Raw genomic sequence first — 68,299 nt, 5'->3', positions numbered from 1 at the left:
ATGTGAAACAATGTGACGTGAAAAGAAAATTTTTCATTTTTTCACTTTCACGGCACAAATGTGCCCGTCATCAAGGGGTCCATATCCTCACTGCATCCCTTGTTAGATTCCTTGAGGGGTGTAGTTTCCAGAATGGGGTCACTTGTGGGGGGGTTTTTCACTGTCTTGCCAGCACGAGGGCTCTGTAAATGCGACATGGCGTTCATCATCCATTCTGGCCAAATCCAGCCTCCAAAATCCAAATGGCGCTCCTTCCCTTCGGATGGCTTGCCCTGCGCCCACATGGTGCTTTATGTCCACATGTGGGGTATTTACAGTATTGCTCTATACATTTTGTGTGTGTTTTTCTCTTTTAACCCCTTGTGAAAATAAAAAATTCAAGGCTAGACCAACATTATAGTGGAAAAAATGTAATATTTCATTTTCACGCCACATTGTTCCACATTTCTGCCCGTCACCAGTGGGGTCAATATGGTCACTACACCCCTTGAGGGGTGCAGTTTCCATTATGGGGTCACTTGTGGGGGGTTTCAACTGTCATGGCAACACAGAGGCCTTTTAAATGCAACAAGGCCCTCGAAATCCATTCCAGTCAAATCAAGCCTCCAAAAGCCAAATGGCCCTCCCTCCCCTTCATTCCTTCCTTTCCTACCCTGCATCCGCATGGCGCTTTATGTCCACATGTGGGGTATTTCCGTACTCAGGGGAAATTGCTCTACACATTTTTAGTTTTTTTTTTTTTTTTTAATCTTTTAACCGTTTGTGAAAATGAAAAAATTAAGACAAAATGATCTAGTGTAAAAATTTAAAAATGTTTACATTAAATGTTGGTCTAGCCTTGATTTTTTCTATTTCCCCTGAGTACAAAAATACCCCACATGTGGACATAATGAGCCATATGGGCACAGGGCAAACCACCAAAATCCCAGAGCACCATTTAGAGGCTGAAATGGAGGATGGAGGCCATGTCGCAATTACAAAGCCCCTGTGCTGCCAGGACAGTAGAAACCCCCCATAACTGACCCTATAATGGAAACTACACCCCTCAAGAGCATATGGACCCCACTGGTGACTGGCACATATGTAGAACATGTGGTATGAAAATAAAAATACCATTTTTTTTTTCATTTTCATGGCACAAATGTGCTCGTCACCAGGGGGCCATATCTCCGCTGCACCCCTTGTTAGATTCTTATGGGGTGTAGTTTTCAGAATGGGGTCACTTGTGGGGGATTTCTACTGTACAGAGGCTACAGAGGCCGCACAGAGGCTTTGTAATTGCATCATGGCAAACTTCTAATGGGAATGGGGGCCTTACCTATTTAGGCCAATTATTCATTTATAAGGTTGAAAAGGACAGGAATCCATCAAATTCATCCTGTGTTGATCCAGAGGAAGGCAAAACCCCTCATGAGGCAGACAGCGGCCTCATCACAAAAAAAAATATTCCTTCCCGACTGCAAAATGGCAATCAGAATAATCCCTGGATCAACTTGACCCCTGAAATAGGAATAAGGGAAAGAATTTAGAAAATGTAGAACTCCAATGATGTGTGGTACGCCTTGAAGCGATCCTGTATACAGCGGCCGGGGTGATCAGGATTGGTGTTACACTGGAAAATGGTGTCCTTCCTGATCCCCCTTTTACAGCACACTCTGCACTTCTTTTGGGATCTCCCGTTTTCCAGTGTGAGGGACGTCACATGGAAAATGTTGCCCTGGTACGATACGGGGTCCTTCATATTCAGAAGCGCTGGGTCCGCTCCATGGCTGCTAAATATTAGGGCTCTAATTACTGATTCTGATATTTTTGGATCGTGCCACAAGCTACAGTAGCTTGGGCAGCGAGGGACCGGAAGAGGGGCATGCTGGTATAAAAGTTATCCCTGTACAGGTGGTAACCTTTATCCAGCAGTCGGAAGATCAGTTCGCAAATGATCTTCCCACTAACTCCGAGGATGGGGGGGCATCTGGGGGCTGGATTCGGATGTCCCTTCCTTCATACATTTTAAGGGTACCTGCACACTGCGGAATGGCGACGGATAACCTGTCGCGCATTCCGCAGATGGCACTGATGCGGGTGCGCGCGTCTCCGCACGTATCATAGACTCCATTCTATGCACGGGCGTATTCCGCCCTCTGTCCAAGGAATAAACATGTTCATTCTCTGGACGGACGACGGAATCCGCCCGTGCATAGAATGGAACAGTCTGCCGGCGGGTGCCAGCTGCGGAATGCACAAAGGGTTATCCTTCGCCATTCCGCATGTGCATGTACCCTAAATCTGTAAGGTACTCTCACAGAGTTTGTAGAATTTCACGCCATACCGCGATCTCTTATTGGGAAGGTACTGGCGGAAAAGACGTGTCTGGGGGGCAGAATACGCTACGCTACCCCCAGACACGTCACTGGATGATGATGATCATGATGATGATGATTCATTCTCACTGGGTGTTTCGGTATTGGAGGCAATAATAGGAGGCACCAAAAACACCCTGGGGACCATTTTTATATGGGGATTGATATATGGGGTATGTAATTGTGTAGTGGTGTAGTGTAAAACTTTATTTCATGTAGTGTAGTGTAATGTAGTGTTTTTTTAAGTTTTTTTAACAGTAAGAAAAAAAAACCTACGCCAGGAGTTGCTGATAAATGCCGCACTTATGTGCGGTACTTATCAGCAGACAGTGGCGGTAGAATGTAGAAAAAAAAAAGGGGGGGGGACCAATACGCCAAAAAGGAGGAGTTGCTGATCAGCAGCACACTTACGTGCGATGCTGATCAGCACTCACCGGCGTTAGGGCGCATAAAAAGAAAAGAAAATTTGAAAAACAAAACACTTTTTACCCCAAAGCAAGTGATCAGTGTTTTCCGACGAGCAGAGATGGCCTGCTATACATTATAGAAGGCCATCTTCCCCGATCGCTGTGTGTGTACACACAGCGATCGGAAAAACCGCGGGCGTAAATGTTAAGGCACGGGCTTCGGGGGTGAACATTTAGGGGGCACCTGCCGGGCGCTGATGCCATCTGGAGGCCCCTACAGATGTGTTAAGGTTGTCTGCAAAAGGAATAGCTTCTACAGACAGCATTAACCGTCTGGGACTTCAGTGGTCTTGCTAGGCAGGACTATTGAAATTTTACTAGAACAAAAATGAAGTTTTAAAGGGTTCCTACAGCGGGGGAGCTATTTTGGGATCTGGCCAGGGAGAAGGTGGCTAAGAGAAAAGACGTCCACTCACCTCCCCGGATCCAGCGGCGGGTCCCGTATCGCGGCGCTCCGGTCCCCGGGGGCTTCCTGGTGTCTGATGCAGGCTCCAGACGTGACGCCTCAAGTCCGCTCAGCCAGTCAGTGAGTGACAGAGGCGGGATCTGAGCGGACTTGAAATGGATCCCGCCTCTGTCACTGACTGGCTGAGAGGCCACGTCAGACATCAGTAAGCGGCCAGAAACCGGGGTGCCGCAATGCTGGACCTGCCGCTGGACCTGGAGAGGTGAGTGGACATCTTTTCTCAGCCACCTCCTCCCCGGCCAGATACCAAAATAGCCCGCCCGCTGTAGTAGCCCTTTAATAATTCAAAATAAATTAGCCCCTCCTGCCTCTAGCATAAGAGGAGGTGAACTATCAGTGAGTTATTTTTTGTCCTTGTAAGTAGGCAGGAAATTGTTCCCTCCTCCCTCCCTATATTGTATTCTTATTTAACCCCTTAAGGACCGGGCCTGAAATGGCCTTAAGGACCGGAGCAAATTTTATGAATATGACCAGTGTCACTTTATTCATTAATAACTTCGGGATGCTTTTACCTATCTGGCTGATTCTGAGATTGTTTTCTCGTGACATATTGTACTTCACATTTCTTGTACATTGAAGTCGATACTTTTAACGAATCTTTATGAAAAAAACAAAATAACGTGAAAAATTTAGAAAAAATGCATTTTTCCAACTTTAAAACTTTTCTGCTTATACAGAAAATGGTTATACCACATAAATTATATATTAAATAGCATTAGCAACATGTCTACTTTATGTTGGCGGCATTTATTAAACTATATTTCATTTTTTTTAGACAATAGAAAGCGTAAAACATAAGCAGCAAATTTCTATATTTTCAGTAAAATTTCAAAATCAGATATTTTTAGGGACCTGTTCAGGTTCAAAGTGTATTTGAGGGGCCTGTATGTTAGAAAGCCCCACAAAGCACCCCATTTCAGAAACTGCACCCCCTAAACTCTGCAAAAGCACATCCAGAAAGTTTTTTAACCCTTTAGGGGAGTCACAGAAATAAAAGCTAAGTGTGTAAGAAATTTTAAAATTTTAATTTTCTGTGCAGAGATTTTCTTGTAATCCAATATCTTTCATAATTGTAAACCTATTACCAGAGAAATTCACCCCAATATTGATTGCCCCGTTTCTGCAGTTTATAGAAATACCCCATATGTGGCCCTATTGTGCTATTTGACGCAACCACAAGCCTCAGATATAAAGGAGCGCCTAGTGAATTTGAACACCTCAGTTATATTTGGTCATTTATGACTGTACCACTTCAGGTTGGCAGAGGCTCTGGGGTACCAAAACCTAAAAAACACCCCTAAAGGGACACCATTTAGAAAACTACACCCCTCAAGGAATGTAACAAGGGGTGCGGTGAGCATTTGGACCCCACAGGTGCTTCACAGATTTTCTGAACAATATGGCGTAAAAAAATAAAAATTATTTCTTTATACTAAAATGTTGTTCTAGCCTTCAATTTTTCATTTCCACAAAGGGATAAAAGGAAAAAAAACGCATAAAACATGTAGCGCAGTTTCTCCAGAGTACAGAAATACCCCACATGTGGACATAAAGTGCCAAGCGGGCGCAGGACGAGCCTCCAAAGGGAAGGAGCGCCAATTGGCCTTTGGAAGCTGAATTTCACTGGAATGGATTTCAAGGGCCATGTCGCATTTGCAGAGTCCTTGTGCTGCCAAAACACTGGAAACCCCCCACAAGTGACCCCATTCTGGAAACTACACCCCTCAAGGAATCTAATAAGGGGTGCAGTGAGCATATGGACCCCACTGGTGACGGGCACAAATGTGGAACAATGTGATGTGAAAGTGAAAAATTTCATTTTTTTTAACTTTCAAGGCACAAATGTGGCCGTCATCAAGGGGTCCATATCCTCACTGCACCCCTTGTTAGATTCCTTGAGGGGTGTAGTTTCCAGAATGGGGTTACTTGTGGGGGGTTTCCACTGTTTTGGCAGCACGAGGGCTCTGTAAATGCAACATGGTGTTCATCATCCATTCTGGCCAAATCCAGGCTCCAAAATTGAAATGGCGCTCCTTCCCTTCAGAGGCTTGCCCTGCGCCCACATGGCGCTTTATGTCCACATGTGGGGTATTTACGGACTCGGGGGAAATTGCTCTACACATTTTGTGTGTTTTTTTCTCTTTTAACCCCTTGTGAAAATGAAAAATTCAAGGCTAGACCAACATTATAGTGTAAAAAAAGTAATATTTCATTTTCACGCCACATTGTTCCACATTTGTGCCCATCACCAGTGGGGTCCATATGCTCACTACACCCCTTGTTACATTCCTTGAAGGGTGTAGTTTCCATAACGGGGCCACTTGTGGGGGGTTTTACTGCCTTGGCAGCACAGGGAGTTTTTAAATGCAACATGGCCCTCGAAATCCATTCTACCCAAATCCAGCCCCAAAAAGCTAAATGGCGCTCCTTCCCTTCAGAGGCCTGTCTTGCGGCTACATAGCGCCTTAAGTCCACATGTGGGGTATTTCCATACTCGGGGGAAATTTCTCTACATGTTTTGTTTTGTTTCTTCTCTTTTAACCCCTTGTGCAAATGAGAAACCTGAAAACCAGATCAATGATGTTGTGTAAAAATAAAAATTTTTACACTTAAACATTGGCCTAGCCGTGAATTTTTCATTTTCACAAGGGTTTAAAAGAGAAAAAAAACACAAAATGTGTAGAGCAGTTTGTCCCGAGTACGGAAATACCCCAGATGTGCACATAAAGCGCCATGCGGCCGCAAGACGGGCCTCCGAAGGGAAGGAGCGCTATTTGGCTTTTGGAGGCTGGATTTGGCTGGAATTGATTTCAAGGGCAATGTCGCATTTACAAACACCCTATGCTGCCAAGACAGTGGTAAACCCCCACAAGTGACCCCATTCTGGAAACTACACCCCTCAAGGAATCTAATAAGGGGTGCAAAGAGCATATGGACCCCACTGGTGACGGGCACAAATGTGGAACAATGTGACGTGAAAGTGAAAAATTTCGTTTTTTCATTTTCACAGCACAAATGTGCCAGTCATTGAGGGGTCCATATTCTCACTGCACCCCTTATTAGATTCCTTGAGGGGTGTAGTTTCCATAATGGGGTCACTTCTGGGGGGTTTTCAATGTCTTGGCAACACAGGGCCTTTGTATATGCGACATGGCATTCACCATCCATTTTAGCCAAATGGCGCTCCTTCCCTTTGGAGGCTTACCCTGCACCCACATGGCGCTTTATGTCGACATGTGGGGTATTTCCGTACTCGGGGAAAATTGTTCTACACATTTCGTGTTTTTTTATCTTTTAACCCCTTGTGAAAATGAAAAAATATTTTTTTTTACACTAAATGTTGGTCTAGCCTTGATTTTTTCATTTCCACAAGGGGTTAAAAGAGAAAATTAACACAAAACGTGTAGGGTAATTTCCCCTGAGTAAGAAAATACCCCACATGTGGATATAATGTGCCATATGGGCACAGGGCAAGCCACAAAGGGACAGAGCGCCATTTAGAGGCTGGAATGGAGGACGAAGGCCATGTCGGGTTCGCAGAGTGCCCGTGCTGCCAAAACATTGGAAACTTCCCACAAGTTACCACATTATGGAAACTACACCCCTCAAGGAATGTAACAAGGGGTATAGTGAGCATATGGACCCGACTGGTGACGGGCACAAATGTGGAATAATGTGCTGTGAAAATGAAAAATTTAATTTTTTACACTAAAACGTTGGTGTAACTTTGAATTTTTATGTTCACAAGGGGTTAAAAGAAAAAATAAACCACTACTCATGTAGAGCAATTTCCCCCGATTACAAGAGTACCCCACATGGGGACACAAAGTGCAAAGTCACCGCACGCAAAGCCTCCAAAGGGAAGGAGCGTAATTTGGATTTTGGAAGCTGGATTTGGCCAGAATGGAGGACGAAGGGCTCTCAGAGCCCCGATGCTGCCAAAACAGAGGAAACCCCCCACAAGTGACCCCAACGAACTCAGGAATCTGTGGTTCGTACGGGGTGGGGTCACTTGAGGGGGCTTGTGGGGCTTCCTGGGGCAGCTCCTTGGGGGCTTGTCATCACTAAATGGTGATAACAATGAGGACGAAGAGGAAGGAAGAAGGAACCAGGGATCTTCCTCTTCTCCCTCAATGGTTGTCTCAGTATCGGAGGCAATCCAGGCGAATGCCTCCTCAGCCGAGAACAACCTGTGGCCATTTTTTTGTTATTTTTTCTTTAGGATGCCTTCACACACACCGGATCCACACACTGCGGATCCAGCGCCAGTGCATCCGTATGAGAATACATACACGCAGCAGGAATGACATCCCGCTGCCTATATGTAAGTTAACCCCTTGCCGGCCGGAGCATACTTTACCTCCTCCCCGCTCCGGCTTGCTTTGGGGCTCCCGGTGTCTGCTCATCCCACGCAGCCAATCAGTGAGCTGCCCCGCCGCAGCTACTGATTGGCTGAGCGAGACGTCCTGCTGAGAACCCCCGAAGCAAACCAGATCGGGGAGGAGGTGATGTATGCTCCGGCCGGCAAGGGGTTAACTTACATACACGCAGCGGGATGTCATTCCTGTTGCGTGTATGTATTCTCATAGAGATGCCCTGGTCGCTGGATCCGCAGTGGATTTCGCTGCAAATCCGCAGCGTGAAATCCCCTGCAGATCCGGTGTGTGTGAAGGCATCCTTAGAGGGGTGTGTAAGTGTTATGCTTTTACACGTGTAAGTGTTAGTGTTTTATGTACTGTTTTTACATTTTATTTGTGTGTTTTTTAGGAGGGGAGGGTGGCAGCGGAGAGGGTAAGAGGAGAGGGTGGCAGCGGAGAGGGTAAGAGGAGAGGGTGGCAGGGGAGGGGAGAGGGGCGGCAGGACGGAGGGGAGAGAGGTTAAGAGGAGAGGGTGGCAGGGGAGGGGAGAGGGGCGGCAGGACGGAGGGGAGAGGGTGAGAGGAGAGGGTGGCAGGACAGAGGGGAGAGGGTGAGAGGAGAGGGGCGGCAGGACAGAGGGTGAGAGGAGAGGGGCGGCAGGACAGAGGGGAGAGGGTGAGAGGAGAGGGGTGGCAGGACAGAGGAGAGAGGGTGAGAGGAGAGGGGCGGCAGGACAGAGGGGAGAGGGTGAGAGGAGTGGGGTGGCAGGACAGAGGAGAGAGGGTGAGAGGAGAGGGGCGGCAGGACAGAGGGTGAGAGGAGAGGGGCGGCAGGACAGAGGGGAGAGGGTGAGAGGAGAGGGGTGGCAGGACAGAGGAGAGAGGGTGAGAGGAGAGGGGCGGCAGGACAGAGGGGAGAGGGTGAGAGGAGAGGGGTGGCAGGACAAAGGAGAGAGGGTGAGAGGAGAGGGGCGGCAGGACAGAGGGGAGAGGGTGAGAGGAGAGGGTGGCAGGACAGAGGGGAGAGGGTGAGAGGAGAGGGGCGGCAGGACAGAGGGGAGAGGGTGAGAGGAGAGGGGTGGCAGGACAGAAGAGAGAGGGTGAGAGGAGAGGGTGGCAGGACAGAGGGGAGAGGGTGAGAGGAGAGGGGTGGCAGGACAGAGGAGAGAGGGTGAGAGGAGAGGGGTGGCAGGACAGAGGAGAGAGGGTGAGAGGAGAGGGGCGGCAGGACAGAGGGGAGAGGGTGAGAGGAGAGGGTGGCAGGACAGAGGGGAGAGGGTGAGAGGAGAGGGGCGGCAGGACAGAGGGAAGAGGGTGAGAGGAGAGGGGTGGCAGGACAGAGGAGAGAGGGTGAGAGGAGAGGGGCGGCAGGACAGAGGGGAGAGGGTGAGAGGAGAGGGTGGCAGGACAGAGGGGAGAGGGTGAAGGGAGAGGGTGGCAGGACAGAGGGGAGAGGGTGAGAGGAGAGGGGTGGCAGGACAGAGGAGAGAGGGTGAGAGGAGAGGGGCGGCAGGACAGAGGGAAGAGGGTGAGAGGAGAGGGTGGCAGGACAGAGGGTGAAGGGAGAGGGTGGCATGACAGAGGGGAGAGGGTGGCAGGACAGAGGGGAGAGGGTGAAGGGAGAGGGTGGCATGACAGAGGGTGGAAGGAAAGGGGAGAGGGTGGAAGGGGAGAGGGTAAGAGGAGGGTGGCGGCAGGACGCAGGGGAGGGAGGCAGCAGGACGCAGGGGAGGGTGGCGGCAGGACGCGGGAAGGGCTGGCAGGACGCGGGAAGGGCTGGCAGGGCAGAGGACACAGGAGAGGGCTGCAGGACAGAGCACACAGGAGAGGGCTGGCAGGACACGGGGGGGGGGGGCTGCAGGACGGATGGGGGTCTGGCAGGACACGGGAGGGCTGGCGGAACACAGGGGGACTGGCAGAACACAGGGGGGGAGGGCTGGCAGAACACAGGGGGGGGGGGCTGGCAGAACACGGGGGGGGGGGGCTGGCAGAAGACAGGGGGGGCTGGCAGAACACAGGGGGGGGCTGGCAGAACACAGGGGGGGGCTGGCAGAACACAGGGGGGGGGCTGGCAGAACACAGGGGGGGGGCTGGCAGAACACAGGGGGGGGGGCTGGCAGAACACGGGGGGGGGGGGGCGAGCAGAACACGGGGGGCTGGCAGAACACAGGGGGGGGCTGGCAGAACACAGGGGGGGGGCTGGCAGAACACTGGGGGGGCTGGCAGAACACTGGGGGGCTGGCAGAACACTGGGGGGGCTGGCAGGACAGAGGACACAGGAGGGGGCTTGCAGGACACAGGGGGGCTGTCAGCTCGGAGGGGGGGGGCTGAAAACAGGAAGAGGGGCTGGCCGGACTGAGGGGTGGAGGGGAGGAGGAGAAAACACCGGGGAGGCACGGGGGGGGGGGGGGGGCGGAGGAAGAGGAGGACGACGGAGGGTAGGAAGAACAGGGAGATCAGCTGTCCTGATCTCCCTGTTACCGGAGACGGGGCGGCGGCGGCGGCAGCTTGGGGGGAGGAGGCACCCGGCACCCTCCAGGACCGCACCGGGTGCATGCTGCTCCCATCATCTCCTTCTCTGCTGCTGATTATCAGCAAGCAAAGAAGGTGATGATGGGAGTAGTAGTGTGGATCGCCGGTGATTGGCCGGCTGGCAGCAGCCGGCCAATCACGGGCGATCGGGGGGCCGGATCAACGGGCAGGTGATGCCCGGTCACAGCTGTGATTGGTGCTGTCTCTGACAGCACCAATCACAGCTCTTTGCCGGGGTCCGGTCCCGGAAATCCAGCAAATTGCTGTGATTGGCCGATGCGAAGTCATCGGCCAATCACAGCGATCGTCGTCACGGGGGTCAGGGAAACTGCCCCCTACGTGACACAGGAACATGGCTGCTGATAGAATCAGCAGCCATCTTCACCGGAGCGCCGCGCGAAATTTAAAGGGCCGGCGTACCGGTACGTCATGGGTCCTTAAGTGACAGTGATCCATGACGTGCCGGTACGTCATGGGTCCTTAAGAGGTTAAAGCGTAACTGTCATTTCAGGGTAATTTTTCTGAAAACATTAAATATCAACAGTACAAGCGATTTTAAGAAACTCTGTAAGGGTATATTCACACGGGCGGGCTCGCAGCGAGATTCTCGCTGCGAGCCCGGCAGGTCCTGTCAGTTCCCATAAACTACATACTTGCTGCGGTCTAAACAATCGCAGCGAGTATGTAATTATACCGCGCTTAACCCCTTCTACTCCCGCCGGCTCCCCCGCTGTAAGCAGCATACATTACCTGTCCTTGCTGCACGGGTCCGGCGTCCTGCTCTCCCGCCCGGCCAATCAGTGGCTGCGGCTGGGCAACACACTAATTGGCCGGACGGGAGAGCAGGACGCCGGACCCGTGCAGCAAGGACAGGTAATGTATGCTGCTTACAGCCGGCGGGAGTAGAAGGGGTTAAGCGCGGTATAATTACATACTCGCAGCGGTCGTTTAGACCGCAGCAAGTATGTAGTTTATGGGAACTGACAGGACCTGCCGGGCTCGCAGCGAGAATCTCGCTGCGAGCCCGCCCGTGTGAATATACCCTAATAGATTTTATGTACTAAAAAAGTTTCCTTCTGTACTGAAAAAGCAATCTCCCAGCCTCCCCCCTCACATCAGATGAAGCAGGATTTCTGTGTCCATTATGTGGCTATGGAGAGGGGAGGGGCTGTTAGGAGTGACTGAGCACGGAAGATTTCTGCACAGCACAACACCCTGCAATCTTCTCTCAGTAAGTTCATAGATAAGCACTGACCTTTCTGACATCTGAATTTAGCGTTTTAGGTGCCCAGAGAGTCTACAAACAGCTGACCTTCATGTCACCTCTTCCTGCTCCCTCATCTCCCTCAGCCCCTCCCCCCTTCATAGGCTTACAATGGAGAGAGCAGAGCCCATCTTCATTGGCTTCTCTGTAATGAAGACGTGTTTGCCTGATAATGCACAGATAAGAAGTCAGGGGGGGAGGCTGGGAGATTGCTTCTTGAGTACAGGAGGCGGCTTTTTTGGCTGATGAAACCTATTACAGAGTTTCTTAAAATCGCTTATACTGATTTCTGCAATAAAAAAAAAACATGACAGTTACGCTTTAATCACCGTCTGCTCATTTTCTCTTTACCTCCGTTTGCAGGTTGTGATGTACGCCATCTATTCTCCCTCAGTGCACCGCTCCATTATTATTTACATTTCCTTTTCCTTCATTTCGGACTTTGGAACACATACTGGGTTCCACAGACTGGATGTGACCTCAGTGACATCATTTCCTCGTGCGCTCCGAGAATGGAACTAATGCAGCGTTTGTCTTTCTGGCTGGGAGAATGCAGGATGTGCAATTTGTTTACTTTACAGGTACTTTTTTTTCTTGCAGATATCATAGCTGATTGTCTGGGCACTGTATGAGGTCATTGCCATCCACCCCCCAGTAGGAGGAGCTTAACCTTTGGCACCATATGGGGTTTTTAAACTGTAGACAAGACACTCAGATCTTGCTGTTACTTGCTGGAGCCAGCTAGTGTGTATTGGTTTGCTGTTCTGTCTTGCTGATTCCTCTCAACTTTAGTAAGTAGATTTGTTCTCCATCTTAGAAGCTATATACCTTTACTATATACGTATATTTCTCTCAGCCATGTCCAGAGATTCTGCTGGCCGCAAGTCCTCCTCAAAAAGGCATCATGATATGTAGACAATGTGAGACACCACTGCCTGATGACAGTGAGTTTACTACTTGTGCATCATGTGGCCCCAGGATTCAGGCATGACAAACACCCCTGTGTATTGTAAAAACATGCATTCTCCTGCGAACAGGTACAGAGTAATTTCTCTCCTTTGGGGAAAGATGAACCAACTATAGTCTGAACCAATAGTCTGTAAGCTGATGCATGCGAGCAGGGCCCTCACTCCTCATGTATGGATAATTATATGTAGATCTCTAATGTCTGATTTATGTCTATGTACATACCCCCAGAATTGTAAATACAAATTATTTTTCAGGATGTTGTAATCTGGGTCAATGATCTTGAACACAACTCTATCAACAGTGTAAAAGAATCCTTAACTCGTCCAGGTATTTAGATTTCTATAGAATTATAGACACTTCTATGGGGACAGAGATAATACAGATTGTTTCTTCTCTAGGAAAAGGTGATTATTCCTCTCCCTCAGCATGTCTAGAAGCATACAGAGACTTATCTGTGATATGTGCTATACAGTTCCCCTGCTCCCAGCATCTTATCTGTACAGTTCCCCTACTCCCAGCAGCTTATCACAGATGCTGCCCAGGCGGGGGCAAAAGATCCGTTACAGACATTCCACGCAGAACTTGTGAATGTAGCCTTAGGCCCCCTTCACACATCTGGAAAAGTCTGTCTAGATTTCTTATCAGAAAATCCAGACCCATAGGGCTACATTAGACTGCCTTGAGAATTTTTCCTGAAGGGTGTCCATTGCAGAAAAATAGCTCCGGATTTTATAGATACATCAGGAACGTGTCAAGAACTACAGATTAGTTGCACAACCCCAGCTTAAAGTGCCACTGTCATGCCGTTTTTGCATTATGACTTCTTTACACAGATGACAGGTAGTTTTTGCTTTTTTCATCCCTTATTTTAGGTCTTATGTCATGGTGCTTGTTCCAGTAAAAAGAGATCTTTTATCTGGATTGTGCTACCTGGGCAGAGTTTGCAGACAGCACCACCCCTCTGTAACATCAGTGCATAGTTTCCCCCACCCCCTCAGCAACCATTAGAAGAGCCTGTCTAAAGCCCCACACCAATGGCCACTGAGGGAGCACAATAATGCAAAAAGGGTTGACAGTGTCCCTTTAAAGAAAGGTCCTGCCAGGTGATATGTGCAAATAGAGCACCAGTGATATCTCACTTCCTCCTCCCCAGCACTTGAGTGGACCACACTGCTTCACAATATGCTGCTTCCTGGAGGTGTTCAGCAGGATAAGCAGGGAGCAGAAGTTGCTTGTTGCTGAAAGAAGAGGGGAAAGTCAGGCACAGCAGAGAGGAGTGTGTCAGATGTGGCAGCTGCAGCAGTTCAGGGATGTTTGTTATTTGGTTGCTAGGACAACACAGGGCACAGTAGAAATATTACCTGGAGGTTGATGAGCCCTGTCAGAGCACCCCCTGCTGGATCTAGGGCTCCACTTCACCCTCACCACCATCAGTCAGGCACAGGGGAGACTATAATACCACCATAAAAGGGCACAGGAAAGCCAGATTGCCATAGCACCACACAACTGTGCCCTGCTACTACAGTCATTACTACAATACTGTCTACTACTTCCCTCAATCGGAAAATGCTTTCAGGATTTCCTGATTTGTTTCCCAATGGTAAAAACTGATTACAGTCAGGAAACCCTGATACTTTTTTGAAGCCTCCAGATCAGGATTTTCTGACAGTAAAAACTGACAGACATGTGAACGGGACCAAATATGACAGAATTCGCCACCTATATCAGCTTGACACTGCCTTCTCCACAGGAGGGCTCGCGCGAGCTTTCCCATAGAGAAGCAGAGTCACACTGATGCAGGCGGAGAATTCAGTGACATTTGCTCAGTGTGAAAACTCTTTTAACACTCACAGGAAATACCTTTTCATTAGCATTTTAACCTATTAACGTGAATGTACCATCAGGAATGTGTGAATGCAGCCTAAGGCTAGTAACATGTTAAATACAATAAAATATCTCAAAGATTTGATCTGTTCCAAGAGTAACAAAAGCTAAAATGTGTATTTTCTCCCAGCCTCACTTTAACCAAGTGAAACAGCAACATGGCAGAGGGAGGTGCTGACCATAACTGTCAAGGTAATAAAAAGCAACATTTTAAAAACCCACATATTTTATTAAAAAGGCTTTCCGTAACAACTAAATACAAAAACATGGGTGTTAAATAGGTCAGAAATTCTTTATACATTTTTAGCTTAAAGTGATTTCCTCAACCCAAACTGACCAAATCCCCATGAGTAAAAAGGGAACATATGCTTAAATGCAGCATTTTGAAAATATTGGCAAGACTTGTTAGAACCTTATGCCATCACACTAAAAAGGGGGTAGGGTTGAGTGGTAGCATGATGTCTGTTTTCACACTTTACAACTTTAAATAACTGCAAGTGGCATAAGACAGGATTTGAGTAAAATAAATCTAAGCCATTTGCCATTTACAAAGCTTGGCAGTGCCACCCCATATTCAGGAGGTAGGGAATGTTAAGGACTGGAAAGAGCAACAATTCAGAAATTGGTATACCACCATTTTCTAAAAGACCTGACCAAAAAAATAGTGATTGAGATGCACACATGTATCCAAGTCATCACAATGTTTTAATGTGGCCTTCTAGAGGTTTGAAAAACTTCAAATTTGAATATGCCAAGACTAAGGCTATAAGCTATGATGTAATACAGTTTGCACCCATTACTGGGTTCAAAATGCTTATTACCTCACCAATAAAGCATTGCATATACAATGCTGGTATGCTCTGGGAGTAACTTTTGTGGTAAAGAAACCAAATTTTTGAAAGCTTGTACAAGGTTGTTAAATCTTATTGCCAAAAATACGCAGATGTTGGTTAAGCACATACATGACTCAGGAGAAAAAGCAGGACACATTAAGGCATGATTGAAAAAGAATGCAGGATAGAGGGGGACTGTCTTTGGAATCATCCTCAAATTTTTTTTTTTTTTTTTTTTTTTTTTTAACACCCATGCACCATTCACAGATCAGAGAGGAACCACAGAACTTTCACAGAAAATTCCAGGGGAGGGTAGGAAGGGAATATTAAAAAACAAAACCCACAAAAACAAAAGGGGAATTGAGAACATTCTATGATCTGACTCTGCAAATCGCTCAGGTGGCCATTTGTTTAAATAAAGCGGCAAACAATTTAATATTTCATTCAGACCAGAGTAAGTCTCATCTCTCAGCCCTACACAAAAATAGGGGGGGGAAAAAAAAATTGAACATTGAGGCTGACAGCTGTATACAGTGACCCATCAGCAGACAATGCCACATGCACTGGTGGCCAGCCCAGACAGTCCATAAGAAGGGAGGGGGGGGGGGGGGAATCCAGTAGCCTTTTGAGTCTTATTCATCATCCTCTTCCTCATCATCAAAATCATCTTCATCACCTTCATCTTCCAAATCCCTTTTTCGCTTTTCTCCCTGGGTAGTATCTGCACATACAAAAGTTCAGTGTTAGATTTGTCTGGTTAAGGTACACTGGTTTAGCATCACTATCACAATTTATAGACAAGCAAGTCTTTTGAAGGCCTTTGGAATACAGCACAGCCACATGTAGCACAAGTGCTGTGGATTTCCCTTAGCATTTAAAGGAGAAGTCCGGGCAAAAATTTTTTATATGTTACTTATGGAAAGTTATACAATTTTCTAATGTACATTATGGGAAATGCTTATCCCCTTCGTGCTGCAGCTAGTTTGGGCCTTAATGACCAGGCTAATTTTTCAAAATCTGACCTGTCTCACTTTATGCTCTTATAGCTGAGTGATGCTATAACGCATGCTAGCGATTCTGAGATTGTTTTTTCGTGACATATGGCACTTTATGTTAGTGACAAAATTTGGTCACTACTTTGTGTGTTTTTTGTGAAAAACATCAAAATATCATGAAAAATTTAAAAAATTAGCATTTTATGAACTTTGAAATTCTCTGCTTCTAAAAAAAGAAAGTCGTAGCACATAAATTAGTTACTAAGTCACATAAGCAATATGTCTTCTTTATTCTGGCATAATTTGGTAAACATATTTTACTTTTTTAGGGTGTTATGGGGCTTAGAAAGTTATCAGCAAATTATCACATTTTCGTGAAACTGATTTTTTTAGGGACCAGTTTCTTTTTTTAAATGGATTTAGAAGTCTGGTATCCTGAAAACCCCATAAGTGACCCCATTTTGGAAACTACACACCTTAAAAAATTAATCTAGGGGTATAATGAGCATTTTAACCCTACAGGGGCTGGAGGAAAGTATTCACAATTAGGCAGTAAAAAAATGGAAAATTTTAATTTTCCAATAACGTATACGTTTAGATTAAAGTTTCTCATTTTCAAAAGGAATACGAGACAAAAAGCACCCCAAAATTTGTAAGGCAGGTTCTCTTGAGTACAACGGTACCCCATATGTGGGCATAAACCACTGTATGGGCACACAGCGGGGCTCAGAAGGAAGGGAGCGCCAATTAGCTTTTCCAATGCAAATTTTGCTGAAGAAGTTTCTGAGCGCCAGGTGCGTTTGCAGTGCCCCTGTAGTGTCAGCAGAGAAAAAAACCCCATAAGTCACCCCATTTTGGAAAGTACACCCCTCAAAGAATTCATCTTGGTGTGTGGTGACCATTTTGACCCCACAGGTATTACAGGAAAGTATTCAAAAGAAGACAGTAAAAATGAAAAACTCGAATTCTTCCAATAATATGTTAGTTTAGTTTGAAATTTCTCAATTTCACGAGGAACAAGAGGAAAAAAGTACCCCAAAATTTGTAACGCAGGTTCTCCTGAGTACAATGGTACCCCATATGTGGGCGTAAACCACTTTATGGGCACACAGGAGGGCTCGAGCGCCAATTAGCTTTTTCAATGCAGATTTTGCTGCAGAAGTTTCCGAGCGACAGGTGCATTTGCAGTGCCCCTGTAGTGCCAGCGGAGTAAAATCTCGCCATAAGTCACTCCATTTTGGAAAGTGCACCCCTCAAAGTATTCATCTTGGTGTGTGGTGACCATTTTGACTCCACAGGTATTAGAGGAAAGTATTCAAAAGTAGACAGTAAAAATGAAAAACTGAAAAACTCGATTTTTTCCAATAATATGTTCCTTTAGTTTGAAATTTCTCAATTTCACGAGGAACAGGAGAGAAATGTCACCCCAATATATGTAAAGCAGGTTCTCCTGAGTAGAACGGTACCCCATATGTGGGCATAAACCACTGCATGGGCACACAGCCGGGCTCAGAAGGGAAGGAGCGCCAATTAGCATTTTCAGTGCAGATTTTTCTGAAGAAGTTTCTGAGCGCCAGGTGCGTTTGCAGAGCCCCTGTAGTGTCAGCAGAATAGATTCCCCCCAAAAGTCACCCATTTTGGAAAGAGGGGCTGTGCGGTGTATTTTAAATTCATTGCTTTCATAGCCCAGTTACATAGTATTATACTACGAGGTAGTCAGTAGTCTGCAGCTACTATGACTATACAGATATAGGTTGATTCACTGTAGAAGGCTATGGAAGCTCTGATTTTAATGAGCACAACATTATACTTATTATTTCTATTTGAAAGTTATTAAAAGTTACGTTTTACTCAGTGGTAGGTTTACTGGATGTGATCTGGGCTTTTGGCCCTTATAAATTTGCTTTGGTATTTGAACCATCCAGATTACCTACCTTTAGGGCACTTTATTTTTGTTTGTTTGATTTTGGAAAGTGCACCCCTCAAAGAATTCATCTTGGGGTGTGGTGACCATTTACCCCACAGGTATTAGAGGAAAGTATTAAAAATTGGCCAGTAAAAATGAAAAACTCTAATTTTTCCAATAATATGTTGGTTTAGTTTGAAATTTCTCAATTTGATGAGGAACAGGAGAGAAAATGTACCCCAAAATCTGTAACGCAGGTTCTCCTGAGTACAACGGTACCCCATATGTGGGCATAAACCACTGTATGGGCACACAGCAGGGCTCAGAAGGGAAGGAGCGCCAATTTACAGGAGCAAAACCGCAGCTAGTAATGGTTATTAGAATAGCGCAGTTACTAAAATAAAATAAAAAAAAAATTAGGTAATGTGGGGTGGTTACGGACAGCCTGGGGTAGTTATGGGCAACCTGAGGTGGTTACAGGTAATCTGGGGTGGTTACGGACAACATGGGGTGGTCACGGGCAACCTGCTGTGGTTACGGCAACCTGGGGTGGTCACGGGCAACGTGGGGTGGTCACGGGCAACGTGGGGTGCTTACAGACAATCTGGGGTGGATACGGGCAACGTGGGGTGGTTACTGACAATCTGGGGTGGTTACGGATAAACTGAAGTTCTTATAGGCAATCTGGGGTGGATACCTGTAATCTGGCATGGGCACCGCAATCTGGAGGGGGTCATTGGCAATTTGGGGTGGTGGTGGTCAGAGGCGACGTGGGGGGGTTACATGTAATCTGGCGTGATTACGGGGAACCTGGGGGGGTTATGTGCAACCTGGAAGGGTTACAGACAATCTGGGATTGTTACTGATAAACTGAAGTGCTTATAGGTAATCTGGGGTGGGTACATGTAATTTGGGGTGGTTACGGGCAATCTGGGAGTAAACTGCAATTATTACTATAATAAAAGTGTGTGTTTTATTTTTTGTATGTTTGTCACTTTTTGTACTTTACATATTCATTTTCACTGTATTACTATGATTACTGTGATATTTTCTATCTCAGTAATCATAGTTCAGTGACAGACCAAATTGGTCTCTCACTTAAAATTTTCAGAGTTGGCTGGTTGTGAAGCGCATGCACACTTCATAACCAGCCAGGACGTCGAGGAGGACGGAGCTCCAGGATCAGATGAGTATATGGGGAAGGGGGGGGATGACTAGGGGGGCGACATCACTTTTTATCCCCTGTCACCAATCATTCATGGTGACTATAGGGGATAAAGTGCCAGGAGCACATGGTACAAGCGATCAGCGGTATATAGTATATACCGCTGATCGCTTGTACCGGGACCCCACAGGGGGGTCCCCGATGACTGCCCCATGCTCTCCGCTACCTCCGGTGGCGGAGAGCATGGGGCTTTCATTCATTTTAACTTTTCCATAGCTGTGAACAGACATTAGTCTGTTCACAACGATGGCGGCGGCCATCTTGGAAATGATGGCCGCCGGGGGAGGGGGGTTAGTGATCGCCCTATTAGGGGGGGCTGATCTGAGGTCTGGGGGACACTTAATTTCATCTCCTTTACCGGTTATCCCCTTTACCGACGGCCGCCGCTATAACGTTAATAGCGGCGATCGTCGGTAAGGGGGGGGGGGGGGCGGGACGGACCCCACACTGCCCCAACCCCTCAGCTACCTCTGGTAGCCGGGGGGATGGGGTGGGGGCCGTCCCGGCCCCGCAGCCTTATTCTCTGCCATCGCCGTAAAAAGCTGATGGCAGCAGAATAAGGACCTTTAGTGACCGCCGTAAAAAGCCGTATCGGCGGTCACTAAGGGGTTATATATGGGAAATACTATATACTGCTATTTCCCTTAATTTAGTGTATCAGGAAGTGTTAGAATTAACTCTGAAGCAGTGACATCACAACGAAAGGTGTAATTCCTATAGAGTGTCCAGCAGGGGGCGCTCTATATATAGAAGTCAATGAGTACCATTGACTTCTATATATAGTGCGCCCCTGCTGGACACTCCATAGGAATTACAGTGTATGTAATGTAATGTTATGCACTGTACTTTTGTGACTTCATGAATACATTTATGGAATACTTTGGGGAGCAAGTGTCCTTGCTCCCCAAAGTATCCCATAAAAGTATTCAATAAATACATTTGCTGGGCACCAAGCAGGGAGGGAGAGAGGTGCCATCTACCTCCCCCCTCCCTGCTCGGTGCTGGGAACATACACAAAGTACTACTCCCCCCATTATCTGCAGATAATGGGGGAGTAGTACCTTTTGCTATCCCTACCACATCGCCCGCTCCGCCGCTCACACAGGGGCTGCTTTCATGCCCCCCACCGCTCCCTCTCCCGGCATCAAACTTACTATCGCGACGCTGATTACCCGCCGCCCACGCCGCTCTTTACTACCCGCCCGTTCCTCACACTATCTGGCAGCCGCTCTCTGCTCTTACATGCCGGGCGCGTCAGCCTGCCCCCACCCCGGCCGGGAGCACGGCACTTCCTGGTGTCCCCGGCTGGGGTGGGGGCGGGCTGACGCGGCCAGCATGCAAGAGCAGAGAGCGGCGGCCAGATAGTGTGAGGGGCGGGCGAACGAGCGGGCGGGTAGTGAGGAGCGGCGCAGGCGACGGGAATCAGTGGCGTGATAGTAAGTTTGAAGCCGGGAGGAGGGGGAGCGGCGGGGGCATGAGAAGCAGCCCCTGTGTGAGCAGCGGTGGCGGTGATGTGGTAGGGATAGCAAAAGGTACTACTCCCCCATTATCTGCAGATAATGGAGTAGTACTTTGTATATGTTCCCAGCACCGAGCAGGGAGGGGGGAGGTAGATAGCACCTCTCCCTCCCTGCTCGGTGTCCTGCAAATGTATTCATTGAATACATTTATGGGATACTTTGGGGAGCAAGGACACTTGCTCCCCAAAGTATCCCATAAATGTATTCATGAAGTCACAAAAGTACAGTGCATAACATTACATTACATACACTAATTCCTATGGAGTGTCCAGCTGGGCCGCACTATATATAGAAGTCAATGGTACTCATTGACTTCTATATATAGAGCGCCCCCTGCTGGACACTCCATAAGAATTACACCTTTCGTCGTGACGTCACTGCTTCAGAGATAATTCTAACACTTCCCGATACACTAAATTAAGGGAAATAGCAGTATATGAGCATTTCCCATAATTAATGTACATTAGAAAATTGTATAACTTTCCATAAGTAATAAAAAAATAATTTTGGCCGGACTTCTCCTTTAAGTAATATGGTGTGGATTTGTTGCAGACTAGGCCAATTTAAAGTTATACTGTCATCCCCCTTACTCTATCAGAGGTTGCCTGGAACATTCACAAGCTAAGATGCTGCACATTCCATATATACACCAGTATAATACTTAGAACCTTTCTCCTCCAAAATCTATTTTATCAGTGATAAGGTCGCCTAGGTTGGGCTTCACAGGAGCCCAACTTTCGAGCCATTTCAGCTAGGTGATCCTGTCTGCTGAAAGCGGGGCAGTTTCACTTTAGAGGTAATGTGGAAGTTAGACAATCGGCACAAGGAGGTTGCACATAGTTTGTTACTTTACTATATATAAGTGCACTGGGGTGGTCCTTTAGCTTTCAGTACACCATCTGCCTGCTCCTACAGAACACCTACTACTGAATATTCTGCCAGCACTCTGACGTGCACTGCAGATAGGACCACCCTAGTGCAAAAACCTAAAAAGTTATGTGAAGCCTCCATGTCTCCTGCCCTATTTGAATCTAATCAGCAGTGCACAAATTGTGCATATTTGTTATATTTGTAGTAGAGGGTGCATGAGAAGAAAAAGATTAAGATCAATTTATAGCTTTTTATTCTGGTTATTATAACTGCTTAGTAAAGACATCGGCGTGGCCAACGTGCAATGCCGCCCCCCCGAGTGATGTCACCAGGCGCCGCTTTACAACACGCCCGGACGGGCGTGATTATAGTGCAAGAGCTGGCCCAGGACCCAGTGACTACTTGATGAAGACCCCGCCCACTGTGACTACTCGAACAGCCGTCCCGCCCACAGTGACTACTTGTATGGTAATTTGCATAGAGCGCGGGACACGATTAAACTAACTTTGTGGGCTGAATGTTCATGGGGGGGGGGGGGGCAGGGGAATGGTTAGGAAGCGTGCGGGCTGATTCCTTACCTTTATGCCCAATTTTAGTGTGATTGGTTCCCTTTAAGGGAGGGGGTGACAGCATTACATTAATTAAGAAGATGGGCCACGGCGGGCACCTGGACCATAGAATCCTGGCTTGATCTGGGCGCGGGTTTATTTAAAAGCACAACGCGCTTCGGCCTCCTATTCCAGGGGGACTTTCTCAAGTGAACAGTAATTACATCAGTAAGCAGTTTATATAGCACATCACATTGGAAAATGACTTCCGGGTCAGAGTAGAATTGACCGGGTCATATTATATATGTATACTCCGTATTGGCTGGCCTGAATATATTTGTGCACAATAAATAGTGAGATAAGGTGTCAATAGATGTATTACTTACAGTTCGGAGGATCAGCGATGAATGCCGGTGTGGTCACGTGAACGGCCGTCCTACGTCAGTCATGTAAGCAGTCGCACGTTCATGCGTCATCACGCTGGACCGCAGCGGCATCACGTGATATCGGCAGTGCTGCCTACGTCAACTGCGTAGCAGAGAATGAATAGAGAAAGTGTGTAAGATTCAAAATATAGATTAAAGCATGCGAAACTAGAGAAGGAGTGTAGAGAAGAATATTAGAGACATATAATTTGTAAATAGGCCTGTTATACTAAAACGGCAGAAAGTTAACAAGTATAATTAATATTGCCAATGTAGAACATAGAAGAGGTATGCTGGCACCATCTAGTGGTGAAAGTGAAATGTGCAGAATAGGTCTGGGAATTCAGATGGAGTAGGAGATATATAGAATTTGAGTAAAAAAGTGAATACATGATTATAAATTGTATATAATCATATTTATGATTTAATAAGTATAAAAATGAAGTATTAATATAAATCTATGTATAAATCATAAACATAAATACAAGTAAGAATGAGCATAAAATTACATGCAGATGAAAATGGAGCAGTATATAAAAACCTATATAGAACTTGATGATCGATTAATTCTATCAGTTCTATACATTCATTAATTCTATCAGTTCTATACATTCATTAACGCCATCGGGTGTTAGGGTTTGGATCTGGTAGATCCAAAAAGACTCCCTCTTGCACAGTAATGACTAGTGATCTACGCTATTCTCTGATTTGTTCTACAGGGAATATTTTAATATGTTAAAAGCAGCTGTTGTGGGTTTCAGCTAGGTGTCTTGATACACTTTGTTTCATGAAACCCTTGTTAGTATTATGGCGGTGGCCATTCATTCTTTTGTGTAGAGGTTGTTTGGTGTGCCCAATGTATTGAAGGCCACAATCACAGCTAAGTAAATAGATGACAAATGTACTGGAACAATCCAACCTCTGTCTAATGCAGTATGAGGTGCCGGTAACATTTGAACTAAAGGTTATTGCCCCATGGGCTATATTTTGACAGACAAAGGGGGTTTTCCGCATTTGTCAATGCCCTTCGTATTCTGATTATTTCTTTTTGCTTTATTTTCTGCAGGAATTATGGGGCGCATCCTACTAGGGGCAATTATTTTGCAGAGGGATGACAGTCCTTAATATGTCAGCCCTGTTTTTTTGGGCAGAATATCTCGAAGGTATGTATCAGAAGTTAAGATGCCAATGTTTTTTTTTTTTAAAATACTCTCTATTTAGATAATCATCATTAAAAGTGGTATTATGTGGACGTTTTTCTTCAATGGCGTCACTTCTTTTCTCAAGGAGTGTTGTCTGGGATACTCCAAGATTTCTGTGGAAGGCATTCCTAATTGTGTGGGATAGCCCTTTTCGAGAAACCTATTTTGTAGCATTTTTCCTGGAGTTTTAAATTATCGGCGGTACAGTTCTTCCGGATCCGATGGAATTGGCTATAGGGAATGTTTATCCATTTTTTATGGTGGAGACTTCTGTAATTTAAAAAACTATTTTAGTCTACTGATTTAAAATTAGTTTTAGTGGTAATATTATCGAGATGGCTAATACTTAAATCTTGGAAAATATTGTTGCTATCGAAGCAGGGTGTAAAATTCAACCCCCATTCATTAAAATTTAAATATGAGACAAAATTTGTTAATTGAAACAGTCCCCTCGCCATATTAAAAACAAATAGATATACCTTTTATAAAAAATGTTCCCTGGCCCAGGGGGAGTCTGCGATGAATAGGGACTCGAACCGCCCCATAAAAAGGTTTGCATAACTGGGTGCGGCCCGAGTCCCCTTCGCAGTCACCCTTATCTGCCTATAAAAGGTATCCTGAAAAGTAAAACGTTGTGGTTTAAAACAAAATCCATTCCATGTACTAAAAATTCAATTTGTGGCGTTTCATATAGCCCACATTTTTCTAATGAAAATCTCATTGCCTCCAACCCCCTTACATATGCTATATTGGAATATTGGAATAAAGTGCAGTATCATCAAGAGTTAAAAGCATAAAATTGTTCTCCCAAGATATCTGTAGAATATCTTTAAGGTGCTTGAGTCTTTCAGATAGGACAGAAAAGTAACCACCGGTTGTAGACAAAGGTCTATATAATTGGACAGATTAGCTGTTAGACCTATTATTTCAGGTATTGGCAGTCTACCTGGTGGGTTCTTCTTGTTTTTATGAATTTTAGGGAGATTGTAAAAAAAATGGAGTTCTGGGGTTGGAGACAGATAAAAATTTGTTTCTCCTGTTTGTTTAAAATACCCTTAGTAAAACCAGAATCGATGATTAAAATACCCTGTATTCGATATGATATTCAAGTATTGGGTCTCTCGAGAACTTCGTAATAGTTCTAGTCACTTAATATATGCATTGCTTCTCCGATATGTCAGTCTGTCCTGTATTACAACCCCCTCCCCTTTGTCTGCTTCCCTAATAATGATATTCTTTTTTTTAAAGTGTTCAGGTCTCTTTTCACTTGTTGAAATATTTTTCTTGTGAATACTCTTTAAAATCCTTTTGCACTAGATCATAAGAGTTTTCACATAAACTCACAAAAGAAAAATATTTCAACGAGTGAAAAAAGAGCCCTGAACACTAAAATGAATGATATTAGGGAAGCAGACAAGGGGGGGGTTGTAATACAAGACAGACTGGCATATATATCGGAGAAGCAATGCATATATTAAGTGACAAGAACTATTACGAAGTTCTCGAGAATGACGCAATACGTTATCATATCGAACACGAAAATTTCATCGATTCTGGTTTCACTAAGGGTATTTTAAACAAAAAGGAGAAACAATTTTATCTGTCCCCGAACCCCAGAACTGGTTTTTATGAATTTTAGGGAGATGGTAAAAGGAGAAGAACCCACCAGGTAGACCTACTTCAGGTATTGGCAGTCTAACAGCTAATCTGTTCAATTATATAGACCTTTGTCTACAACCGGTCGTTACTAATCTTGCGTCCTATCTGAAAGACTCAAGCACCTTAAAGATATTCTACAGATATCTTGGGAGAACGATTTTATGTTTTTAACTCTTGATGTTACTGCACTTTGCTCCAATATAGCACATGTAAGGGGGTTGGAGGCCATGAGATTTTCATTAGAAAAATTCGGGCTATATGAAACCCCACTAATTGAATTTTTAGTACATGGAATGGATTTTGTTTTTAACCACAACGTTTTTACAGGCAGATAAGGGGAACTGCGATGGGGAATCGGGCCGCACCCAGTTATGCAAACCTTATGGGGCGGTTCGAGTCCCTATTCATCGCAGACTCCCCCTGGGCCAGGGAACATAATTTTTTTATGAAAGGTATATAGATTTGTTTTTAATATGGCGAGGGGACTCCGTTTCAATTAACAATTTAGTCTCATATTTAAATTTCAATGAAAGGGGGTTGAATTTTACACCCTGCTTAGTTAGCAACAATATTGTTTTCCTAGATTTAAGTATTAGACATCTCGATAATAAAATTACCACTAATTTTAAATCAGTAGACTCAAATAGTTTAAATTACAGAAGTAGTCACCATAAAATAAAATAAAAAAAAACATTCCCTATAGCCAATTCCATCGGATCCGGAAGAACTGTACCGCAGATAATGATTTTAAAACTCAAGATTCTACAAAATGGTTTCTCGAAAAGGGCTATCCCACACAATTAATCAGGAATGCCTTCCACAGAAATCTTGGGAGTATCCCAGACAACACTCCTTGAGAAAAGTAGTAAAAGTGACGCTATTGAAGAAAAACTTCTACATAATATTACCACTTTTAATGATTATTATCTAAATAGAGCGTATTTTAAAAAACATGCATCTTAACTTCTGATACATACCTTCAAGATATTCTGCCCAAAAAAACAGGGCTGATATTTTGCAGAGGGATGACAGTCCGTAATATAATTGCCCCTAGTAGGATGCGCCCCATAATTCCTGCAGAAAATAAAGCAAAAAGAAATTAGAATACAAGAAAGGGCATTTACAAATGCGGAAAACCCCCTTTGTCTCTGTTGTCAAAATATAGCCCATGGGGCAATAACCTTTAGTTCAAATGTTACCGGCACCTCATACTGCATTAGACAGAGGTTGGATTGTTCCAGTACATTTGTCATCTATTTACTTAGCTGAGATTGTGGCCTTCAACACATTGGTGTGCCCAAAACACCTCTACACAAAAGAATGAATGGCCACCGCCATAATACTAACAAGGGTTTCATGAAACTAAGTGTATCAAGACACCTAACTGAAACCCACAACAGCTGCTTTTCACATATTAAAATATTCCCTATAGAACAAATCTCAGAATAGCGTAGATCGCTGGTCATTACTGTGCAAGAGGGAGTCTTTTTTGGATCTACCAGATCCAAACCCTAACACCCGATGGCCTTAATGAATGTATAGAACTGATATTAATCGATCATCAAGTTCTATATAGATTTTTATATACTGCTCCATTTTCATCTGCATGTAATTTTATGCTCACTCTTAATTGTATTTATGTTTAGGATTTATACATAGATTTATATTAATACTTCATTTTTATACTTATATAATGATCATATTTATGATTTAATACAATTTATAATCATGTAGTCACTTTTTTAATCACCTAAATTCTATATATCTCCTACTCCATCTAAATTCCCAGACCTATTATGCACATTTCACTTTCACCACTAGATGGTGCCAGCATACCTATTCTATGTTCTACATTGGAGATATTTATTATACTTGTTAACTTTCTGCCGTTTTAGTATAACAGGCCTATTTACAAGATTATGTCTCTAATCTTCTCTAAACTCCTTCTCTAGTTTCGCATGCTTTAATCTTTATTTAGAATTTTACACACTTTCTCTATTCTTCATTCTCTGCTACGCAGTTGACGTAGGCAGCACTGCCGATATCACGTGATGCCGCTGTGGTCCAGCGTGATGACGCGTGAACGTGCGACTGCTCACATGACTGACGTAGGACGGCCGCTCACATGACCACACTGGCATTCAGCGCTGATCCTCAGAACTGTAAGTAATACATCTATTGACACCTTATCTCACTATTATGCACAAATCTATTCAGGCCAGCCAATATGGAGTATACATATGTAATATGACCCGGTCAATTCTACTCTGACCCGGAAGTCATTTTCCAATGTCATGTGCTATTTAGACTGCTTACTGATGCCATTACTGGTCACCTGAGAAAGGCCCCCCTGGAATAGGCCAAAACACGTTGTGCTTTTAAAAAAAACTTTTGTATGAAATAAACCACGGCATAGTGTGGTTTTAATGAGCACCCGCGCCCAGATCAAGCCAGGATTCTATGGTCCAGGTGCCCACTGTGGCCCATCTTCTGAACTACGTTTGGTATGCCTTCGTTGACGTATCCCTGGCAGGAGCTGCGGTGCTTCACCATATCAGACATGTGCCTATCTTCGCACAACTCTACTAGGTGAGTGCTACTCATCTTTCCCCCTCCTAATTTGCTCCCCTGATATACTACATCAGGAGGCACCCCCGCCCTCTTTCTTTTTTGTCTCCAGTATTGCGTTAAAGCATACCCATCATTTGAAAAAACCTGACATGCCAAAGGCTTTTATCAGTCGGTGTCCGGGTGCAGAGACCCCTGATGATAGTTAGAATAAAGGCACAGCAGTGCACTCTGCCCCTCCATCTCACTGGTAAAGTAGCAGACAGATATAATTGAGCCCTATGGAACTAACAGTAAATCGATGCACTGAAAGTTCCATAGGGCTCCACAATTCCATCAACTGTTACTTTAGCAGTGAGACTTCGATGAAGCGCCCCTTCATTCCAATAGGCAGGGATCTCAGCACCCAGACCTCAACCGATACAAACCTCTGACGTGTCGCTATAATATGCCAGAAGTTGAATGAAGTTTAAATTATAGGTACCCTTCAAACATGATTTAATCCTTTACCCTACAAGACCCAGCCTTGTTTCTCAGTATATTGAAAAGCCAGAAGGGTAGCCAATTTTCTATCATACCATGGTGCTCTCTAATCACCAGCGTGACAACTAATACTTAAAATAACTCTATGTAGCTGGTAATGTTCCCTTTGAGTGCATACCTTCGTCTTCCTCCTCTTCCACATCCTCCTGAAGGAAAAAAATATATATAAATACACAAGTATTATCTGTGTGGAGCATTGAATTGTTAGCACATGTTAAGCCCTTTAAAGTAACTCAGAACACAGACCTCATCATCAACTCCATCTTCATCATCAAGCTCATCTTCATCAAGTTCTTCCTCATCCTCTTCTGCAAAGAAAAAAAAAAAGTTGTGATAAAAGCTTATTGCCAAAAATACGCAGATGTTGGTTAAGCACATACATGACTCAGGAGAAAAAGCAGGACACATTAAGGCATGATTGAAAAAGAATGCAGGATAGAGGACTGTCTTTGGAATCCTTAGATTCTTTTTTTTTTTAACACCATTCACAGATCAGAGAGGAACCACAGAACTCACAGAAAATTCCAGGGGAGGGTAGGAAGGGAATATTAAAAAACAAAACCCACAAAAACAAAAGGGGAATTGAGAACATTCTATGATCTGACTCTGCAAATCGCTCAGGTGGCCATTTGTTTAAATAAAGCGGCAAACAATTTAATATTTCATTCAGACCAGAGTAAGTCTCATCTCTCAGCCCTACACAAAAATAGGGGGAAAAAAAAATTGAACATGGAGGCTGACAGCTGTATACAGTGACCCATCAGCAGACAATGCCACATGCACTGGTGGCCAGCCCAGGCAGTCCATAAGAAGGGGGGGGGGGGGGGGAATCCAGTAGCCTTTTGAGTCTTATTCATCATCCTCTTCCTCATCATCAAAATCATCTTCATCACCTTCATCTTCCAAATCCCTTTTTCGCTTTTCTGTCTGGGGAGTATCTGCACATACAAAAGTTCAGTGTTAGATTTGTCTGGTTAAGGTACACCTGTTTAGCATCACTATCACAATTTATAAACAAGCAAGTCTTTTGAAGGCCTTTGGAATACAGCACAGCCACATGTAGCACAAGTGCTGTGTATTTCCCTTAGCATTTAAGTAATATGGTGTGGATTTGTTGCAGACTAGGGCCAATTTAAAGTTATACTGTCATCCACCTTACTCAGAGGTTGCCTGAACATTCACAAGCTAAGATGCTGCACATTCCATATATACACCAGTATAATACTTTAGGTTCTTGTTTCTCCTCCAAAATCTATTTTCTTTCTCCTCCAAATTCTATTTTATCAGTGATAAGGTTGCCTAGGTTGGGCTTCACAGGAGCCCAACTTTCGAGCCATTTCAGCTAGGTGATCCTGTCCGCTGAAAGCGGGGCCGTTTCACTTTAGAGGTAATGTGGAAGTTAGACAATCGGCACAAGGAGGTTGCACATAGTTTGTTACTATATATATATATATATATATATATATATAAGTGCACTGGGGTGGTCCTTTAGCTTTCAGTACACCATCTGCCTGCTCCTACACAGGGCTCCAGATGGCGACCAAAATGGTCGCCAATGCGACTGATATTTTGCAAATGGCGCCCAGATTTATTAATCTGGGCGCCATTTGCGACTGGCCCCGGCGCGCTGTCTCTTTAAGTCCGGGCCCCTGGCTGATGCGCGGCTGCCGGGGGTGTCCCGTCCTATCCCCGGCAGCGCGGCGCATCAGTGAGCTGCCTGGGGCCCTGACTTCCGGCACAGGAAGCGCGCGTCAGAGACGCTTCCTGTGTCAGAAGTCACAGCCCCGGCGTACAGGGAGCTCACTGACGCACCGCGCTGCTGGGGATAGGACGGGACACCCCCGGCAGCCGCGCATCAGCTGCCCCGGCGATCCTGAAGAAGAGGATCGCCAGGGGAGCGGGTTGTCAGGTGAGTTTGTGTGTTTGTTTGTTTAAATACTGCTTAGCATAGAGGAAAGGGGGGGGGGGGGCATCTATAATGGGGGGAGAAGAGGGGCCATCTTCAAGGGGGGGGAGAGGGGGCTATCTATAAGGGGAGGGGGTATCTATAAGGGGGGGAGAAGAGGGGGCATCTATAATGGGGAGGAGGAGGGGGCATCTATAAGGGGGGAGAAGAGGGGTATCTATAATGGGGGGAGAGGGGGGGCATCTATAATGGGGGTAGAGAGGGTCATCTATAAGGGGAGGGGGCCATCTATAAGTGTAGGGCAAACTGGCTGCAGACACTGGGAGATAGATATATGCACAATTATTATTATCAGGGCCCCTCAGGTGTCTGTATTGTAGGGGGTCACTTGCATTAGTCACTAGGTGAGAGATATATCTATCTATATACACATCTTGTGGGTGGCTGCAGTCATAAGTCTAGCTCAGTATGTATAGACTGTTGCAAGCTTTTAAAGGGAACCTGTCACCCCCGGTGACGGGGTGACAGGCTCCCAACCCCCCGTTAGAACCCCCTATACTCACCTCATCGCGCCGGGTCCCACTTCTGAAGATGGCCGGGTCAGAGATCTCAGCCGCTGCAGCCCGGCGCGCACACTGAGAGATGAGTCCAACGCTCAGAGAATGACGGAGCGCTGGACTCTCCCGTCATTCTCTATGAGCGTTGGACTCCTCTCTCAGCGCACGCCGGGCTGCAGCGGCTGAGATCTCCGTGACCCGGCCATCTTCAGAAGTGGGACCCGGCGCGATGAGGTGAGTATAGGGGGCTCTAACGGGGGGTTAGGAGCCTGTCACCCCGGCACGGGGGTCGACAGGTTCCCTTTAAGTTCAAGTTCAGAAGAGTAAGCCTCATTAAAAGGCTAGCCAAGTGAAGCTGAGTCAGACTGTATATGGTTGTCAAGTTGCAAGTTTCCATGTTGAACATTTTCAAACTAAGAAAAGAAAGGATCTAAAGGAGGAGGATGCTGCCGCGGCCTCTGCACACAGTAAGTCCCATTTAACATAACATTAATTTTACATGGTTTAAAATGTTGGCGACCAAATATTCTATTTGGCGCCTAAATTTTTCAGGTTAGGAGCCAATGGCTCCCAGGTAAATTTTTTAGTCTGGAGCCCTGCTACAGAACACCTACTACTGAATATTCTGCCAGCACTCTGACGTGCACTGCAGATCGGACCATCCTAGTGCAAAAGCCTAAAAAGTTATGTGAAGCCTCCCATGTCTCCTGCCCTATTTGAATCTAATCAGCGGTGCACAAATTGTGCATATTTGTTATTTGTAGTAGAGGGTGCATAAGAAAAAGATTAAGATCAATTTATAGCTTTTTATTCTGATTATAACTGGCTGTTAAATTCATATGAAATGAAAATACTGAAAATGGACATTGAAGATTTAAATCGTATATTATCCTGCCTTAAAGCAGCATTCCGCTTTTATTGCTGCCCCGGCAGCAGGCTTGCCCATATCACCCAGGCCGATTGCTTCCCTGCATTGTACTGTTATTCTGGTGCTCAGACAACATTTAGATCCCACTGATGCCTACACTGCACAGGTGCTTAACGATTCAGCCCATGTGCCATGTTCTCACATCTGACAAATAGGAGACAATCTGCCTGGAGCATTCCTAATGAGGGCAAGGAAGAGAGACAGAGGTTGTGCCAGCCTAATGCATACGCAATCTAAGCCCCGACTGTTGGGCACGGGGCTGCCAGTTTAAAAGTTGTTTTCTAGCACAATAACTGCATCATCTGCCGAGCAGACCCCAGGAAAGACCTTGGATTAAAAGCAGCTATCCGAAGGTACAAGCTATTTGGGGGGGGTAGGATTGTGGGTACAGAGTCGCTTTAAGACATCCAGGTTAAGTCACATGGGTGCCAGTGGGATGCTGCACATTCTATATTTCAGTAAAACTAGACTAGCCTTTCTGCTCTAAAATCTTTTCTTTTAACCGATGAACAGTGTCACCTAGGTGGAGCTTCATTAGAGTTGCATCCTTTCCCTAGCAAAGACGACAGCAGTTGGGTTCCAAGCCTCGCCTAGGAGCCCCTGTCCACAGATTACATTAAAGGGAACCAATCACACTAAAATTGGGCATAAAGGTAAGGAAACGTGCTGGTACATCAGCCAGCACGCTTCCTAACCATCCCCCTCCCCCCCCCGTCCCATGAACATTCAGCCCGCAAACTTAGTTTAATCGTGTCCCGCGCTCTATGCAAACTACCATACAAGTAGTCACGGTGGGCGGGGTCTTCGTCAAGTAGTCACTGGGTCCTGGGCCGGCTCCTGCGCTGTAATCACGCTCCTCCGGGCGAGTTGTAAAGCGGTGCCTGGTGACGTCACTCGGGGGCACGCCGACGTCTTTACCAAGCTGCGCATGCGCTGTACAGTGGGTGAAGCCGCTGCACTACGTCGCGCAAGCGCAGTACAGCAGCGTCTTCTCAGGCTGCACTGCGCATGCGCAGCTTAGTAAAGACGTCGGCGTGGCCAACGTGCAAAGCCCCCCCCACCCCCCCGAGTGACGTCACCAGGCGCCGCTTTACAACACGCCCGGAGGGGCGTGATTACTGTGCAGGAGCCGGCCCAGGACCCAGTGACTACTTGACGAAGACCCTGCCCACCGTGACTACTTGTATGGTAATTTGCAGAGAGCGCAGGGCACGGGGATGGTTAGGAAGCGTGCTGGCTGATGTACCAGCACGTTTCCTTACCTTTATGCCCAATTTTAGTTTGATTGGTTCCCTTTAAGGGAGGGGGTGACAGCATTACGTTAAAGCATACCCATCTTTTGGAAAAACCTCTGACATGCCACAGGCTTTTATCAGTCGGTGTCCGGGTGCAGAGAACCCTGACGATAGTTAGAATAAAGGCACAGCAGCGCAGTCTTCCCCTCCATCTCACTGGTAAAGTAGCAGACAGTTATAATTGAGCCCTATGGAACTAACAGTAAATTGATGCACTAAAAGTTCCATAGGGCTCCACAATGCCATCAACTTATATATATTTTATAGGTTATATAATTTATAGGTACCCTTTAAACATGATTTAATCCTTTACCCTTTAAGACCCAGCCTTCTTTCTCAGTATACTGAAAAGCCAGAAGAGTGGCCAATTTTCTGATCATACCATGGTGCTCTCTAATCACCAGCGTGACGACTAATACGTAAAATTACTCTATGTAGCTGGTAATGTTCCCTTTGAGTGCATACCTTCGTCATCATCTTCCTCTTCCTCTTTCACATCCTCCTGAAGGGAAAAAATACATATATAACTACACAACTATTATCTGTTTAGAGCATTAAATTGTTAGCACGTTAAGCCCTTTAAAGTAACTCAGAACACAGACCTCATCATCAACTCCATCTTCATCTTCCTCATCAAGCTCATCTTCATCAAGTTCTTCCTCATCCTCCCCTTCTGCAAAGGGGAAAAAAAAAAAAAAAAAAAAAAAAAAAAAAAAAGGTGATAAAAGCTTATATGCTACAGGCCACACCTAACCTCCCCAACCACATGAAGTTTCTCGGGTGGAGTCTGACCAAAGAGAAACCCAATTACAAGAACGGAGGTTCCTTGTCCTGAGTGAATTAGGAGGCAACATGCATGTTCCTTCACCACTCAGAAGCTAAGGAACCTCAGTTCTCGTAACTGGTGGGTTTGCCTGTGGTCACACCTGATCTGAGAAAGTAACACCTTTATGGCTGCCATCACATTGCAGTGTTTTTCCAAATTAAAATAAAATTGCAGTGTTTGAGCATCTAGTAGCTGCTCAGCACAAAAGATGCAGCCCCATAACCCTCCAAAGTACTAAGATGGCTATATAGTGTTAAGATACCAGTCAGCATGAGTCATTAGACCTGCTGTCAGGCCAACACTTGTGTTTGTAAATGCTCAGGTGAAGCCAGCTCAAAACAGTATTCAAGGATGTGATCATACACTGTTGTATGCAACAAAGTAGTCAGACCCCTAATAAGATTAATCAGGAATGCTTAGACATTAAAAAAACTGCAATGGGTCTGGCTTTAAAACACAAATGGCTTTATTAAATGGGAGCAGCTGAACAGATTAAAGAAAAAAAAACAAAACCCTACGAGTTTCTCGAGTTTTCATACCATCTAATTCAGACCTGGTGGAAATTCTAGTCCTTAAAGTAAAACTGGGTGCACATTGTACTTATGGTGTATGTCACAGCTACACAGGCAGCCAAGATAGGGATGTTGCAGCAGACCCCTTTCACTTCAATGGCCTTCTAATGCTCCTTCCATACAACAACTTGAGGGATTGGTCACTTAAGCAAAAAAATTGTCTGTGTAGTACAAGTGTATTCACACAACTTCCGTGTACCTCAGAGCTAAAACCTGATTCCCCTCCAGGCTGGGCTGCCCAGCGCAGAGTGTCCATATGAAGACCAACATGGAGGAGCATGTGACAATGCCCTGCCTCCAGTGTCCTCCATAGGAATATACAAGCCATGGTGGACACGGGGAGGGGGGGGGGGGAGGCAAGGCATGGTCACACGCACCTCGTGTCTGCCATCTTATGGAAAGGCTAGCTGCAGCAAAGCCTGGAGGAGACTGATTTTTTTTTTAGCTCTGAGGTACATAAGGAGCTGCTGTCAGCAAGTGCAGTGAGAACACAATACTGTGCACTGAAGAATTTTACTATTAAGTGGCCAACCCTTTAAAGGGATGCAGTAACCTTGCCTGTTGCACGATGCAGTTCCACAAAATTAGGAAGCAAACTGAATGTAGTCAGTATGTTGACAATTTTGTAGGGATGCTGAGAGATAGCTACAAATTGAAGTGTAAACTAGGCTTAAAAGATAAATGTCAATTTCTCAAGGACTATACAGACTGTTCCAACCACTGCACACAAATGCAACTGTAAGAATAAACAAGTCCTTGGTGTGGTAAACCCAGAACTGCCACACTTTATATCACATGCAATGCTATGTAACCTTAGGGGCAAGAGTGTTTAAAAAAAAAAAAAAAAAAAAAAAGGGCACCCTTGCCTCCAAGTTGCAAGTGGTATTACAATTCTGCTCCATTGACTTCAGTAGAACAGAGCTGCAAAGCTACACCCAAACACACAAGGATGGCCTTGTTTCTGGACAAAAGTGGCCATGTTTTCTCTGGATAACCCCTTAGAGAAGCTTAAAGCAGAATATTGCTTTGCTTACCTTCCCCATTTTCATCCGCATCTTCACCATCAGGCTCTGGGTCTGAATCTGGTGCCTCTTGGTCATCAGCATCAAAGCCATCAAGGTAGGTTAACTGGGGCAGCAGTCCGAATACACTCTCCCTGTAGTTATTCAGCATTGTGACTTCGCAGTTAAACAGATCTAAACTCATGAGGTGACTTAGTTTCTTCTGTAAATAGAAAGACAATTTTAGGTGAGACATGTGCATTAGTAAATATACCCTCTTCCCAAAAAGACCTAAGTGTCGAGCAATAACAGCAATTATCAGCCGAATTAGGCAGATCACTGTGTAATAGAACGATCAGCCAACGTCAATGTTCGGCTGATAGAGTCAAATGGTCCAACACCAAAATAGTCCGCCGACCGCCCATTGCTACATGAAATAGTGATGAGCAGCTGACGGCTAACAATTTAACTGTTAATACATTACCTCTCCACACTCATTCTGCCCTCAGACAGCTCTAAAGCTCCAGCAAAGTCAACAGGCCACTTAGCCAATCACTGGCTGGGACCACTGCTTAGCAAGCAGAGGGCAGGAGAAAACCAGCGTGGAGAAGTAGTGTATTAACATATTAGGGCAAGGGTTCTAATTGTTAGTGATGTCCATGCAGCCCGTGCTAATCAAGCCAAGTAATAGGCTCTTAAAACAAGTACCAGTCTAGCAGATCAGCGCTCATTTATTGATTGTTCTGTCATTGGACCTCAACTCGCCATAGAGTTACAGATCTGTAACTGTACTTTAAGTCCTTTGTGTACATAGCATGGGTCTTACTATAACAAATCCTCTTTAGGTAAAGTTGCAGCGAAGTGTTCCATTTTGGAATTTAGAAATAAAGTACACAACTAATGCATTCAGAAAGATGGCCAAGCTTAGAAGTTTTTACTCACTCACCCAGGCTTAGTGTTCCCCATGATAGTTATTTTTATGTTCTAACGCTGTTCAAGTCCTGCTGGCACCCACACAAGAAGGTACACCAAAGACCAGGCATGTTGGTATGAGGCAACAGGTAATACCATATGGCAATTGTCAATGCCAACGAAGTGGGAACGAAGTGTTAAAACCTAGTTTTCAAGAGAAACTTACAGGGCCAACATTCACTATAAATATTGCCTGGGTGTTTTAGTTTAAGCATGCCATTTTTGCACTGCGCTCCTGGCAGCCCTGTATACTCACCTGGGCTGATCATACTCCCAATGCACTACTCTTCTGCTCAGACTCCATTCTGGTCCCACTGGCATCCAAGTGACTTCACCACTGAATGTCCTAAATCTACAGCACTACTAAGGAGCCATCATTGTCTTCTATGCATCTCTGAATGTACTCCCATAGAAGACAGTGAATTCCTGCCTCTGTAGACCTAGAACAGCCAGAGGAGACATCACACGGGTGCCAGCATGACAAGAACAGTGGCAAAACAGGAATAACCCTGCACTGGGAACACGATCAACCCAGCTGAGTACACACAGGCCTGCTGCTGTGAATGCAATATAATATTAACTAGGGCTGGGCGATATGGCCTAAAATTTATATCACGATATAATTTGATGCATGCACGATATAACGATATATCACGATATATAAATTTTTTTGGGTGTGTATACTCACCCCCCCCCCCTTGCCAGTCATCACCCTTCCCCTGTGCCAGTGATCAGCCCTCCCCTATGCCTTCAGCCCCCTTTGTGCCAGTTATCCCCCCCAGTGCCAGTCATCAGCCCCCCCCCAGTGCCAGTCATCAGCCCCCCCCCAGTGCCAGTCATCAGCCCCCCCCCAGTGCCAGTCATCAGCCCCCCCCAGTGCCAGTCATCAGCCCCCCCCAGTGCCAGTCATCAGCCCCCCCCCAGTGCCAGTCATCAGCCCCCCCCCCAGTGCCAGTCATCAGCCCCCCCCCAGTGCCAGTCATCAGCCCCCCCCAGTGCCAGTCATCAGCCCCCCCCAGTGCCAGTCATCAGCCCCCCCCCAGTGCCAGTCATCAGCCCCCCCCCAGTGCCAGTCATCAGCCCCCCCCCAGTGCCAGTCATCAGCCCCCCCCCCAGTGCCAGTCATCTCCCCCCCCCCCAGTTTTCCAGCCATTTCATGTGCCAGCCATCATGTCCCCCCAGCCAGGGCCATCATCAGCCCCATGCCAAGCCATCTGCCGCCCCCGACCCCTCTGCTACTTACCTTTCCTGCAGGGCTGGCTGATGGAGTCCGCGAGGCGAGACGGGCCGCGTCTTCTTCCCAGCATGCACTGGGAGACCTCTGACGTCACACGCATCAGCGCGCTGACGATGCGTGAACGGAAGGCCCTGCAGCGCGGTACCACGGAGCGGTAAGTGAGAAGCTTATTCACTACCACTCCGTGGTATATCGCGATATGACGATATGCCAAAAATCTATATCGTCAACCGAATTGATGACGATATTTTGGCATATCGTTTATATCGCCCAGCCCTAATATTAACTCCAAGCCAGTTACTATTTTGACACTTTTGGTCCCAAAGATTTTTTAGTTCCTGGACCCTCTAGATCAGTGCTTCTCAAACTGAGGCAGGCCTCACCAGTGAGGCGCCCTCTAGTAATTGGTGAGGCCCAGCTGGGGAGCCAGTTTTTAAAAACTAACTATGATCTGCACAGTCCTCCAAAATCTCCATTTTAGCAACATTATTAATCATATTTATTTTGTACTTGCTTTATTAGTATATGGACTTTGGGAGATGGGTAAAAGGTAGCCCTAGCATTATTTTCAGCTTTTAAAATGGACTCACCACAGATAGTGAGGCCCAGATATCCTCTTGGTCAGCCTGGTTAGGCCCAGGGATGGCCTTGGTCTGTTAGGTGAGGCTCCAGTAGAAATAGTTTGAGAAGCACTGCTCTAGATAAACCATTTATGCTATAGTGAAAGGGGGGGCACAGTTAGCCAGCCATTAAACAAACCACGTAAACACTCACAAGTGGCTCCAGGGTATTTATGTCCTTAATCTTGTTTCCACTGAGATTCAGATGTGTTAGGTTTGGTGTCCTCTCTGCAAGCACTTCAAGACCACCTGAAATTCTGTTATCACTGAGCTCCAACTGCAAAACAAAACCGATGTTAGCGCTATACAATTGCGTGCTCATCCTTTCCTCTGTAACATGATCTTTAGATTTTATGTGTGAGTTTAGCAAACCATGATCATAGGTCGTTGCCCCTACATTTTCTCAAGTCTTTAGAAGGTGCTTCCAAAAAAAAAAAAAAAAAAAAAAAAAAAAAAAAAAAAAAAAAAGAACACTTGCAGTTACTGGAACCATTAGATAGTTAAAGGGGCACTACCCCCCCCCCCCCCCAAAAAAAGCAAAAAAATGAAGTGCCCCCAAACCTAGCTGGTCTTACTCGCCAATTCCCCCTGAGTATTTTGAGCCATCTCTCGTCTTTCTAGCTGCTGCTGTTCCCGAGAAAAAGTTTTTTCTAAAAGCCGACTATATCCAATATGGTGCTAGCCAGGAAACTACATTTCCCAGCATGCAGTGCTTCTCACTGCTCGCTGGGACCTGTAACCACATCACTATATATCATGTCACGAAGTTTCTGATTTGAACCGATAGCAGCTTGCAGTTTTACACAATATATCAGGTCACAGAGCTTCTGTATAACTATAGGTCCCAGCAAGCTGCCATCCATTCAAATCAGAAACTGTGTGAACTGATATATTGTGATTTGGACTGATAGCAGCTTGCTGGGACCTGTAGTTCTACACAATATCAGGTCTCATAACTTCTGTAGAACTACAGGTCCCAGCAAGCTGCTATCCATCCACATCACAATATATCAGGTCACAGATGTTGATGGATAGCAGGTTCACGGGGGTCGGCCGGGAAAAGGCAGCGGGGTTGGGGTCTCAGTTGCGATCGCTGGTAAAGTATATTTATGCCCCAGAGGTGGGGAACTGGTACGAGTCAGCGGCACAGGAGGGGCCAGGAAGCGGCTGACAGTGCGATGGGGGAGTGCAGTATATGTATGCCCCGGGAACTGGTGCAGGTGAGCGGCAGCGGCGTTGTGCGGGGGTGAATTATAAGTATACCCCGGGGCGAGCGGCTTCTGGTTGCGGCACAGAGCACAGGAGTGGCCAAAACGGGGCTGACAGGAGCAAGCACTGCTGGGAGACTGGGGGGGTTGGGGCGGTGCCGCTGGCTATGCGCTATGTGTGGAGACATGAGTCTCCGGGATTGCTGACAGCTGTGGTGCCCCAGCAGCAGGAGGAGGGCAGTGTCATCTGCTGGGGAAGAGGTGGCTCTGCCAGGACGGGTGACGGCAGGAGGTGATCGTGGCCCCGCTGTGATGTGCAGGGCCCCGGGATCCCCTCTCAAGCAGATCACAGCCTGGTTCTCAGGCTGCTTCCCCCTGCGCCTGGCGGCTAACATCGGGTGGGAGATGGATGCCACTGGGTGAGCTGCGGGGGGGGGGGCTTTGGGGGGTTTTGTCTGCTTTCAGAGAGGTAGACATTGAACAGCAGCAGCTTCTGTCTCAGTCTGTCCTCCCTCACTTCAGATTGGGTGGGTTAGAAGCACTAACCCGGCCCATTGAAGAGAAGGACACGTGATGCCGTCTGAGGGTCGGGGCTAGGAGCAGGGAAGGTGTCGGGTTGGACTGAGAGCTGATGATTCTATGTGTTCTGTGGGGGTGAATGCAGCTAGATAACAGCAGAACTGCAGAATCCATAATAACTTTATATTAGAAAGATATGGGTGGGCAACGTATTAATGCAAAAATTTTGGGGAGAGTACCCCTTTAAGCAACCACCACTGTATGTTACACATTCCTAAGGGTTGCCAAACATTGAATGGATTGACCCTCTACAGTACCAAGAAAACAGCACTAAGCTATCTTAGCCCCATAGAGGCTCCATGCATGCATGAGAACCTATTTCTTTACACTATTGTAAAAAGAGGCTGTTCAAGAGTTTATTTCTTTTAAATCAACTGCCAGAGATTTGTAATTTTTATTAAAGTCTCACATCTTCCTGTAGTTAGCTGCTGAATGTCCTGCAGGAAGTGATGTACTCTCTCCAGTCTGACAGTGTTCTCTGCTTCCACATCTGTCCAGAGCAGTAACAAACCCCTATAGAAAACCTTCTGCTCTCCAGACTGGAAAGAATACCATTTCCTGAAGGACATACAGCAGCAGATAAGTACTGGAATCCTTAAGACTTTTTGACAAAGTATATTACAGCATTCTGGCACCTGTTGATTTAAAAGAAAAAAAACCTCTTGGTGACAACCCCTTTAAAATATCAGGATTGCTCCACACAGCTAAGCCACCTTAAAGGGGTTGTCCGGCGATAAAAAATTATTCACAGAATAACACACATTACAAAGTTATACAACTTTGTAATGTATGTTATGTCTGTGAATGGCCCCCTTCCCCGTGTTTCCCCCCACCCACGCTAGACCCGGAAGTGTGGTGCATTATACTCACCGCATCTCGTGTCGTCCACGGTCTCCGATCCTCAGCAGTGACGTCTTCTTCGGGAGGCCGGCGGATCTTCCCGAGTGCCGGCCACCCTCTGCAGCGTCATCCGAAGCTCAGCCGCGATTGGCTGAGTATAACTGTGCTCAGCCAATCGCGGCTGAGCAGTTGATGACGTGGCCGCGTCATCAGCCGCGATTGGCTGAGCTCAGTTATGCTCAGCCAATCGCGGCTGAGCTTCGGATGACGCTGCAGAGGGCGGCTGGCACTCGGGAAGATCCGCCGGCCTCCCGAAGAAGAAGTCACTGCTGAGGATCGGAAAGGTGGTCGGCATGTGACAGGTAATGTATAGCGCACCACACTCCCGGGTACACGGGTGGGGGTGGTGGGACACGGGGAAGGGGGCCATTCACAGACATAACATACATTACAAAGCTGTATAACTTTGTAATGTGTGTTATTCTGTGAATAATTTTTTATCGCCGGACAACCCCTTTAACATGCAAAAGGGAAAGATAATTTAAAAGAAAAACTTCTTACCTTCCTTAATTTTTCCAGTTTGGGAAGATTAGCTACTGACAACAGGTTTATATTTATCATGCTTAAGAACTCTAAGTTCACAAACTCCGCTGTAAGGCCAATGATCTTGCCATCATCTGAACGACAATTATCCAAAACCATTTCTTTTACCTGTGGCAGAGAGGAGAATGTGTTAGATGTACATTGTGAGCTGGAGGACATTCGCTCTGCTAAGTCAGTACACTGTATAGACATTCAATAATGCAGTCCATCAAGTCGAATGAGATTCTTCCTTCAATGGGATGGGCAGAGGTCACAACAGGAATGAGCCATCAGACTCCCCACTACAGCTAGCATGTTCTCACTCCTCCCCCCCCAAAACAGAACAGCTGCTCTCCTGGATGAGGACAGTACAGGGCTAGCTGAGGGGCTGCAGGACAAACCAGACTGCACTCTCAACCACACTCATATCCTCCATCACTCCCAGCAGCTTCCGGTGGAGCTCTCAGCCCTGTGTCAGACTGGTTGCCATATTATACTCTGAAGGAATCCATCAGCACCAAGTCTGCCCATAGTGCAATGACCTCCGGACACTAACACCAACAGTGCAGCTTACATAAGATAAAAAGGAGACTGACCAGAGAGCTCAGGAGAAAACTAGGAACACTGAGGAGAAAGTTCACTGAGAAGTGATCTACAGGGAGAGCGAGAATAGGGAAAGTTGTAGGTAACGCAGAGCAGGGATACTAATGATAATAGTCATCCCCCGAGCCCGGGGAGGCGCAGCATACGAGCACCGTCATGCTGATACGGCTCTATCGGGTGGGATTACACTAGGACCAGAAACAATGGTGCCTTGTGAGGAAAAACGCTGCCCAGCATGTACCACGTGCTGGAGGAGGCCGGGGCCCCATGCGACACGCACCCGGGGCCCCAGCCGCCCACGTGTAATGGAGCCCGGGTACCACCGCCGCCCGTAGGCGCAAAGTTCCCCGCGGCCTCAGCACACAAGGTGGGAGCACAAGGGGCTGTGTCCGGGGGCTCCGGGCTGCCCCCTCGCTCCACTGTGCCGTGTGTCCGGCCTGCAGGACGGCCCGGGAGAGTTTCGGCAAGCCACGTGTTGTAGGAAGTGGTAATGGCCACACGGCTTCCCGGCCAGCTCGTCGCCGTGCTCCACTCCAGGGTTATGGGGACACGGAAACACCACAAGCTCATCACGGAGCCGGCCATCTCGCTCCCCACCCCCCGAACCGAGCCATTTTAGCGGGACTCACAGATCCAACCCGCTTACCTCAGCCGCTTTCCGGTTCCTCAGCTCCAGGTTGAGTCTCTTTTTCATGTCCATGTTACAGGGGGAAAGTTCAAGCAAACCAAGCCGGAACACAAAACGACTTGTTAAAACGAAGAAATAATTCCGAGCTGCTGGTGAGCTGCTTTTATATAGGAACGGCGCCAAAGACACAAAGGAGGGGTTTGGTTTTTGGGTGGGAGGATGTGGCGCCATCCAGTGACTGACCTCTACAGCTCACGCTCAGTACTGCACTCCCGCCTCAAACACGGTAAAGCTGTAGCTGCTAACAAGGAAAACTTTATTGACAAACGGACGCACGTAAAATCGTGTGGCGCCTTTTAACGCCATTATAGGTAGAGAAGCTTTAAATGGCGATGGAAGGCATGGGACAGATATACACTGCCTTGTGTTGTGAGACGCCATGCTCGATGTATCGGTGCGCCTCTTCATGGTTTCTGGTACGGACGGATCTGAAAGCAAATCCGCTTTGTGTCCGGCATTTCAAATTAGTTCTCGCATCTAGAGGCGGAAATGCTCGGGCGTTTGGAGTGTGGACTGCTGCACGTAATGGAGGATTCTAATACATAGTGGTCTATGCTAACATGGCGAGAGAAACTCCCTTTATTGCATAGAAAGCCTCTAGGTCTGCTAAACTAGTGGCCACCAGGAGTTGCACAACATGGACGCCACATCAGCTGGAGACATAGCCATTCTACTAGATGGATGAATCACATGTATATATATGACCTGCTGATACAAGCTGTAAGGGTAGGTGCACACTATGGAATGGCAATGGAAAACCATGCGCATTCTGCAGCTTGCTCATGGACTGTGGTGGGCACGCAATTCCGCCCGTGTCATAGACTCCATTCTATGCACGTTTATTCTTTGGACAGAATCCGCCCGTGCATAGAATGGAGTCTATGATACAGGAGGAGATGCACACGCACGCCACAGTACGCGAGTGGCGGACTTTACGTAGCTTTTCCGAAGTGTGCGCATACCCTGATATAGTAAGATGGTGCCTCCATCCTGCACAGCACCCTGTCTGACCTAAACTGGCCACCCGTGGAAGAAGAAACAAGATAGGATGACCAATCCGGTGACACTGTGCCTGCTGAAGCGAATTACGCTACTTCACTTTACTTAGTGCCTTATATTAGTTTGTGTGAAAAGCTAATAAAGTACATTCCACTCTGATCAAGGCAAGAACTTACATCTGACTTTGTGTCTGGTGTTTTTCCCCTTTGCGTGCACTTGAATTATAATAATTAGGCCAAGAGCAGGCAAACCTATATACCTTGTGGAAATATATACCCTCCAGGGATTTCCACAGCAGAGCCAAAGGTAGGAGACATAGGCAAGTACCCCAGAGCAGAGCCACAGGCTGGAGACATTGGGGAGATTTATGAAAGGGTGTAAATATACACCTGGTGTAAACTGCCTATAGCAACCAATCACAGCTCCTCTTACATTTTACCAGAGGTGAAAGCTGAGCTGTGATTGGTTGCTGTGGGCAGTTTACACCAGGTATATATTTACACCCTTTCATAAATCTCCCCCAATATTATGACCTGTTTTCTGCTTATAGTATATTCCTGGCTTTGGGAATCGGCCCCACCATAGAATGGGGTCTGTGGCACGGGCAGAACTTATCTGTGCAGATTTCGTAGTGTTAACCCACCCTTTTGCTGTAAAAATCTGTCATAATCTGTCAGATATATGTTGGTGTAATAGGGCCCTTATGTGAGTGCCCCCACAGCAGTACCACAGGCTGGAGACATAGGCAAGTGCCCCACAGCAGAGCTATATGCTGGAGACATAGGTGAGCACCCCCACAGCAGAGCCATAGGCTAGAGAAAACGTGGAAAACCGCAAATCTCATCATGCAGTTTATTAACAGCCGTAGAGAACTACAATCATACACGCGTTAGGGTTAGTTCACATTGAGTTTTGCACCTTTGCCACAGCTATCCAGCGGCCGAGAACATTTCTGCTGTATACGCTGATTAATCAGGACTCAATAACACAGCAGACCCCTACTGAGTCCCAGTGTACATAGCACAAACAGCTTTACTTGGTGATTCTGAATATTAAAAAAATGTCAGCTGCATTCTGCCACAGTATATCACAGCAGCACATTCTTAGCAGGAACCTAGGGCCCTATTAAGGTATGTCCACACTACGGAGTCCTGGCAGACCACCCGCCACGGATTGCGCAGCTTGTCCCCGCTAGCGGTCGTGCGCATCTCCGCTGGTCCCATAGGCTTCATTTTAGCCTAATGCCAGGGAATGCAAGCGGTAATGGCAGGGTCGTGGTGACATCGCTGCAGAATTTCTTCATGGAATTGTAGTTCACATACAGCAGATTTTGTGCAGGAATTTCTATAAGTAAAAATCGGTACTAATCATCAGAATGCGGGTATTTCAAGGACAGCTGCATAAACCTTTGCAAGAAATCGAACCCCTTAAAGGGGTTGTCCCAGGCTTTTCAATAGACTAGCATTGCATTGACTTCTGTGGGTGTTGTATGTTCTATATACACTTTCATTATTTATTTCTAGCTCCTCTTGTGTTCTCAGGCTCAGTCACATGACCACTCTGCATCTGTTGTTTACTTCCTCTGATGTCATGTTTAATTACTGTTCCTTCTACTGAACATGATCACTGGTGGAGTCATCATGTAGGCAGAGCAAATATTGGAGTAGATGAAGCTGTAGAAGTTACAGCATGACATGGAGGAGAGCAGGGCTGATAGCTACCTTGTTTCCAACACTACAAGACAAGGCTAACCACTGTGCCACCCACAAGGTAGCTATCAGCCCTGCTCTCCTCCATGTCATGCCCTTTCTCTTCTAGTTTTAGCTCAGCTTACAGGGGTGGGGTTAAAATTAATGTGCTATTCCAGCCAGCCCATGGGAGGGACACCTGCCCCACCCACCTGCTTTTATGGAAATAACTGGAGTTCCTGCAGTCCCACTATGGGTGCTCATTCAGTGGCTGGAGTCGCTCCTGTCACTGCCAAGCTTAACAGCTGCAATTGCTTTAGATCATAGCATTTAAGGGGTTAATGGCGAACATCAGTATGATCGCTGGTGTCCACCATTGACTGTTAGTACTCACTGTCCATGAAGCGAGCTGAACTCCTGAGCTCACGTCATAAACCAACTGCAGCACTATGGTGTACATCAGACAGCTATTTGACATTGTGTGTGGGCATGGTTTTGCCTTCAAGTAACATCCGCAATATCCTTCCACCCCCCTCTCATCTGCAGAAGTTAGTAGCGCGGACAGGCAGACAGAGGAAGTGAGGTGCTAGAAAGCAGAAAAAGTAGAACCTTTCCTGCTCCCCTTTAACTCCTCAACCATATATTTTTTAAATCAGGTAATTTTTTTTATTATTAAGATCTGTACAATACAGTATAAGAGTAACATAGTCATACAGAAAATTCTCAATGGTACAATGACAAGAGGTTACATGCAGATAGTGTTCAGAAAGGTACAGTTCCTAACTTTTTTTTTTTTTTCTATTTTATTCATTAAACGGGAACCATTCCTATGTAATCAGCAGCACATACCGGACGTAGGAGAAAAGAAAGTTCTTCTACTAACAGATTCATGGTCCCATAGTAACATAAAAACCACAAAAAAAAAGATATCAGAAACCAAACCTCGTGCCGTACCTCTCAGATCACGTATTACCTCCTGCCGCCTCCAAGTACATTTTAGCTAACTACATTGTCATCCAGTCAGGTTATCAGGATAGTTATAGTGTCCCCATCAATGCCTGCATAGGGCTTCTACAGAGTTGCAAGAGGGAGCGTGATGGTAGTCCCGGTGTGTCCACCCACTTACCCCAAATTGCTTCAAATTTGCGAGGGCAGCCCCGTTTTAAATATACCCCTCTTTCCAGGCGTATCACCACGTTCATCTTATTTATATACTCTGCGATAGTGGGGGCCTGAGTTTGGATCCATTTGGCAGCTATAGTCTTCCTCCTCCTCAACCATATATGACATACCAGTGAGGATTACCAGGTGGCAATTATGTACTGATACGTCATATGTGGTTGAGGAGTTAAAGGGGAGCAGAAAGGTCCTTCCTTTTCTGCTCTCTAGCGCACAATTTCCTCCATCTGCCTGTCTGTGCTGATGGGGCGGGAGCATATTGTGGGCTTTGCGTGCAGGCTAAACCACGCCCGCATGCAATGTCCAATAGCTGTCTGATGTTGCCACAACTTTGGTCAGACCAAAAGATGGGGCTTGCACTACCAAACAGTGAATATATGCAACAATGCAGGAGAGGGTGCTTCCTAATGCTGCGTTTACACGGATCAATTATCGTGCGAATTCGCACGATAACGATCGAATTCGAACGATAATCGTACGTGTAAACGCTGCGAACGATCAAACGACGAATGAGAAATCGTTCATTTTGATCTAAAATGTTCTAAAATCGTTGTTCGTCCGCAAAAAATTCACAGATCGTTCTGTGTAAACAGTCGTTTGCCGATTTAACCAATGTGTGCCCCTACTCGTTACGTTCCACCAGAACTTCGTCAGGGAGCATTAACATCAGTCAACTATTGGTCACTGCCTGCAACATGCTCCTGCCCCTCTCTCGTCATTGAAAGGTAGGACCTTTCCTGCTCTCCGCATATCTCCTTCAGGGACACAGACAGTTTTCATTTTTGCACTTTCGTTTTCTCCATAGCGTGTGCATTTTTCCACCTAGAGACCCAGATGACCCCTTATTTTTTGTGCCACTAATTGTACTTTGCAATGGCAGACTTAATTTTTGCCTAAGATATGCAGTGAAACCAGAAAAGAAATTATATGTGTGGTGAAATTGAAGAAAAAAACAATTTCTTTATTGGGGGGGATTGTTTTTACGCCGTTCATTATACATGCTCCTCAAGTTAGTACTATTACAACGATATGTAACTTGTATAACTTTTATTTTATTTGATGGCTTTTAAAAAATTAAAACCTTTTAGAAAAAAAAATATATGTTCCTTAAAATTGCTCTATTACCATGCTTAAAACACCTTGATTGCGCAGATGCAACTTTTTGATTGCTTTTTATTACAATATTTCTAGATTTGATGTGACCAAAAATGCGCAATTTTGTACTTTTTAGAATTTTTTACGCTTATACCGTTTACCGTGCAAGTTCGGGAATGTGATAGTTTAATAGTTCATGCAATTACGCACGTGGCGATACCAAACATGTTTATTTATTTTTATTTATTTATAAAATGTGGAAAGGGGGTGATTCTGACTTTTATTAGGGGAGGGGATTTTGTATTAATAAAAAAATATATATTTTTTTACACACTTACTAGAAGTCCCCCTGGGGGACTTCTAGTATGACTTCTCTGATCTCTCATTGAGATCTATGCAGTATAGATATACTGCATAGATGAATGAGATCAATGTTCTATTGCTTTCCGCTGCTGCAGACCCCAGGCGCAAACCCCGGCCTGAAGCAGATTCAGGGATCACCCCTCCTCGCCTTGTCAAGGGGGGAGATCCCCCCACTAGACCACCACGAAAGGCAGACAGCAAGCATTTAGATGCAGCAGTCACCTTTGATAGCTGCATCTAAATACTTAATTAGCAGGCATGGCATATAGCTCCCGGGATCGCTGCAGTTCACAGTGTGGTCGCCGTGCGACCCCCCCCCCCCCTCTGAACTCCCCTAGTGGCACCAGGAAGTTCAGTAACGTCCTGGTGCAGCTAGGGGTTAAGGCTTCCCTCAGACATAACTTTTACATTGCATTTTTTTGGGCTGTAAGGGAATGCTACAATAAACTGCAGTTTTTCCTGCTTTTTTGGATTTTTTTTTTTTGCGTTTTCTTATTTTGATGTATTTTACTATAGTCGTTTTTTCCTCTGGGGTTTTATCCTTGCGGTTTTCTTTTTTTTCCGGTACAAATCATGTGTTCCTTTATTATGTGATTTAAAAATTAAGGAAAAAAATTAAGGAAATATAGACATGACACATCTTTCTGGCATTATTACACCCCTATAGAAGTCAATAGGGAAAAACTCCAATGTTGCTGTGGAAAAGGTTGGTCTCTCACACAGCTGTTTTTTTTGGAAAACTTCCACTGCAATTTTTAAGCCAAAGCCAAAAAGTGTAATATGAAATGTTATACTATGGCAATGTTCATACAGTATTTTGGTCAGTATTTTTAGCCATAACTAGGCAGAACTGACAGAAATTATAGATTTGTGATTCACAAGATGCTTTGCCGTGGCCTCACACTCGCAAAAAATAATTGATGGATTTAGTTAGCAACGGCCATTGTTTTCTATGGCTGTCGAAATAATGATCATGTCAATTATTTCAAAATGTTTTCCATAGACTTCAATGCAATTTTTATTTAGGCTGGGTTCACACTACGTACATTTCAGGCAGTATTTGGTCCGCAAGTCAGGTCCTCATAGCAACCAAAACCAGAAGTGGATTGAAAACACAGAAAGGCTCTGTTCACACAATGTTGAAATTGAGTGGATGGCCGCCATATAACGGTAAATAACGGCCATTATTTCAATACAACAGCCGTTGTTTTAAGGTAACAGTAAATATTCGCGAAAATGACGGCCATCCACTCAATTACAACATTATGTGAACAGCCTTTCTGTGTTTTCAATCCACTCCTGGTTTTGGTTGCTATACAGCCTCAAAAATACAGCCTCAAATATACGTAGTGTGAACCCAGCCTTAAAGTGACACTATCACCCCCTTTTTGCATTCTGACTTCTCTACACAGGTGTAAAGGGTAAATTTAGCAGTTTTAATATCTTATATTATGCATCATGGTGCTTGTTCAAGTAAAAAGTGATCTTTTATCAACTGCAGATTGTGCTAAGTGGGTGGGGCTTCACGGCAACAGCACCACTTAACCCCGGCATCACCGTTGGCCCGTCCCTCCGTGACATCATCGGCACATAGGCCCCGCCCCCTCGACGCCCATTAGTATGGGCCGACCTACAGGGGGTGCTGCCTAGACCTTTAGGCCAGCCTGTTCCAATGGGCCTCGAGGGGGCAGGGCCTATGTGCCTATGACGTCATGGAGAGGCGGGGCCAATGGTGTCACTGTGGGTGAGGCTGTTGCCATGAAGCCCGCCCACTTAGCACAATCTGCAGTTGATAAAAGATAATTTTTTTACTTGAACAAGCACCAGGGCCGCATCTGCCATGAGGCGAGGTGAAGACTTCGCCTCAGGCGGCAGATGACACAGCCCTGAGGGGGGCGGCACCAGCCTCACCCACATGGATGAACATTCACTGTGCAGGGACTGGCTGTGCTGTGTGGCTGACGGCCCGATGCCATTACAATAGCAAGGAGGAGATCTGCAGCACAAGGCAGGCATCTGCAGCGCAGGAGGAAGCTCCGCCCACACACTGCCCGGCAACATAGAGAAGAGAGGAGGAGGGCTATCATAGGCGGAGTAGAATGAGGGCAATCTGGGCTACCGGGGGCCCAGGGAGATTGCCCCCATTATAATGCCGCCGCTGTTGTTAACACCGGCCGGGATCAGCAGCTCTAGTGCAGTAGCAATAATAGAGGGCCAGGATTAGGATCTTTACCTATCAGCAGACTGAAAATCATGTGACTATCACATGACCGGGCCTCCACCACTGAGGAGAAGGATGGCATCTCCAGCATCCCATCCACGGGGCTGCCACCAGGACCCTCAAGGCACTGACCAGGACCAGGTAAGTGAAAGAAAAAATGAATCTAGGCTTTCATTCCTCCTGACAGGTGTAAGTTTTTTTTTTTTTCTTAGAAGCCGTCTTCACTCACTGTGTCTCTGTGAAGACGCTTCTCTCTCTAGCTCTTTCTCTCTGCAGCCTCAGTGCACGGCCTGCATCTCATCTCATTGTACTGCAGAGGATAGAGGAGGGCTAGCAGGGACATCACAATGTGACCCTTACATGCCAGCGGCCTGGACCAGCAGGAGTTAATTGACCACTTCACTGCTGGGCTGTCTGCATCTGAAGCTCCCATTCTGATCTCCTATCTACTCTGCAGCTGTCACCTGAGGTCACATCCCACGAGAAAAGAGATAGCGTTATCAGGGAGATAAGAACGGGAGCTTTAGATGCCGACAGTCCAGCAATGAAGGGGTCAAATAACTCTTTGCTTGCTGGGTCAGGCTGCCGGTATGTAAGGGAGCTAGTGACCCCTCTTTCCTCTGCAGTGGGATGAATGGCGGTCAGGAGATCAGACTGTGAGCTAGATGACCCCAGAACCCAGTAAGGACAGCTGCAGATAACTTAGTTGTTGTACTAGATACAGGGATATATATATATAATGTATGTATCTGGGTCAGGTATCTGCAGCTGTAGCAAGACTGCCACTCTCATCATGTTCTGGAAGTGAAAGCATGATGGGAGTGGTAGTCTTGCTACAGCTGCAGATAACTTGGTTGTAGTTGTAGATACAGGTATATATATATATATATATATAAATCCAAGAATTTTGCGGCACATCCGTATAGTGAAAAAAAGTTGTGGTATTTATTGGTACATCAAAAAGCAAGTGCAACGTTTCAGTCTCATCTCGAGACCTTTCTCAAGCCAAGTCTCGAGATGAGACTGAAACGTTGCACTTGCTTTTTGATGTACCAATAAATACCACAACTTTTTTTCACTATACGGATGTGCCGCAAAATTCTTGGATTTATTTAGTGGAGATTTTTATCCAATCTCCGTTGCTTGGCACTCCAGCACTGGAACTGGGAGTGCGCTCTATTGTGGACATTATATATATATATATATATATATATATATATATATATATATATATAATAAGGTCCAATATCCGCAGCAAGACTACAACAATCATCATGCTCTGAAAGTGAAGGCATGACGGGAGTTGTAGTCTTGCTACACCTATAGATACATTAGTTTGAGAGGGAGTAGGGAGAAAGTGCTCGACATGACATACATTTTTTTTTAATGATATAATCTTGGCCACTATTTCCTGGCAGTATGTGCATCTAACTAGTCCTGCTACCTGTCTGTGTCCCAGATAAACTTTTCTATGTTTATTTGTTAGAAAGAATCAATAGATTGTGTCTTCTTCTAACCTTGCTTCTAGCTGACTTGGGGTGCATTGTGGGTAGTGAGTCGGGGCATAGTTATCAGGCAAGGTTAGTTGAGGTGGGGGCAGTGGTAGAGGGGGCCCACAATTTCTGAACAGCCCGGGCCCATGGTAACCTTAATCCACCCCTGAGGACTATGTAAGTGACTCTGTGTAGTACAGCATTGTGTATGTGTATATACAGTATGTACCTGTGTGTGTGTGTGTGTGAGACTGTATGTGTGTATACATGTGCTTGAGTGTGTGTACTGTATGTTACTGTATGTGTATATATGACTGTATGTGTGCCCGACCGTGTGGATATATGTGTGACTGTATGGGTATATATATGTGCCTGACTCTGTGTGTGTAAATGTGACTATGTTTATGTGACTGCATGTGCATATATGTGACTGTATGTATATATGTGTACCTGACTGTGTATGTGTCTGTGTATATGTACTTCTATGTATCTTTCTATGTGTATGTTCAAGTCCATATGTGTATATGTGACTGTGTGTGTGTCTCTGAGTGGGTATATATGTTCCTGGCTGTATGTAACTGTATGTGACTGTGTCTCTATGTATGTGCCTGGGTGTATATACTGTATGTGTGTGCTTGTGTGTGTGTGTGTGTATGTATATCTAATATATATATATATATATATATATATACATACACAGTGTATATATGTGTGATTATATGTCTGTATAGAAATAGGAAATGCCCAAAAAGCCAACCATATCCCCCATGTATGTGATTTTTGTTTGGTATGGTGGTATGACATCATTAGGCAGTGGTAATATGTGGTGAGGATTTAGCAATCAGATTTGCCCCTTGTATAGCGTTGTTATTGACCTTCATATTCTGGGTTTTATGCTTTAACAATAGGATGATACCCAGCACAGTGTGGCGGTAATACAAGTTCATGGTGTGGTGGTATCATTTGTTCTTTATATCACATATCTCTCAGTCATTATATTAATTTGGCCAGTAAGTATGGTGGCAATATGTATGGTCATATTTTTGTACACTATATAGACCATACACTTTGCTGGTACCGTTGTACATGTGGCAGATATAAAATGCATTTGTTTTGGTGCAGAAATACCGTACTGTAGATCTGAAGCAGGGCCACAACATCTGCAGGCGATCTGGTCCACCTTCTTATCTTTAGTGTGGGAGGGGGGCGCCATGTCAATTTTCGCCTCAGGCGGCAGAAAAGCTAGAATCGGCCCTGACAAGCACCATGACGTATGATATAAAATAAGGTATGAAAACTGCTAAATTTACCCATTACACATGTGTAGAGAAGTCAGAATGCAAAAAGGGGGTGACAGTGTCACTTTAAAACAACAGCCGTTGTTAGATCCTCTAAATAACTGCCGTTGTTTATACATTGTGTAAACATAGCCTAAGGCAATGTTCCCGCACAGTATTTTTGCTCACTGTTTTGGTCAGTATTTTTCAACCAAAACCCGTAGTGGTTTAAAAACACAGAAAGGCTATGTTCACACTCTTGAAATTTAGTAAAAGGCCATTATTTTAAAATTGTTTTAAAATAACGGCAGTAAATTATTTGCCATCAAATGACAGCTATCCACTAAATTTCAAATGTGTGCGAACATAGCCTTTCTGTGTTCATATGTTGCAAAATACCAACCAAAAATACTGTGTGCGAACATATCCTAATATTGCAAAAAAGCCATATTGTTACTTTAACATTACACCGGCATTTTAGTGTTATTTTACTGTGTGCGAATGTAACCTTGTAATGTAATGTTAAATGCCTTTTTGCTATATTTCTTGAATTTCAGGAAATGTTTTTTAACCCCTTAGTGACCGCCGATACGGCTTTTTACGGCGGTCACTAATGGTCCTTATTCTGCTGCCATCAGCTTTTTACAGCGATGGCAGAGAATAAGGCTGCGGGGCAGGGACGGCCCCCACCCCATCCCCCCGGCTACCGGAGGTAGCTGAGGGGTTGGGGCAGTGTGTGGGGTCCGTCCCGGCCCCCCCCCCCCCCTTACCGACGATCGCCGCTATTAACGTTATAGCGGCGGCCGTCGGTAAAGGAGATTACCGGTGCTGCCGCCGCCTTTCATCTCCCCCCGCCGTGAATCTACGGCGGGGGGAGATGAAATAAATGTCCCCCAGACCTCAGATCAGCCCCCCCTAGTAGGGCGATCTCTAACCCCCCTCCCCCGGCGGCCATCATTTCCAAGATGGCCGCCGACATTGCTGTGAACCGACTAATGTCGGTTCACAGCGATGGAAAAGTTAAAATGAATGAAAGCCCCATGCTCTCCGCCCCCGGAGGTAGCGGAGAGCATGGGGCAGTCATCGGGGACCCCCCCTGTGGGGTCCCGGTTTCAAGCGATCAGCGGTATATACTATATACCGCTGATCGCTTGTACCATGTGCTCCCGGCACTTTTTATCCCGTGTCACCATAAATGATTGATGACAGGGGATAAAAAGTGATGTCCCCCCACCCCCCAAGTTGCCCCCCACCCCCCCCCTGTCACCCCCAGTCACCCCCCCTTCCCCATATACTCACCTGCTCCTGGAGCTCCGTCCTCCTCGACGTCCTGGCTGGTTATGAAGTGCGCATGCGCTTCACAACCAGCCAACTCTGAAAATTTCAAGTGACAGAGACCAATTTGGTCTCTGTCACTGAACTATGATTACTGTGATAGAAAATATCACAGTAATCATAGTAATACAGTGAAAATGAATGTATAAAGTACAAAAAGTGACAAACATACAAAAAAATAAAACACACACTTTTTATTATAGTAATAATTGCAGTTTACTCCCAAATTACCCCTAACCCCTCCCCAGATTACCCGTAACCACCGCACGTTGCCCGTAACCACCGCACGTTGCCCGTAACCACCGCACATTGCCCGTAACCACCGCACGTTGCCCGTAACCACCGCACGTTGCCCGTAACCACCGCAAATTGCCAGTGACCCCCTCCCGATTGCCCGTAACCACCCCAAATTACATGTACCCACCCCAGATTACCTATAAGCACTTCAGTTTATCAGTAACAATCCCAGATTGTCTGTAACCCTTCCAGGTTGCAGATAACCCCCCCAGGTTCCCCGTAATCATGCCAGATTACATGTAACCCCCCCCAGATTGCACGTAACCACCGCGCGTTGCCTCTGACCACGCCACGATGCCTCTGCCCACGCCACGATGCCTCTGACCACCGCACGTCGCCTCTGACCACCGCACGTCGCCTCTGACCACCGCACGTCGCCTCTGACCACCGCACGTCGCCTCTGACCACGCCACGGCGCCTCTGACCACTCCAAATTGCCAATGACCCCCTCCAGATTGCGGTGCCCATGCCAGATTACAGGTATCCACCCCAGATTGCCTATAAGAACTTCAGTTTATCCGTAACCACCCCACGTTGCCCGTAACGACCCCAGATTGTCAGTAAGCACTGCAGGTTGCCCGTAACCACCCCACGTTGCCCGTAACCACCCCAGATTGTCTGTAAGCACTGCAGGTTGCCCGTAACCACCCCACGTTGCCGTAACCACCCCAGATTGTCTGTAAGCACTGCAGGTTGCCCGTAACCACCCCACGTTGCCCGTATCCACCCCAGATTGTTTGTAAGCACTGCAGGTTGCCCGTAACCACCCCACGTTTCCCGTAACCATCCCAGATTGTCTGTAAGCACAGCAGATTGCCCGTAACCAGCCCACGTTGCCTGTAACCAGCCCACGTTGCCTGTAACCAGCCCACGTTGCCTGTAACCACCCCACGTTGCCGTAACCACAGCAGGTTGCCCGTGACCACCACACGTTGCCCATAACCACCCCTCGTTGCCCGTAACCACCCCACGTTGCCTGTAACCACCCCAGGTTGCCGTAACCACAGCAGGTTGCCCGTGTCCACCCCATGTTGTCCGTAACCACCCCAGATTACCTGTAACCACCTCAGGTTGCCCATAACCACCCCTGGTTGCCCGTAACCACCCCACATTACCTGTAATCTCATTTTTTTTTGTTTTGCTCCTGTAAATTGGCGCTCCTTCCCTTCTGAGCCCTGCTGTGTGCCCATACAGTGGTTTATGCCCACATATGGGGTACCGTTGTACTCAGGAGAACCTGCGTTACAGATTTTGGGGTACGTTTTCTCTCCTGTTCCTCGTCAAATTGAGAAATTTCAAACTAAACCAACATATTATTGGAAAAATTAGAGTTTTTCATTTTTACTGGCCAATTTTGAATACTTTCCTCTAATACCTGTGGGGTAAAAATGGTCACCACACCATAAGATGAATTCTTTGAGGGGTGCACTTTCCAAAATGGGGTGACTTTTGGGGGGAATCTATTCTGCTGACACTACAGGGGCTCTGCAAATGCACCTGGCGCTCAGAAACTTCTTCAGAAAAATCTGCACTGAAAATGCTAATTGGCGCTCCTTCCCTTCTGAGCCCGGCTGTGTGCCCATGCAGTGGTTTATGCCCACATATGGGGTACCGTTCTACTCAGGAGAACCTGCTTTACATATATTGGGGTGACATTTCTCTCCTGTTCCTCGAGAAATTGAGAAATTTCAAACTAAAGGAACATATTATTGGAAAAAATCGAGTTTTTCATTTTTACTGTCTACTTTTGAATACTTTCCTCAAATACCTGTGGGGTCAAAATGCTCATCACACCCCAAAATAAATTCTTTGAGGGGTGCACTTTCCAAAATGGGGTGACTTATTGGGAGATTTTACTCTGCGGACACTACAGGGGCTCTGCAAACGCACCTGGCGCTCGGAAACTTCTTCAGCAAAATCTGCATTGAAAAAGCTAATTGGCGCTCCTTCCCTTCTGAGCCCTCCTGTGTGCCCATGCAGTGGTTTATGCCCACATATGGGGTACCATTGTACTCAGGAAAACCTGCGTTACAAATTTTGGGGTACTTTTTTCCTTTTGTTCCTCGTGAAATTGAGAAATTTCAAACTAAACGAACATATTATTGGAAGAATTCGAGTTTTTCATTTTTACTGTCTACTTTTGAATGCTTTCCTCTAATACCTGTGGGGTCAAAATGGTCACCACACACCAAGATGAATACTTTGAGGGGTGCACTTTCCAAAATGGGGTGACTTATTGGGAGATTTTACTCTGCGGACACTACAGGGGCTCTGCAAACGCACCTGGTGCTCGGAAACTTCTTCAGCAAAATCTGCATTGAAAAAGCTAATTGGCGCTCCTTTCCTTCTGAGCCCTCCTGTGTGCCCATGCAGTGGTTTATGCCCACATATGAGGTACCTTTTCACTTAGGAGAACCTGCGTTACAAATTTTGGGGTACTTTTTTCCTCTTGTTCCTCATAAAATTGAGAAATTTCAAACTAAAAGAACATAATATTGGAAAAATTTGAGTTTTTCATTTTTACTGTCTACTTTTGAATGCTTTCCTCTAATACCTGTGGGGTCAAAATGGTCACCACACACCAAGATGAATACTTTGAGGGGTGCACTTTCCAAAATGGAGTGACTTATGGCGAGATTTTACTCCGCTGGCACTACAGGGGCACTGCAAATGCACCTGGCGCTCGGAAACTTCTGCAGCAAAATCTGCATGGAAAAAGCTAATTGGCGCTCCTTCCCTTCTGAGCCCTCCTGTGTGCCCATGCAGTGGTTTATGCCCACATATGGGGTACCATTGTACTCAGGAAAACCTGTGTTACAAATTTTGGGGTACTTTTTTCCTTTTGTTCCTCGTGAAATTGAGAAATTTCAAACTAAACGAACATATTATTGGAAGAATTCGAGTTTTTCATTTTTACTGTCTTCTTTTGAATACTTTCCTGTAATACCTGTGGGGTCAAAATGGTCACCACACACCAAGATGAATTCTTTGAGGGGTGTACTTTCCAAAATGGGGTGACTTATGGGGGTTTTTCTCTCTGCTGACACTACAGGGGCACTGCAAACGCACCTGGCGCTCAGAAACTTCTTCAGCAAAATTTGCATTGGAAAAGCTAATTGGCGCTCCCTTCCTTCTGAGCCCTGCTGTGTGCCCATACAGTGGTTTACGCCCACATATGGGGTACCGTTGTACTCAAGAGAACCTGCATTACAAATTTTGGGGTGCTTTTTGTCTCATATTCCTTTTGAAAATGAGAAACTTTAATCTAAACGTATATATTATTGGAAAATTTAAATTTTCCATTTTTTTACTGCCTAATTGTGAATACTTTCCTCCAGCCCCTGTAGGGTTAAAATGCTCATTATACCCCTAGATTAATTCTTTAAGGTGTGTAGTTTCCAAAATGGGGTCACTTATGGGGGTTTTCAGGATACCAGACTTCTAAATCCATTTAAAAAAAGAACTGGTCCCTAAAAAAATCAGTTTTACGAAAATGTGATAATTTGCTGATAAATTTCTAAGCCCCATAACACCCTAAAAAAGTAAAATATGTTTACCAAATTATGCCAGAATAAAGAAGACATATTGGTAATGTGACTTAGTAACTAATTTATGTGCTACGACTTTCTTTTTTTAGAAGCAGAGAATTTCAAAGTTCATAAAATGCTAATTTTTTAAATTTTTCATGATATTTTGATGTTTTTCACAAAAAACACACAAAGTAGTGACCAAATTTTGCCACTATCATAAAGTGCCATATGTCACGAAAAAACAATCTCGGAATCCCTAGCATACGTTAAAGCATCACTGAGCTATAAGAGCATAAAGTGAGACAGGTCAGATTTTGAAAAATTAGCCTGGTCATTAAGGCCCAAACTAGCTGCAGCACGAAGGGGTTAATACTCATATTTCATAAATACTGTATTTCTAAAATATTACTTCCTCTGTCACCAAATCTACTTCTTCAATATGAATCACAAAGTGGCGCAAATCAGTTCTTTGTGTCAATATGTGTTATTTTTTCCGATAGATTTTTTGCCATGCCATTTCCCTCATTTATTTTTTTTCTAATGTTGTAGCTTAGTTTTGTAGTGAACATTTTATACCAAATTGCTAGTGGTATGTACAGTAGATGCACGATTTTGCGGGTGCACATTTGCAGTTCTTGCTGCTGATTTTGATGTAGTGTATCACATATCTTTTCACATTTTTTTTAGGTGGTGCTTGGTGGTGGTGGTACAATGTGGGCAGATGTGTCTAGTCTACAGAACTGCCCTACACTTTGTGAATGGTACAGTGTTAAGCCCATACTACTTGAATCATTAATCCAGACATCCATTTTGCCAAGATGCCTTCTGAGAAATGTTATATACTCACAGTATTTTATTTAAATATTTAAAGGGGTCATCCAGTGCTACAAAAACATAGCCACTTTATCCCCGCTCTTGTCTCCAGTTCAGGTGTGGTTTGCAATTAAAAGGGTTATCCTGCGCTACAAAAACATGGCCTCATCTCTTGTCTCCAGATTGGGTGGGGTTTCAAACTCAGTTCCATTGAAGTAAATAGGGCTTAATTGCAAACCACACCTGAACTGGAGACAAGAGAGGGGTAAAAGTTGCCATGATTTGTAGTGCTGGATAACCCCTTTAAGGTCTATGTACTTCAATGGAACTGAGTTTTAAGCTCCACCCACGCTAGTGTCAGTTTTTCCTGTCAGGAAATCAAAGGCCTCAAAAGAACCATCAGGAAAACATCAGGATTTCCTGACAGTGATCAGTTTTTATGTTCAGGAAACCATCATTAGTGTCTTCAGGATTTCCTGAAGTGCATCAGGAAAGCATCCAGATTTCCTGATGCGTATCAGTAAAGCATCTGGGTTTCCTAAGATCCCATAGACTTCCGTTTAGGAAATGAATGAAAATAGGACAGGTTCTATAATTTCCTCACCCATTTTCCTGACCGTACACTCTTCAGGAAAAATCCTGAAGGCTGTTAGTGTTCAATGCAACCCTATGGGTCAGGAAATCCTGATTAGAAAAACAGACAGATTTTCCTGAAGAGTGAGGCCCCATTCACACGTCTGTGTCAGTTTTTACTGTCAGGAAATCCTGATCAGGAGACCTCAAATGGCATCAGGAAAGTATCAGGATTTCCTGACAGTAATTTGTTTTTTTCCTTCAGGAAACCATCAGAAATGCCTTCAGGATTTCCTGATGAGGAAAAAAAAAGAAGCATTCTCAATATGGTCTAGTATGCCAACATACATCACAAGTACCCACATTGCCCCTCATGTACCTTGCCACCGTCTCCCCCTTGTGTACCGCGACACTTTCTCCCCCCATGTACCCTGCCATCATCACCCCTCGTGTACCCTACCACCGTCTTCCCCCTGTGTACCGTGCAACCGTCACCCCTCGTGTACCCTACCATCGCCTCCCCCTTGTGTACCCTGCCATCGCCTCCCCCCTTGGTGGAGGGCGCTGATCTCTGGGGGGGGGTGCGGTTTGTTGGCGGGTGCTGATCTCGGGGGGAGGAGGATGCGATTTGGCAGCGGGCAATGATCTCAGGGGGGGTGCGGTTTGGTGGCGGGCGCTGTGGGGGTGCAGCATGAGGCCGAGAAAGACCGGAGACAGCGCCAGCAGGAAGCCGGGGGCCCCGTCTGGTGAGAGGGGTACGGGTGGTGTTGGGGGCGTCCTCAACGCACGACTGAAAAAAAAAAAATCTAGCATACTCAAATTTACAAAATTAGAGAAATATATAAATTTTTATTTATATAGCGCCCACAGTTTCCACAGCACTTTACAATTCTGGGGGTACTTACATAAACACAAAGCAGACATTACACAAATATACATATAATTATCCATACATGAGGAATGAGGGCCCTGCTCAAATGCATGAGCTTACAGACTTTTAGAAGGGGGTTTGAGCCAAAATGGCATTAATAAATCTTTATTAATGACACACTATATAAAATCAATGAATAATACGTGGGGAGAAGAAATGCAACAGTAACCCCTTGGAGGTGGGGGATGGTAGTACAAATATTAAATTACATACAAGATCAAATGAATATACAATTACAATAATAAGTCAGGCACTGTGCACTTGCTGGGTAAACACATAAAAACAGTCCAAAATGCTCACAGGGGATATACAGCCATAGGCTATGTTCACACTAGATTAAACAGCATCCGTTGCAAAGCAACGGACGCTGTTAAATTTACGGCCACCAGGCTGCATTCAGGACGCTCCTGCAGCCGATAACTCTGTATCGGCTGCAGGAATATTCTTTTTTGCCCGCCAAACCATTGAACCATTCACTTCAATGTAAAGTGCAGCCGCTGTCGAACTTTACATTGTGTGAACATCTATTATCAGATGCTGTTCATTAAACAGTGTCCAGAAATAGACATGTACATTATGTTAATGCCAGTTCTAAAGAACGGGCATTAAAATAACGATGTGTGAACACAGCGGGTGGCATTGCATTGACTTCAATTCAGTGCTGCCCCTCAGTAAAGAATAGACGCTGATTCCATTACAATCAGCATTCGTTCTTTACTCAAAAATAACATTGTGTGAACATAGCCATAAAGGGATTTGAAGAGGAATTTGCTCTTAATTTCCGCTTGAAATTCCTCTAGTAAAATATGTACATAGCAATGTGTTCGATGGAATGTTTTGTGTTCGATGGAATTTCTGCTCTGTTGTTCACACTGCAGAATTTCCGCAGAACCGCTTTCCACCCAAAGGCCCCGTTCACACTGAGCCGTGCTCAGTGTCCTGCTTTGAGTGAATGCCGCCACGCTTTGCTCAAAGAAGTGACATGTCATTTCTTTGAGCAGAGAGGGGAGGAAGCGGACGCGTGTACGCCCTCTCATTCACTAAAAGCTGGACACTGAGCACAGCGGGATTCTGTGGCTAAGAGCTCAGCGGCGGAATTCCACCGTTCTTGCTCAGTGTGAACGGGGCCATAGAATTGATATGTTAATTCTTTGGGCGGATTTTGCTAGAGTAATCCTATAGAAGTCAAATGGGGCTTGAATTCTGCTCAAATTCCGCTTGCATTCTGCTTGAATTCCGCTCAAATTCGGCTAAAATTCTGCCAGAGTTGAATTGGCGAGGAATTGAAGAGGAAAGTTTTCTGCTTGAAATTCCTCAATGTGCACATACCTTAAAGGGGTGCTCCGGCGGGAGGGCACTTTTTGGGGGGGACCGGGGAGGAGGTGGCTGAAATAAAAGACGTCCACTTACCTCCCCGGTTCCAGCGGCGGGTCCTGCATCACAGCGCTCCGGTTCCCGGCCGCTTCCGGGTGTCTGACGTGGGCCCGAGACGTGACGTCTCAGGGCCGCTCAGCCACTCAGTGAAGGAGGCGGGATCCGTTTGAAGTCCACTCGAATTTATGAAGATATAAATAGGTGAAATCGTAAAAAAGAATGCAATATATAACATTTGGTCGGTTCCTGTGTCTACGTAATGCACTATATGGTAAAAGCGACATGATACTATTACTCTATAGGTCAATCCGAACACAGCCATATGCATGTTTACACAGATTCTCTAATGTTATATATATATTTTTTTATGAAATCCTTTTTTTGGCAATAAAATATTAATAAAATGGGCCTATTGTGACGCTTATAACAGTTTTATTTTTTCACCTACAGGTCTGTATGGGGTGTCATCTTTTCCGCCATGATCTCTAGTTTTTAATAATACCATATTTGTGAAGATCGGACATTTTGATCACTTTTTATTATTTTTTTTTATATACAATGTAACATAAAATCAGTAATCCGCGCACTTTTTTCCCTCTTTTCGTGTACGCCGTTCGCAATGACGCTTGTTATAGTTTAATAGATCGGACAATTACGCACGCTACGGTATACTATATGTTTATTTATTTATTTTATATGTTTTATTTATATAATGGGAAATGGGGGGTGATTTAAACTTTTATTGGGGGAGGGGTTTTGGGGTTGTGTGTTGGTGTTTTTAACTTTTTTTTTTTTTACACATTAGAAGTCCCTTTGGGGGACTTTTACATACAATAGTGTGATTGTACACACTGATTACTGCTATGCCATAGGCATAGCTTTGATCAGTGTTATCGGCAATCTGCTCATTGTACCTGCCTGTGCAGGCTCAGTGCAGCAGATGGCCGATCGGACCGCACGGAGGCAGGTGAGAGACCTCCGGTGGTCCGTTTTACCGATTGGGACCCCCGCAGTCACACTTACACTTAAACGCTGCGGCGTTTAAGGGGTTAATGACACGCAGCAGCGCGATCGCTGCAGCGTGTCATTACCTGTGAGGTCCCGGCTGCTGATTGCAGCCGGCCCCCACCTGCTATGAAGCGCACTCTGCTTCGGAGCGCGCTTCATAGCTCAGGACGTACCGGTACGTCCAGGGTCGTCTGGGGACAGACTTCCAGGACGTACCGGTACGTCCTAGGTCGCCTAGGGGTTAAGTGTTGTCATCTGCCAAGTATAGATCCCAAGAGTACTACAAGTAATGCTGCGTTTACACAGAACGATTATCGTTTGAATTTTCGCGTAAATGATCGTATTTGAGCGATAATAATACCGTGTAAACACAGCAAACGATCAAATGACGAGCGAGAAATCGTTCATTTTGATCTTTCAACATGTTCTTAAATCGTCGTTCGTCGTTCGCTGAAAATTCGCAGTTCGCTTCGTATAAACAGTCTTTCACCGATTTAACTTTTGTAAAAGATGGGCTTAAGCGATCTTAAAAACGATCGCAATAATGAATTTTCAAATGGTTTTTCTAACGATTTATTGGTCTAAAGGCTGATCGTTATAGAAACCAATTCGTTAATTCAAAATCGTTGAACAATCGATTGGGCGAATTATTGCTCCCTGTAAACGTAGCATTACTACAGGTTATTCATAAACCACAGACTTGCATGACAGTTTTTATGCTCGAATTCAGTATGGTTTCTTTAGTAGTATTTGTATGCAAGTGTAAAGATACTAAGGAGTAATAATGCATTGCTAACACCTTTGTCAGACATGTTAATCCAGATGGCTTCACTGCAAGCAATTCCAGGGTCTGTGAGATGTTAAAAAATTGCATAGGAACCAATTTAAAAATGCGTGTACACAATGTTACAGAATAAAAAATGCCGGGGGCGTGGCTTAGCCATGGAGCCGTGAGGAAGCACTGCTGCAGAGCTCCGGGTCTAGAGACGCGATTTTGGCAGTATATAACCCACCTACCGACCTTTACCCCATGCCCTGCAAGAGGGATAAGAGTGTGGACCCTTCCAGAACCCCAGTGACCCGCTCCACCAGCTCTGCCTCGCGGATTGACCGTTTTTTACAAGTTTTACGAGGCCAGACGACATGGTCACAGAGGAAGCCATTATGGCGCTGACGCCTATGCAGCAGACCAATCGGGACACTTGCAACTGCCCGGCAGCCAACTCCGGACTACAGGCGGGTCAGGAGGATCTACAGGACCCCCTAGACTCCACATTATGGCTGCTCTTTCCCCAGACCCAGAAGCTATGCGGTCAACAGGCGGTGGACCGCCAACAAGGTACGCTGATTCACACCGAACTGCAGCTGCTGCGGTAGCTCATCCAGGCTCTACCTACCCGCACAGACCTGGACTCGGTGGTTCTCCACATCGAACAAGCGCAGCAGCAGGCCGTCGCCCCAGTGAGGTCAGAGGTCGAGCAGCTAGAGCAGCGTACTTCCTCTACCGAGGACTCTGTATCCGCCCATGGACTCCCTGGAACGTGACATGGCGAGCTCCCGGGCCCACACACAACAACTTGCCATGCTCCGTGATTACCAGGAGAACGGGGGGGAGACGAAACAACGTCTGCCTGAAAGGCCTACCGGAGAGCCCACAAGATGACGACCTTGTACGTAGGGTGACCAAGATATTCAACATGGCCACCTCGCGCCCACTGGATTCTACCTTCGCCATTGATAGGATGCATAGAGTCACTTGGCCCCCTTAGGGTGACAACGCCACGCCGAGAGATGTGCTGTGCCGGCTGCACTACTATGCCGACAGGGAACTTATCATCCAAGCTGTGATGAATTCAGGTACTGTTACTTATGAGGGTGTGCAAGTGCGTCTGTTACCTGATATCTCCCCCCTGTGCAGAGACTGCTACAACCTGTCCTGTTGCCTACAAGAGAGGCAGGCGCCACTTATCGTTGGGGACACCCTATCCAAGTGATAGTCCGTAGGGGATCATCCACGTTTGTACTACGCCGACATGATGACCTGCAGCAGCTATTCTGCTTCCTGGACACACCTCCTGTGTCAGTCCCGAATTGGCTGGCGATTGATCGCCCGGTTCCCCCCCCTCACCCACTTCGCAGGCGCTCGATCACGAGGAGTGCTTCACCCTCCCCGCACCGACCAGATCTTGCTCCGGCGGATCTTTCTCAGGGGCTACCCTTGGAGGCTTGATTGGTCGGTGGATGGTGCTCTGCGATTACAACACACTGCTCTTTAAAACTCTTTCATTGATGTTTTCTCCTGCATTATTTTGCTAAACACCTCTGCTGCAGCTTTATTACTGTTATTACTGTTCCAATTATTTCTCACTCTACGACAGTGTATGGACTCTGTCTGCAATCTGGGATCACTGATCTCATACTGTTTCAGTTATCTTCCTGTCTTGCTAACTGTTTGGTCTACTTTCTCCACGTTATGTTTTTTCCATTATGTTCCCCCCTGGTGGTCTATTGGCTCTCACTAATAATCATCTTGCTTTTATTCTCGCAGGCTGAGGTGGGTGGGTTTAAGTAAGTTTGTGCCCTGGCCCCTCCCGTCCGGAGTCGCAGTTTTTTCTTTATTGCAGGGCTTTGGATGTGGAGGTGCCGGTGATTGTTTCCTGATCGCGCAACTGGCCCGGAGCCGGCTCTTATGGTTTTCTACAACCCCGTCTCTCCTCTGCCCCCTTTTTTTTCTCCTGTCTTTTGGGCCCCTTCTGGCCTTCTTCTTTGACTTGCAATTTGGTGCTCCTTGCTCCTGAGGTGTACTCTCTTTTCCTCTTTTCTTTCTGGTGTTTTCTTGCCCGTTTCCCTTTTCTTCCCGTCCCTACCTTCTCTCCTCCTTTCTTTCCCACCCTTCCCATCCTCCCCCCTCTTTTCCTCCCCCTGTCTTTTCATCCCTTCCCCCCCTTCTTGTTCTTCCTTCCCCTCCTATCCATCCCTGTTTTGGTAGTCCCCATGTTGCAATGGTCCCAGACTGTGCTGAGGGTGGGCTCTCTCAACATGAAGGGCCTTTATGATTGTGGAAAGTGATCCATAATGATGAATCTCCTTAAAAAACGTAACCTACATGTATCTTTCATACAAGAAACTCACATGATGTCTTCTCACAAATTCTTTTTATCTAATTCCTGGTTTCCTTTTACCTACCATAGCTTTTCTCCGGTCCAGAAGGCCTATGCTGATTCCGCGTCTATCCTAATTTCGCGTTCGCTTACGTGGGAGTTTTTGGACTCTCGGTGTGATGAAGAGGGGAGCAGTTAGTTTGTCAAGGGTCGCAGCGCCACACAGGTATTCACGTTTGCCTCCCTCTACTTGCCAAACTCTGGTCAGGCTGGGGCCCTGGAATCCTACTTGGAGACCCTTGAGGACTTTGCTGAAGGGGTGGTCGTGGCAGGTGGCGATATCAATGTAGCTCTGGACCCTTTTATCAACACCTCTAAGGGCACCTCACATCTGAACCGGGCCACATTGCCGAAAATTACCTCAATTTTACATGATCACCAATTGATAGACTCCTGGAGAGAGACTCTGTCACCTCCAAGACACTCCTATTATTCCCTTTCCCACCATATGTACTCCAGATGAGATTATTTCTTTCTGAAACAGAGAAACTTAGCCCTTCTTCTTGACGCTTCAATTGACAACTGAATGCTTTCTTGATTCAGGATGTCGCGATCTTAGGGGACCTGAAGAAGGAACTCAACTCAACGGGACGAAAGACGTCTCGCCTACAGTGCTATGGGAGGCTCAGAAATGTGTAGCCAGGGGTTTGTTGGTGAAACACGGGGCGCGCCTCAAGCGGGAAAAATCCTTTAAGACTGCCAAACTTTTGAGCAGGCTTAATGAATTGGAAATTGCCCATAAGGCGTCCTCTTCCAGTGCCGTGGAGACGGAGTTAGCAGGGTTAGAGAGGAACTCCGTACACACTTGATTGACAAAGCCAAAGCGACCTTGACTAAATACAGGAGGCATTTTTATGAGTTTGGAAACAAGTGTGGACGGACGTTAGCGATGGCACTACGGGTTCAGCATGCCCGCACATATGCGCTCTCTATTTCCCCTTTCCCAAATCTTAAGTGTATCTACCGGTCGAGATTGCTAGGGCCTTTAAAGACTTTTACGCATTTTTGTACGCTTGTGACCAGACCCACCCCTTAACCCTGGTAATGAGACTCTCAGCGTCTTTGGGGGATGTCATTAATTTAGACCAGACAGGCTTCTTACCTGGACATGAAGCCCGGGACAACACAATACGTGCAATTGACTTGATCCACAAAGCCAACATCGGAGGTACTCCTCTGATGCTTTTATCGTCCGATGCCGAAAAGGCTTTCGATCGAGTCAATTGGACGTACATGGAGGAAACACTTCGGGCTTTAGGCCTTGGCCCCAATTTTCTCTCTTGGGTTCTGGCTCTGTACTCAAATACTTCGGCAGTGGTCCGGGTGAATGGCATTCTTTCAGAGAACTTCATGATAGCCAACGGCACTCACCAGGAGTGCCCTCTCTCCCCACTTATATTTCCCCACATATTTGTCCTAACCCTCGAGCCCTTCCTCTGTAAGATTCCCACCCTGTCGGACCTGGGGGGGATTCCGGCGAGGGGGACCATGCACAAGGTGGCCGCTTATGCGGATGACCTCTTGTTCTTTGTGACCAATTCTGTCACGTCTCTGCCTATCCTAATGCGAGAGTTGGGCGTATTTGCCTCGCTTTCTAATTTTAAAATAAACTACTCAAAGTCTGAAGCACTTAACATTTCTCTCTCACCTGGCGTGGTCTCCGCCCTCCGCTCCTCCTTCCGGCTTCGATGGGCTGCGTAAGCCATTAGGTATCTAGGCATCTCCCTGCCCTCCAATTTGCGAGACCTCTACCAGCTAAATTTCCCCCCCCATTCTAGCCCACATTCAGTCCTGCTGCCAGACCTGGGGAGCGGGAACCTTTACCTGGTTTGGCAGATGCTTCATATTTAAAATGTCACTCCTGCCTAAGCTTCTCTATTCTTTTCAATGTATACCTGTGAAGATCCCGAATGCTTTTTTCAAGGCCCTGTCTTCAGTACAGACCAAATTTGTGTGGG

At 45.9% G+C, this 68,299-nt stretch overlaps 1 protein-coding gene across 1 annotated transcript; it reads right to left on the bottom strand.

The window, feature by feature from the left end:
- Window positions 1-14,504: 14,504 nt before the first annotated feature.
- On the bottom strand, window positions 14,505-43,182 carry LOC138797582 (acidic leucine-rich nuclear phosphoprotein 32 family member B-like). The gene is made up of 10 exons (XM_069977924.1): window positions 42,963-43,182; window positions 41,693-41,842; window positions 38,659-38,781; window positions 35,709-35,898; window positions 33,879-33,949; window positions 33,742-33,778; window positions 29,484-29,528; window positions 28,837-28,898; window positions 28,709-28,736; window positions 14,505-15,850 (listed from the first exon to the last, which is right to left on the bottom strand). Exons 1-10 carry the CDS (start codon window positions 43,173-43,175, stop codon window positions 15,762-15,764), a joined length of 1,008 nt encoding a protein of 335 aa, XP_069834025.1. The 5' UTR covers window positions 43,176-43,182; the 3' UTR covers window positions 14,505-15,761.
- Between the last annotated feature and the right edge of the window lie 25,117 nt (window positions 43,183-68,299).

The sequence above is a fragment of the Dendropsophus ebraccatus genome, chromosome 7, assembly GCF_027789765.1.
Source record: "Dendropsophus ebraccatus isolate aDenEbr1 chromosome 7, aDenEbr1.pat, whole genome shotgun sequence".
NCBI classification, from domain to species: domain Eukaryota; kingdom Metazoa; phylum Chordata; class Amphibia; order Anura; family Hylidae; genus Dendropsophus; species Dendropsophus ebraccatus.
This window is presented reverse-complemented; position numbering and strand designations above follow the sequence as displayed.

What these genes read in the sequence shown, in the direction of transcription:
- LOC138797582 (XM_069977924.1), bottom strand. Translation starts at nt 43,175, where the DNA reads ATGGCGCCACATCCTCCCACCCAAAAACCAAACCCCTCCTTTGTGTCT. An exon ending in TGCGGATGAAAATGGGGAAG is followed by an intron (nt 33,950 to 35,708) that starts GTAAGCAAAGCA and finishes TCCCCTTTGCAG; the next exon opens with AAGGGGAGGATGAGGAAGAA. An exon ending in GGAAGAGGAGGAAGACGAAG is followed by an intron (nt 15,851 to 28,708) that starts GTATGCACTCAA and finishes TTGTATGTGCAG; the next exon opens with ATACTACCCAGGGAGAAAAG.